This window comes from Aquarana catesbeiana, linkage group LG11 (assembly GCF_042186555.1).
Source record: "Aquarana catesbeiana isolate 2022-GZ linkage group LG11, ASM4218655v1, whole genome shotgun sequence".
NCBI lineage: Eukaryota > Metazoa > Chordata > Amphibia > Anura > Ranidae > Aquarana > Aquarana catesbeiana.
Window position 1 is genome coordinate 213,892,800 of NC_133334.1, and position 72,089 is coordinate 213,964,888.

General features: G+C 42.9%; 1 protein-coding gene across 4 annotated transcripts; it reads right to left on the bottom strand.

The window, feature by feature from the left end:
- Positions 1-11,574: 11,574 nt before the first annotated feature.
- Positions 11,575-49,846, bottom strand: KMT5B (lysine methyltransferase 5B). 4 transcript variants are annotated; one of them, XM_073605282.1, is made up of 12 exons: positions 49,705-49,846; positions 49,273-49,338; positions 45,412-45,522; positions 40,471-40,705; positions 40,146-40,299; positions 38,575-38,740; positions 36,400-36,509; positions 36,117-36,283; positions 33,839-33,858; positions 33,616-33,752; positions 17,062-17,258; positions 11,575-14,360 (listed from the first exon to the last, which is right to left on the bottom strand). In XM_073605282.1, the coding sequence occupies exons 4-12, from the start codon at positions 40,628-40,630 to the stop codon at positions 12,895-12,897; spliced, it is 2,577 nt and encodes an 858-aa protein (XP_073461383.1). In that variant the 5' UTR covers positions 40,631-40,705; positions 45,412-45,522; positions 49,273-49,338; positions 49,705-49,846; the 3' UTR covers positions 11,575-12,894. The 4 variants fall into 4 exon arrangements, with proteins under 4 accessions (XP_073461383.1, XP_073461382.1, XP_073461381.1 ...); XM_073605281.1 differs by lacking the exon at positions 45,412-45,522; XM_073605280.1 differs by lacking the exon at positions 45,412-45,522 and having other exon boundaries at positions 49,273-49,840.
- Between the last annotated feature and the right edge of the window lie 22,243 nt (positions 49,847-72,089).

Consider the following 72,089-nt stretch of genomic DNA (forward strand, 5'->3'; position numbering starts at 1 on the left):
ACACTACACTAACAGTAGAACACGCAGGCACACTTGTCACCCCCCTGTACCCCCTGTCACACTGACACCAAAAGCAGTTTTTTTTTTTTTTTCTGATTATTGCATTGGTGTCAGTTTGTGACAGTTATAAGTGTTAGGGCAGTTAGGGTTAGCCCCCTTTAGGTCTGGGGTACCCCCCTGACCCCCCCCCTAATAAAGTTTTAACCCCGTGATCACCCCCCGTCGCCAGTGTCACTAAGCGATCGTTTTTCTGATCGCTGTATTAGTGACACAGGTGACGCTAGTTAGGGAGGTAAGTATATAGTTTCGCCGTCAGTGTTTTATAGCGACAGGGACCCCCATATACTACCTACTAACGGTTTTAACCCCCTGATTGCCCCCTAGTTAACCCTTTCACCAGTGATCACCATATAATTGTTACGGGTGACGCTGGTTAGTTAGTTTGTTTATTATAGTTTTAGGGCACCCGCCCTTTATCACCTTATAAAGGTTTAACCCCCTGATCGCCCAGCGGTGATATAAGTTACGTTTTTAGGATCAGATAAGGTCTGCGAGTAAATAGAATGGGGTGATGGCGCTCCCTGTAGTTGGTTGTAGTGGGCGTAAGTGAGTGTAAGAGTAAAAGCTAATTACGTGGTAAAAGAGGGCCAATATACTGGCTCCACAGTGGGGGTCCCCCACCTAATTGCAGGTTTATATATATAAAAAACAAGTGTACTATTACTTATGCAATCTCTTCACCGTGAGTAGTTAATTATACTGGTGGTAATAATAATATCTGTAAACAACCCAAAATTATACACTCATCGTGTGTGGAATTGTACCATAAGTAGTATCTCTATGAGTACCGAAAAGTGACTCACATATGTATACGCCATCAGCATACGTGCAAAAATTAGTGATAAGTTAACAATAAACCTCAGTGGTTATAACTCAACCAGTGATAGCATCATAAATAGTGAAGCTAGCGGTATACCCATAAATCACCATATAGTTGACCAATTGGGTGAATAATATACAACTACCAGGTTATAAAGTCCATAAACATAATAGGTGTAAAGAGTTATTCGAAAAATTGATTAATTAATAGTCCATAATAAATAGTCTTCAACACAGTGAAAAGAATTTTCAGAAATGTGACTTGAGTGCTCTCAGTATCCTGGTGACTAAGTGCTCCCCCTCAAGGGCCCCCACTCACCGGATCCAGTCACCCCTAAGGGGCAGTACGCATATAGATATGGCCACTGCGATCTCCTTATCAGCGTAGTCACTGGGGTTCCCGGGGTGATCTTCAGCATTCATAAGGGAATGGAGCTCGGTCACTGCAAACAATGACCACATAAGTATCCAGCATGCATGAGTAGAGAGCTCCACCATTTGTTGCCCAAAAATGCCATTGTTTTATGGCATTTTTGGGCAACAAATGGTGGAGCTCTCTACTCATGCATGCTGGATACTTATGTGGTCATTGTTTGCAGTGACCGAGCTCCATTCCCTTATGAATGCTGAAGATCACCCCGGGAACCCCAGTGACTACGCTGATAAGGAGATCGCAGAGGCCATATCTATATGTGTACTGCCCCTTAGGGGTGACTGGATCCGGTGAGTGGGGACCCTTGAGGGGGAGCACTTAGTCACCAGGATACTGAGAGCACTCAAGTCACGTTTCTGAAAATTCTTTTCACTGTGTTGAAGACTATTTATTATGGACTATTAATTTGTTTTTTTATTATGGACTATTAATCAATTTTTCGAATAACTGTATTCACCGATTATGTTTATGGACTTTATAACCTGGTAGTTGTATATTATTCACCCAATTGGTCAACTATATGGTGATTTATGGGTATACCGCTATCTTCACTATTTATGATGCAGTGCTGGATGTTGAGTTATAACCACTGAGGTTTATTATTAATTTATCACTAATTTTTGCACGTATGCTGATGGGCGTATACATATGTGAGTCACTTTTCGGTACTCATAAAGATACTACTTATGGTACAATTCCACACACGATGAGTGTATAATTTTGGGTTGTTTACAGATATTATTATTACCACCAGTATAATTAACTACTCACTGTGAAGAGATTGCATAAGTAATAGTACACTTGGTTTTTTATATATATAAACCTGCAATTAGGTGGGGGACTCCCGCTGTGGAGCCAGTATATTGGCCCTCTTTTACCACGTAATTAGCTTTTACTCTTACACTCACTTACGCCCACTACAACCAACTACAGGGAGCGCCATCACCCCATTCTATTTACTTGTTTATCTCTGAAGCACCCCTAGGGGAGCTTCTTTAGGGGGGCAGCATACCTATATATTGTCCTAAGCGCAGTCATTACACCATATACAGATAAGGTCTGCGTCGCCCCAGGCAGCGTCAGGTTAGCTCCAGTACCGCTAAAACCCACGCACGTAGCATACACCTCCCTTAGTGCTATAGTATCTGAACGGATCGATATCTGATCCGATCAGATCTATACTCCCCAGCAGTTTAGGGTCCCCCCAAAAAAACGCACTGTTAGCGGGATCAGCCCAGATACCTGCTAGCACCTGCGTTTTGCCCCTCGGCCCAGCCCAGCCCACCCAAGTGCAGTATCGATCGATAACTGTCACTTACAAAACACTAAGCACACATAACTGCAGCATTCGCAGAGTCAGGCCTGATCCCTGCGATCGCTAACAGTTTTTTGGTAGCGTTTTGAATCAGTCGCTGACAGTCAGGAGCTTTTTTTCCTGTGAGTCTCACTAGTGTACCCCTAAATTTAGAGCCCAAAATGGCAAATCGAAGGTACACTAGTGAAGAGGCCTACACGTTTCTGAGCATGACAGATAGTGAAGAGGAAGTCACTCATCTGTCAGATTCAGGCTCAGAATACGATCCTGTAGAGGACAGCAGCTTCATGACAGATAGCTCTGACGACGGAGTTGTGGTCCCTGCTAAGGTCAGGCGTACCAGACCCCAATCTTCTTCTGTCCTTGAAGTGCAAGAACCGCAGGTCCCTCGTATGGAGCAGAGAAGTACTAGCGCCGCTATTCCTTCTGGTGAACTGGCAAGCACCAGCGGCCTAGTACACCCTGGTCGTACATCCAGCACTGCAGTATCACGTGGTGGCGTGGCGAGTCCCATAAGTGCAGTTCAAGCTGGTGAGGTGGCATGCACTAGTAGTGTCCCGCTGCCACCAAGAAGACGAACACAGGCCCGTCATGCCCATAGTGCCCTTCCTGCTGCATTCGCCAATCCGAATTGGGTACCCACCACTTCTGCAGCACCCGTACTGCCCCCATGCACTGGTCAACCCGGAATTCAGGTTGATTTTACGCCACTGGATTTTTATTCACTGTTTTTCACCGAAGATCTCTATAGATCTATTGTGGACCAAAGCAATTTATACGCTGGTCAACACATCGCCGCTAATCCCCAGTCCTCCCTTTCCAGAGATTGGAAACCAATTACGGTTTCCGAATTTAAGCTTTCTGGGCTTTTCCCTCAACATGGGCATAAATAAAAAGAGTGAGTTGCGGTCATATTGGTCCACTGACCCAATTTACCATATGCCCGTGTTCTCTGCTTCCATGGCCAGGGCACGATACGAGCAGATTTTGCGGTTCATGCACTTCAACGACAATGAACTCTGTCGTCCTCGTGGAGACCCTGAATACGATCGGCTCTACAAAATTCGGCCCCTCGTAAACCACTTCAACCAATGTTTTGCAGACTTATTTACTCCCCATCAAGTTGTCTGCGTTGAGTCCCTGATTAAATTTTCTGGCTGCTTGTCATTCAAACAGTACCTTCCCAGCAAGCGTGCCAGATACGGGGTCAAGATGTATAAGCTCTGTGACAGGGCCACAGGCTATACATGTAGTTTTATGGTTTACGAGGGCAAAGATAGTCACGTAGAGCCGACAAACTGCCCTGACTACATAGGAAGCACTGGCAAGATAGTGTGGGACTTGGTGTCACCCTTATTCGGAAAGGGGTACCATTTATATGTGGACAATTATTACACGAGCGTGCCACTTTTTAGTCACCTTTTTGATCATCAAATTGGAGCATGTGGCACCGTGCGACCTAATCGCCGGGGCTTTCCCCAGCGGCTTGTAGATTCCCGTCTTAGGCTGGGGGAGAGAGCCTGCTTGCAGTGTAATGATTTGCTCGCTATGAAGTGGAGCGACAATAAGAATGTTTTCGTTCTTACCTCCCTTCATGCAGACACGACAGTTCAAATTACTACGGCGACTGGTGTTGTGGAGAAACCCCTCTGTGTCCACGATTATAACCAAAATATGGGAGGGGTGGACCTCAACGACCAGTTGTTGGCGCTGTACCTAATTGCCCGTAAGGCCAGACGCTGGTACAAAAAAAGTGTCTGTATACTTATTTCAACTCTTTGCTGAACGCTCATGTGCTATACAGCGCTTCAGGACGGACTGGATCCTTCCTTAAATTCCAGGAAGAGATCGTCAGAGCCCTTCTGTATCCAGACGGTGCTCCACCTCACCTTCCCCAACCAAATGCAGTAAGCCGGCTGCATGAGAGGCATTTTCCTTATGTCCTCCAGAGTACCCCATCCCAACGAGCCCCCCAAAGAAAATGTTGTGTCTGCAGAAAGCGCGGATTTAGGCGTGACACCCGGTATTATTGTCCCTCCTGTCCTGGCAATCCTGGTCTTTGCATTGGTGAATGTTTTGAGCGCTACCATACACTAGTTGAGTTTTAGCGTAGGGTACAGCATTGCACAGACTAGGACACACTTTCACAGGGTCTCCCAAGATGCCATCGCATTTTGAGAGACATAAACCTGGAACCGTTACAGTTTAAAAAAAAAAAAATACACAAAAAAAACTAAAATAGTTGTCATTTTATTGTTCTCTCTCTCTATTGTTCTGCTCTTTTTTTACTGTATTCTATTCTGCAATGTTTTATCATGATTGCTTTTCAGGTATGTAATTTTTTTTATAGTTTACTGTGTTTTAACCATTTTTTTGTTTTCAGGTACGCCATTCAGCTGCAGCGCGGATTTATTTATCTTGACAGCAACAGCGTTTGCTCCCACGATACATAAAGCCATGACTCCAGCGCTGTCGGAGGTGATTTCACCACCACAGTTACATACTTCAGCATATATGCCGAAGCGTGGGGGCAGCAGTGGGTGGAGGAGCGATTTGCTCCTGCCTTTTGCGGGAGGATGCCCCCATGCTTCGGCATATATAAACGGTGCATGTATGCTCATCATTAGAAGTGGGTGGATGAAGGGAGGTATTCTAATGGTGAGCATACCCACCGATCAATATCTTTTTTTCATGCAGCCCACAGGCTGCATGAAAAAAAGTTTACAATATATGTCCAACAAGGACCAGCAACGTACTGGTATGCTGCTGGACTTTGAGTGGTTATACCAGAATGATGCCTGCAGGTTTAGGTATCATCTTGGTATCATTCTTTTCAGCCAGCGGTCGGCTTTCATGTAAAAGCAATACTAGCGGCTAATTAGCCTCTAGACTGCTTTTACAGTGGGAGGGAATGACCCCCCCCAACCGTCTTCCATGTTTTTCTCTGGCTCTCCCGTCCCAACAGGGAACCTGAGAATGCAGCCGGTAATTCAGCCAGCTGACCATAGAGCTGATCAGAGACGATAATGGCTCCAAAGATCTCTATGGCCTAAGAACCGGTAGCTACGAGCATTTCATGACTTAGATTTTGCCGGATGTAAACCGCGCCATTGGGAAATTGGGAAAGCATTTTATCACACCGATCTTGGTGTGGTCAGATGCTTTGAGGGCAGAGGAGAGATCTAGGGTCTAATAGACCCCAATTTTTTCAAAAAAAAGGAGTACCTGTCACTACCTATTGCTATCATAGAGGATATTTACATTCCCTGAGATAACAATAAAAATGATAAAGAAAGAAAGAAAGAAAGAAAGAAAGAAAGAAAGAAAGAAAGAAAGAAAGAAAGAAAGAAAGAAAGAAAGAAAGAAAGAAAGAAAGAAAGAAAGAAAGAAAGAAAGAAAGAAAGAAAGAAAGAAAGAAAGAAAGAAAGAAAGAAAGAAAGAAAGAAAGAAAGAAAGAAAGAAAGAAAGAAAGAAAGAAAGAAAGAAAGAAAGAAAAAAAGCACCCCTGTAACCCCCTGCTCTCGCGTAAAGGCGAACGCAAGCGTCGGTCTGGCGTCAAATGTAAACAGCAATTGCACCATGCATGTGAGGTATCACCGCGAAGGTCAGATTGAGGACAGTCATTTTAGCAGTAGACCTCCTCTGTAAATCTAAAGTGGTAACCTATAAAGGCTTTTAAAAATGTATTTAGTTTGTCGCCACTGCACGTTTGTGCGCAATTTTAAAGCATGTCATGTTTGGTATCCATGTACTTGGCCTAAGATCATCTTTTTTATTTCATCAAACATTTAGGCAATATAGTGTGTTTTAGTGCATTAAAATTTTAAAAAAGTGTGTTTTTTCCCAAAAAAATGCGTTTGAAAAAAATCGCTGCGCAAATACTGTGTGAAAAAAAAAAAAATGAAACACCCACCATTTTAATTTGTAGGGCATTTGCTTTAAAAAAAATATATAATGTTTGGGGGTTCAAAGTAATTTTCTTGCAAAAAAAAAAATAATTTTTTCATGTAAACAAAAAGTGTCAGAAAGGGCTTGTCTTCAAGTGGTTAGAAGAGTGGGTGATGTGTGACATAAGCTTCTAAATGTTGTCTACTTTCCAAAATGGGGTCATTTGGGGGGGGGGGTTTGTGCCATCTTGGCATTTTATGGCCTTCAAAACTGTGATAGGTAGTGAGGAGTAAAATCAAAAATTTACGCCCTTAGAAATCCTGAAGGCGGTGCTTGGTTTTCAGGGCCCCGTACGCGGCTAGGCTCCCAATAAGTCCCACCCATGTGGTATCCCCATACTCAGGAGAAGCAGCTAAATGTATTTTGGGGTGTTATTCCACATATGTCCATGGCCTGTGTGAGCAATATATCATTTAGTGACAACTTTTTGTAATTTTTTTTTTTGTCATTATTCAATCACTTTGGACAAAAAAAATAAATATTCAATGGGCTCAACATGCCTCTCAGCAATTTCCTTGGGGTGTCCACTTTCCAAAATGGGGTCATTTGGGGGGGTTTTGTACTGCCCTGCCATTTTAGCACCTCAAAAAAATTACATAGGCAGTCAAACTAAAAGCTGTGTAAAGTCCAGAAAATGTACCCTAGTTTGTAGACGCTATAACTTTTGCGTAAACCAATAAATATACGCTTATTGACATTTTTTTTTACCAAAGACATGTGGCCGAATACATTTTGGCCTAAATGTATGACTAAAATTGAGTTTATTGGATTTTTTTTTATAACAAAAAGTAGAAAATATCAAAATTTTCGGTCTTTTTCCGTTTATAGCGCAAAAAATAAAAACGGCAGAGGTGATCAAATACCATCAAAAGAAAGCTCTATTTGTGGGAAGAAAAGGACGCACGTTTCGTTTGGGTACAGCATTGCATGACCGCGCAATTAGCAGTTAAAGCGACGCAGTGCCAAATTGTAAAAAGTGCTCTGGTCAGGAAGGGGGTAAATCCTTCCGGGGCTGAAGTGGTTAAATAAAAGGACATTTATACCTGCTTTTGGACAAAAGAGCTTTACTGCTAGAAATCATTTGGATGTATTTCACCAAACCTTCCCCAATGAAAAGGGAAACTAGTCAGACACCCTTTTTTGCAAGAGGCTTCGGCTGACCAACCCTTTTAACCACAGGGTCCTAAGCATGTGTTTTAGTACAAGCGCAAGGTGAGACGCCTGGTGGATAGGGTGTTTTATGGCATCTATGACAAAACATAGCGCCATTGGTAGCAGGATTTTAACCCCAAAAATTCAGACTCCTTATTTGTTGGATACTTAAGCAATTATGCATCTTTATTGATGCTGGAAATTGCAGTGCCTACTGCTGGTACTTTCCAACCTTTGTGAATTTTTCCTCCATGATAGAGAACTGAGAAACTATTTGGAGGGAAAAATGCTTATCCAGCTGATCCCATTCAGCATAAATAAGCGCTGTAAAAAGTTTTTTTTTTTTAAAAACCAAAGAAGGGACCTGGACTTTCAGCTTACTATGTTAGGAGTAGTATAAAAAGTGGAATGAACCATCTCTGTAAGAGTTTGTACCATCAATCTGTCAGATTGTGAGGTTGCATTAGGTTCATCAACTGTTGTTTCCTCCGCAGAGGAAAAATTTGGCTAGTTTTTCCCTGTGATCACCTGAGGATAACAGGGCAGCGTAGTTAAACCTTCAAAGACTGGGGCCCTTTTTAATAGGGGTATAGCACCCCTCAGGAACAACTTTAGGTAATATGAAAAACCAAAAAGAGTCCTGGTTCCTAGGGTCTAGCTCTCAGAGAAGCTTACAGGCAAAACCTTGTTCTTCAATGCGAGGCCCAGGTACCATCCTATGGCCTCAGTGGCAAGGATGGATCCGGTTGTGGAGTTTTAAATCCAGCATGGATCCCTCCTGGAGCTCCTCAGAGCACATCTTCACTCGTGACCAACACCTTAGACACTGGCGAAAAAACTGAGGACTCCTGGAAGGAGGAGGGGTTATATAGGGGAGTCAACTTCCTGTATTGGTTATACCAGTGTCAACACCTGAAGGTAGGCCCATAACCCACCAAGTAATTACTTGAGGCTCTGTGTCCTATGATGTCCGATAAAGAAAAATGTTTTTTGTCCTAATATCTACCTTAAATTCACATTTCTAATTGCATATTGTACTTGTTTATAATTTAAATACTGAAATTTGCACTTAAAAACAGTAACTTTGGAAACTTCAGTAAATAGTTTTTCCAAACTGGTAGGTTGACAACACTGCCCACAATCCTGTCTTGATAAAAGTAAAAATGTCTGGAACAAATAGGTATATTTTTCTCCAAAGAAAAAATAAATAAATAAACATCCCTCTAGGACACTAGCATAAAACTGAAGAATCATGAGAATGGTTACAGCTGGTTGAACTGCTTTTTTTTTTTTGGTTTGCCAGTGTCAAATTCTTTCTAAAAGGGAGGCAGTACAACCCAATGTTCCTGAATCTACTGATCCTGTGTCCCTTGATGAACGATTACCAAATATACTTTATTACCAAAAGCATTGGGATGCCTGCCTTTACACGCACATGAACTTTAACGACATCCCAGTCTTCGTTCGTAGGGTCCAGTATTCAGTTGGCCTACCCTTGGCAGCTATAACCGTTTCCACTCTTCTGGGAAGGCTGTCCACAAGGTTTAAGAATGTGTCTATGGGAATGATTGACCATTCTTCCAGAAGCGCATTTGTGAGGTCAGGAACTGATGTTGGATAAGAAGGCCTGGCTCTCATGCATCCAAAAGCTGTTCCATCAGGTTGAGGTGCAGGCCAGTCAAGTTCCTCCACCCCAAACTTGCTCATCCATATCTTTATGGACCTTGCTTTGTACACTGTTCTAAATCATTTGGTGGAGGGGGTATTATGGTGTGGGGTTGTTTTTCAGGGGTTGGGCTTGGCCCCTTAGTTCTAGTGAAGGGAACTCTTAAGGTGTCAGCATACCAAGACTTTTTGAACAATTTCATGCTCCCAACTTTGTGGGAACAGTTTGGGGATGGCCCCTTCCTGTTTCAACATGACTGCACACCAGTGCACAAAACAAGGTCCATAAAGACACGGAGGAACGAATTTGGGGTGAATGAACTTGACTGGCCTGCACAGGGTCCTGACCTCAACCCAATAGAACACCTTTGGGATGAATTTGAGCAGAAACTGAGTCAGTGTCTAACCTCACAAATGCACTTCTGGAAGAGTGGTCAAACATTCCCATAGACACATTTGTAAACCTTGTGAACAGCCTTCCCAGAAGAGTTGAAGCTGTTATAGCTGAAAACGGTGGGCCAACTCAAAATCGAACCCTACGGCCCATGACTTAAAGTTCATGCTCGTGTAAAGGAAGGCACCTCAATTATATTTGTATTATGGTGTACATTTGTTAACCTGCCTAAAGAGCCAGGTGATATCTGAATGTGGAAAAAGTCTATCTGCATGTATAATGGCAGGATGGATTCAAATGAAGGGTAAAACAATGCTATTTGTTTAATAATGTATACATGGTAAAGATCAATGTAAAATATTACACTTTTGCTAAAAATTGTATATTTGCAATATATAGTAAAATTACATGATTACTACATAGGACTTTGACAGGAAGAACTTACATGACCGGAGTAAACTTTGCTTCCCATTGCCAAAAAATCTATTCTTATGACACTCTGGCTTCCATTCTGAGTCGCTGATCTAAAACTAGCATGAACATATCAAAGGTCCTACTCTGCATACTTTTTCTTGATTAGTAATACAGAACTTTGCATCAAAGGTCAACAAGACAACTAGTATCTTCTGAACAAAAAGCCCCAATGGCAGTCTGGTGGAGAGCATATCGCCGCTTTTTTTTACTGGCATCATTTACAAGTGACCCTGAAGGTCATTAAAGTGGTAGTAAACCACATTTAAAAAAAAAAAAAAAAAAAAAAAAAAAAAAAAAGGAAAGGCCCTGGGTAGTTTAAGTCATAAGAACATTATGACAGACACCTAAAAAAAAAAAAAAAAGCCCTCCAGTGGCGTGCCGTCACTGCTAAAGGTGCTTCCATCCTCCCCTGTGTTTTTTTCTGGGTTTGCAGGCCTTGGCGATGAAGTCACCCTTGTGCATGGGAGTCACTGTTTACGGCATGGCTCTGAAGGAATGGCACGGGTATGCCGTTCCTTCAGAGCGCATATGCTAGTGATGTCAGCGGCTGCATCTAAAAGTAAATATCTCCTAAATGGTGCACGTTTAGGAGATATTTAGAGTATCTATAGGTAAACATCATACATGGGAGTTAACACTCACTTTAATATATCTTGCAGTAATGCACCACAAAATTGTAAATCCAGCTTTTTGACTTCATGTTCAGTCCAAGGACAGCCAACAGTCAGCCCTTACTACAGATTTCTAGTTTGAATAAACCTTCCAACTCTTCTGTGATAGCAAGTGATGAAGTACTTTCTTTCACACAAAATATTTTAATTTGTACAATACAAGGTTAAAATAAAAATCCTTTCAAATTCCTTATACTGGCCCAACACATGGCATTGTTCTGGCATTGATATAACCATATATCAAGGATGGTAGTAGGTTGCATGGCTCGGTTTGATCATTACTTCAAAACGAATGTATGTATGGAACCATCCGCAGGACACCTTTGAAAAAGTTTGCTTCCACATATGCAAGACCTCATTATATATCACAATATATCCAAACAATTTTTTTCAAATGTACTTAAAATCAGAACTGGTTTATTACAGACACATGTGGTATGACCTTTTTTATTCACATCTGCAATGAAAGCTACCTATACATAAATCACCAACTCATTTGAATAAGATGATATAACAATATGAAATTTAGTGTGCTTGAGTCAAAAAAACAAACAAACAAAAAAAAAAAAAAAAAAAAACACCATATAAAATGTAAAAAGTTAAATATGAAAGAAAATGATTAAAAACAAAATCATTAATAAACTTGGGTTTACAATTTCCTATTTTATTGTCATGAATACTTAAGTTTTAACTATTACGGTAAATCATTTTTTTATGGCAGAAATGAAACTCCTCACCACACTTATATATACATTATATACAGTTAACTATTACACAAAGGAAAAAAGTAACATACCTTTAGCTCCCTGTCAGAATGTTCATAACATTCAGTCAGTTGTAGCTTTGCCAAACTGCAAGAGAGGACAATAATTTTCTGTGTATGTAGATGACAGCTGCACTTAAGTGGACACATTTGTCACCTTATTTTCACAGCCTCTTCCATGAAAAAATAAGCACCAATCAGTCTTCAAAAAGAACAATTTTATCTTAATTTTAAATATAACTTTTTTTTTTTTATATTTCTATAACAAGCAATAAATACACCCATGTCCAAACTTTTATTCTGCATATGGCTAGGCCCTGTACATAAATGTGCTACTGAGATAAGCAAATATAATTTTCTGCAATTTTGTTTTAATCAATTAGAAGTTCAGGGCTCATTTACACCAGATGCATGTGTTTCAATGAGTATTCGGATGCATGCTTCAAAGAGGATCCCATTTGAAAGTGAAAATGCAGATCAACGAACCAAGAATGTAGCATGCAGGCCTTTTTTGCCTAACGCACCATAATGCAATGTGTCAGTGTGAAAGGGACCTTCTGAAATTCATGGATTTAATCATGTTCATGCATTGTACTTGTTCTTAAAAATGTAACAAAATGCATCTAATGTAAACAAGCCCAAATTAAGAATTTGCTGCTAAAAAAAGGCCACAGACAGAATTCTTAGAATAGCGGTACACTAAAAATAGACTTCTGATTGTAAAAATTATAAAGGACAAGATAGTAAGCAAATAAATTTGAAAGGTGTAGTCATTGCTGGTGATAACATACAGAAAAAGTGTAATGTTACTACTGTGATTCTTGTTAAAATATTAATGACAAAGCTCCTAGGGGTTTAAACAAATATGACTGGGTAGCCACACTACTACGCTTTATTGTCTTGTGTGGAAAGTTTAATATGTACATTGTCCTCCCATATACAACACGACCCAATGACATTTTTTTTTTTTAACTCAAAAAATTGCACATAAGAAGACTGTTAAAAAGTACAGTAAAAATTAAAAATTTAAAGTTGGTATGCTGTACACTTTCTACAATTACATTTCAGAGTGAACTAACAAGTGCAGTCTCTAAAATTTACAGTTTTTGAAGTAAAGGAATAATTCAATGGAATAAGTTTATTTTATAAGTAAATGAGTAAAAATGACTGTTGAGGTCAACCTAAAAAAATATTAATATTTCACGCATTCAGACGCAAAGACTGATCTTCTCTCCGCCTAGAGGATATATCAATGTCTATTGAATCCTTTCCAACAATCAGTCTCAAACGTTTTGCTGGTGGTAGAGGAATAAAGTCATCCTCAAATTCATCGTCATATTCATCTTCTTCCTCTTCTGATGATGAAGAATCCTCCATACTTTCTTCCTCATAATGATCATAATTGTTAACTTCCATTCTGGTTCCCAGCAGAGACAATGCATCCTTACAATATACACCATTTTCATGAAGTTCCTCTGGAAAGGACATTCTTGTTTCCTCATCTCTCTTTAGCTGAATCTTTAGTTTTGTAGAACTACTACCTGATCCTGAGTTAAAACCATTGTTAAGTTTTGCTACATACAAACTGTTCTTGTCCTTTTCATGATCTTTACTCAGTTTAATGCTAATTTTGGATGAGCCCATGCCATCATCGTTCTCCTTTTCTGCTTTGCTGCTGTTGCTGTCATGGCGTCTACGCAGAGTTAGTTTTGGAATTCCAGTGCTATTTTCAAGAATTAACTGTGCGTCATATCTTGTGATTCGTCTGCTTTTTTTACTTTTCACAGTTCTGATTATTTTTTCTGTCCTTATTTCTGAACTGACTACAGGGCAACCATCCGAAGATGTCCTCAGATCGTTATAATCAGCATGCCCATCAGAAATAGCATTTACAGCGTCTGACTCACAATGTGAACTTACTAAGTTTGGCAAAGTATTATCCTTGCCAGACAATTCAAAATCACAATTTGACACAGCCATGTGAGCAGCTTGTTTCAAGTGTTTGCTCTGTCTAGACTTCCTTCTAGACTCATACAGACCATTTCTCTGATGTCTACTCTCCTGTCTGTCTGAGGTGTCATGATCAAGTTCATTGTTATTTAATGACTGTTCTTGAAAGTCAGTTCTGTGCACTGGTGCAACACTTTCACCACTACTTCTATGAACATCCAAAGAATTTGGTGAAAGCTTAGCATCAGGTGTTTCCACAGAGTTCCTTGTCCTCATAGAGCTACGAGTTATATATGAACAAGATGATTCACCAAGAGCACCTTTCGAAGAATTCAGTTTATATTCTCTTGCTGCATGTCTTGTTAAACAACCAGTGGTTTCTTTCATTTTTGCAGATCCCCCGCTCTCTTTTTCCCTTTTAACGGACATGTTTTTATACAAAACTACTTTAGGTTCTTTAAGCACTACGTTCCCTACTTCAAGTTTTTTTGAAGTATTCCTCTGCTCTGGTCGCTTGCAGTGATTTCTCATCTTAATTTTAGAATGGAAAGGCTTTACAGGCTTTCTTAGTCTCTTTGGTACCCTGGAATTGTTTATATGAGAGAGTTTTGATGAGGTAGAAGAGGATGAAACTGGAATTTGTGACACAGACTGTTTTGTCAACGTTCTACTTTTCCCATTCTTCCTCGCACCAACTGAAGATTTTCTGTTTCTGCCTGCAAAGCACGAGAGATAAAATAAATAAATTAGTAAAATTTGGATGAAACATTGAAACAAAAATGATTTGGGTAACCTTAAAGTGGAAATTAAGTCTTACTAGATCACTTCAGGCTGGACCCTTTTGCAGGTATAGCAATGTAAAACATTAAAAGATAAGTGCCTATACTGTTGAAAATCCAGTGATTCACTGTCTCACCCTGCTCTGCACATGCTCAGTTGCTCTCCATTTTTGGTATTGTGCCGAAAATCAGAGCCACGATCTGCTGACAGCCTAAAGATTTACTGCTGTTCAGAAGCTCTGGGCTTCAGCAAAGAATTAGGCTTTGGCAAGAAGGAACAGGAGCAATGCTGGAGGCATACACTAATTTTGGTAGCATAATTATTAATGTGGAATGTATGTTCTTTACTAAAGAACAGTTGTTATGAGTAAAGTTCCGCTTTAAAGGAAATCTCTCACGAGGGATAAGCAGGCTGCCATAGCTGTGTTCTACAGTGGAAGGAAAAACGTATTTGATCCCCTACTGATTTTGTACGTTTGCCCACTGACAAAGAAATGATAAGTCTATAATTTTAATGGTAGGTTTATTTTAACAGTGAGAGACAGAACAAAAATATCCAGAAAAACTCATTTCAAAAAAGTTATACATTGATTTGCATTTTAATGAGTGAAATAAGTATTTGACACCTTCGCAAAACATGACTTAGTACTTGGTGGCAAAACCCTTGTTTGCAATCACAGAGGTCAGATGTTTCTCATAGTTGGCCACCAGGTTTGCACACACCTCAGGAGGGATTTTGTCCCACTCCTCTTTGCAGATTATCTCCAAGTCATTAAGGTTTCGAGGCTGATGTTTGGTAACTTGAACCTTCAGCTCGCTCCACATATTTTCTATGGGATTAAGGTCTGGAGACTTGCTAGGGCACTCCAGGACCTTAATGTGCTTCTTCTTGAGCCACTCCTTTGTTGCCTTGGCCACGTGTTTGGGTCCTCGTCATGCTGGAACACCCATTTTCAATGCCCTGGCTGAGGGAAGGAGACTCTCACGCAAGATTTTACGGTACATGGCCCCATCCATCGTCCCTTTGATGCGGTGAAGTTGTCCTGTCCCCTTAGCAGAAAAACACCTCCAAAGCATGTTTCCACCTCCATGTTTGACAATGGGGATGGTGTTCTTGGGGTCATAGGCAGCATTTCTTCTCCTCCAAACATGGCGAGTTGATACCAAAGAGCTCGATTTTTGTCTCATCTGTCCAAAACACTTTCACCCAGTTCTCCTCCGAATCATTCAGATGTTCATTAGCAAACTTCAGACGGGCCTGTACATGTGCATTCTAGAGCAGGGGGACCTTGCGGGTGCTGCAGGATTTCAGTCCTTCACAGTGTATTGTGTTACCAATTGTTTTCTTGGCAACTATGGTCCCAGCTGCCTTGAAATCAAGGACAAGATTCTCCAGTGTAGTTCTGGGCTGATTCCTCACCATTCTCATGATCATGGAAACTCCACAAGGTGAGATCTTGCATGAAGCACCAGACCGAGGGAGATTGACAGTTATTTTGTGTTTCTTCCATTTGCGAATAAATCGCACCAACTATTGTCACACCCTCTCACCAAGCTACTTGGCGATGGTCTTGTAGCCCATTCCAGACTTGTTTAGGTCCGCAATCTTGTCCCTGACATCCTTGGACAACTCTTTGGTCTTGGCCATAGTGGAGAGATTGTAATCTAATTGATTGCTTCTGTGGACAGGTGTCTTTTATACAGGTAACAAGCTGAGATTAGGAACACTCCCTTTAAGAGAGTGCTCCTAATTTCAGCTCATTACCTTTATAGAGACATCTGGGAGCTAAAAATCTTGCTGACTGATCAAATACTTATTTCACTCATTAAAATGCAAATCAATTTAAAACTTTTTTGAAATGCGTTTTCCTGGATTTTTTTTGTTATTCTGTCTCTCACTTTTAAAGTAAACCTACCAATAAAATGATAGACTGATCATTTTTCAGTGGGCAAACGCACAAAATAAGCAGGGGTTCAAATACTTTTCAACTCACTGTACATGTCAATAACCTGATTGTTATGCTGCCTCACTAGTTTTAAAACTTTGAGTACCTGGTTCCAATCAAGTATACAGATAAGGTCATATGACTCTTTGCCGACTTTCCTGACACTCACACCTGGTCTGGGTGAGTTATTCAGTGTTGAAACTAGCGAGTCAGCATAAGAACCTGGAAACTAGCATTTTCAGTAAGCCAGAAGTGGCTGCTTTAAAATGTGTCTCATGACACAAGTTACTGTAAAAATGAAACTCCAGGTAGACAGCTTTAGGTCATATCTGTTGGGGGAAAAAAGAGTTACCTCTGCTTACGTTTATGCCATGTCCAGATCCCTTCTGTCTAGTGTAAAAATTCATACTTTTCATTCCAGATGCTACAGTCTCGCTATACTTCCAACCAGCTGCAGCACTTATATAGGGAAGCAGTGGTGTCATTTATCTGCCACTCTCCTTTTGGACTGTTCACAGAACGCCTTTGCTTTTTGTGCATGGCTCACAGAATATAAGGCATTCAATGAACATACAAGGGGAGAAAAAGGTGGATAAACGATACTACTGCTTTCCTGCATGAGAGCCAAAGCCAGTCAAATATGTACTCCCACTCCCCAAAAAAAATAAAAATAAATGCCAGCTAATTCTTACATGAGTTAGATTTTTCCTGAGAGGTATCTGCATCTGTGTTGGAGCTGACAGACTGACTGTCTGAGTTTTTGCTGCTGTCACCAAGCTTTTTGAGTCTGTTCAAACGTTTGTCTGTTTCCCGTAATCCATACTTGCTGTTGATCACAGGACTTGGTTCATTAAGACCGACACGTGATTTAAAAGCACCAGTTGCACGCCTAAAGAGTAACAAACAAAATATTAAAACATTATAACTCTTTAATTGTATATCAGAAAAAAAATTATTTTTTAACATAAACTAAACACCAACTCTAAAATGTAATACTAGTCACGTTATATTTAGCCGTTGTAGCAGAGGCTGTTTTCTTACAAACTACCTTTTCATAGTAACATTTGCGTATATCTGACAGCAAATGATAAAAGTCACCAATTATTCACTGCAAGTGCATCTTCCCTGCATTTCAAATTAAAATGGTTGATTCACCTACAGTGAAGGTTTATAAAATATTCCACGTTTTGTTTTTGTTCTTATTCAGTACCTTTTATGAAGCTTAAAGCGGAGCTCCACCTTAAAAAAAAATATTAAAAGCCAGCAGCTACAAATACTGCAGCTGCTGACTTTTAATAAATGAACACTTACCTGTCCCAGGGTCCAGCGATGTCGGCAGCCGAAGCCGATCGATCGCTCGTCTCTCGGCTGCCCCCGCTACTATCCTCAGTCAGGGAATCAGGAAGTGAAGCGTTGCGGCTTCACTGTCCGGTTCCCTACGAGTCGCGCTGCGCGTCTTTACTGGTCCCCGTTGTGTTCGAGGAAGTGTGCGTTTCCCAGAACAAAACCACGGGGGGCGGGGGGGCTATCTATGCCCGAAAGTGGGTGCAGATACCTGTATTAGACGAGAGAGATAAGTAAAGGGAGAGATAAGTAAACACTACAGATATAAGTGCCCAGGTCAGATTTCATGGATGGGGTTTACATCCACTTTAATATGTCTTTTCAAATGGACTCCAAAGCAAAAGTTTACCAAAAACAAAAATGTTACAAGAAACAGGATCTTTGTACTCACAGTAAAATGATTTTCTTGGAGTCCATTGAGAAACACAGCTTGATAGTTAAAACAAAAAAAAAAAAAAAACACACACACACAGGAGAAATGGAGGATGCTGGGCACACCCTTACCACCTCCCCCAACTGCACAACTGTAGTAGCAAGCATGCCACAATAGCATATGGGGGAAGAGAGCCATGTTCCTCAGTGGGACTCCAAGAAAAAGATTTTATGGTGAGTACACACATTTAATTCCTTACTTCCCATCTATTGAGGGACACAGTTAGATAGTAGGAAACCTAGGAATGTCCAAAAGCAGTCTAGCCGGATGGTCAGGCACACCCAAACACAGGTCACCAGCACAACAAGAAAGTATAGCTGCTTGCACAACTTTGTGCATAGGAGGTGGGAACAAGTCTAAGCGACTCAAATATGCATGAAAATATATTAACTGGGCTGTAAAAAAAATGGCAGCAGGTGCTCTGGACTGAGGACTCAATATTTGGCTGTAGCAGGAGCGGTACACTAAGGAGTGTTTACAGTCAACAGTGAAGCATGGTGGAGGTTCCTTGCAAGTTTGGGGCTCAATTTCTGCAAATGGAGCTGGAGATTTGGTCAGGATCAAAGGAGTCCTCAATACTGAGAAATGCAGGCAGATATTTATCCATCATGCCATACCATCAGGGAGGTGTGCGATTGGACCCAAATGTAATCTGCAACAGGACAATGACCCCAAACATACAGCCAATGCCATTAAGAACTATCTTTAGTGTAAAGAAGAACAAGGAGTCCTGAAAGTGATGATTTGGCTCTCATAGAACCCTGATCTCAAACACCATGTATTCTGTCTGGGATTACACAAAGAGACATAAGGATTTGAGGCAGCCTACATCCAAAAGATGATATGTGGTTAGTTCTCCAAGATGTTTGGAATGACCTACCTGACACGTTCCTTCAAAAACTGCAAGTGTAGCTAGAATTGATGAACTTTGCTGTTCTAAGGGCCAAAGGCTGGTCACACCAAATATTGATTTGATTTGGATTTCTCCTATGTTCATGTACTTTCCATTTTGTTAATTGATAAAACACTTCTAAAAGCATTCTTAATTTTACAGCATTTTTACACACCTTCCCTAAAACTTTTGCACAGTACTGCATATAAAAAGTCCTTAGTCTCAAAACTATGCTTTATGAAAGATCAAGTGTGGCTTCCTACAGGACAAAGCTGGTAAATCAGAAACCTTTTTGGCTGAAGTATGAAAACTATACACACACACACACACACACACACACACACACACACACACTGGTTGGTGGAATAATGACCATAAAAATTGTACAGTGCATTGGGAAAGGAAGGGATAATGTAGGGGGAATGGGGTAGGAAAGGGGGAGGGCAAAGAAGGCCGAGGAAAAAAGAGGGGAGGGGAGGAAAACGGGAAGGGGGAAGGAAGGAGAAAGGGAGGGGGTGCGGCAAAGATGGGGGAGAAGGTGGGGAAAAAGGATGAAGAAAAAAAAAAAACAGGGGGGGGGGGGGGGGCGAATGGCAGAAAGTGCAGATATGCAATTGTTAAAAAAAATTATAACCTACCCAATCAGCTAGCTTCAAGTGTAAGGCTAAAAAGGAAAAAAGAAGAGAGAGGGGGGAGAAAAAAAAAAGGGGGGGGGGGCCTTTTATGAGGGCCTCATTGACAAAGATACCCTGGAGTTCTTGTTTCCCAAATTCCCACGTGTTCCTACCTTCTACACCCTTCCTAAAACCCACAAGAATATCCACGTACCCCCCGTTAGACCAATCGTTTTCGGAATAGGATCGTTTACAGACAATGCCAGTAAATTTGTAGACGCTTTCCTAATGCCTCACGTACGCAGTCTTCCATCTTACATACGTTATACTACTGACCTTTTTAAACATCTTGAAGGAATCCAGATCCCTCCGGACGCCCTGCTCCTGGCTATAGATATCGAGGCCTTGTATTCGAGTATCTTCCATGAGCAGGGTGTCCGGATGGCTGACTCTTTCCTCAGAGAACAAGAACAGACCTCTTGGCCTCTGAATCAATTCATTCTGCAAATACTTAATTTCATTCTGACCAAAAACTATTTTACTTTCAATGATCAACTCTACTTACAGACTCAAGGAGTCGCTATGGGGACATCATGTGCCTCAGCATATGCCAATTTGTACTTGGGTGGATGGGAGAGACATATCTGATGATCGTTACACAATTTTTTCTTGAACATGTCCTGTTATGGTACAGGTACATAGATGACCTGTTCATAGTATGGACTAGCACTAGAGATAGATTATTGGAGTTCATTCATGTGTTAAATGACAATGGCTGTAACCTAAAGTTCACTTTTATTTTTGACGATACGCAGATCACTTTCTTGGATCTAACTATCGTCAAACAACAGGATGGCGCCATAAGCACAGACTTGTTCCAGAAACCAACGGCCGGGAATACGCTTTTACAAGCATCTAGTGCTCACCCTCAACCATCAGTACGTAGCATTCCATATGTGCAATATTTGCACCTACGTAAAAACTGTACTTTGGAGGCAGATTTCAAAATCCAAGCCAGTGCGTTGTGTGATAGGCTCCTACTTCGAGGCTATTCAAGCACAAATCTAAGGAAAGCTTTCAATCGAGCACTAGCACGCACTAGGAACTCCTTGCTCTATACTCTACCTAAGTCTCCTTCAACTGAGAGAGTTAAATTTATTACCAAGTACTCTGCCCACCACCTACAACTCAGAAAGGTATTATCCAACCATTGGAATTTGTGAACGGAACACAATGTCCTGAACAGACATGTGAAGTCTACTCCCACACTAGTGTTTCGAAGAGCATCCTCTTTAAGAGACCGTTTGACTAATAGTCACTATCAAACATCTGAACGATCGGTCACAGGACCAAGTGGAACCTTTCAAAGTGGGGATTGTCCCGCTGCCCCTGGATATTCAAGGGGACCAAGTTCTAGCTACCTATTGGTGAAACATTTTTACCATGTATTTTTTGCAATTGCAGCACTATGTGGGTGATTTACCTAATGCTGTATAAGTGCAATGCTTTTTATGTAGGCAAAACAATACGAGAACTCCGACAGAGAATCGGAGACCACCTATATTATTCCGGCAATTGTTAACTTACAACCGTAGGCCGACATATTGGACTGCTCCAACGCTTTAATGTTATGGCGTTAAATTGCTCTCAAACAGAGCCCACGAGGGGGGGGACTGGAATAGGATTATTTTATAATGAGAAACAATGTGGATCGAATGTCTCAATGCTACTATTCCCCCAGGCCTTAATGAGATTATATCTGACCAACCATTTTTGTAGGGTCCTCCCATATAGCTGGGCAACTTTAAAACCCTTCCCTCCTGTTTTTTACCCCTACCTTCGCCGCCCCCCCCCCGCCCCTTTCTTACCCCCCCCCGCCACCCCATTATCCCTTCCTTTCCTGGTGCACTATACAATTTTTTTGGTTATCATTCCACCAACGTGTGCGTGAGAGATATATATATATATCTATATATATAGATATATATATATATATCTATATATATATAGATATATAGATATATATATCTATATATCTATATATATTAATTATACACACATACACACACACACCCCATCTAGATTTATTATCCGCACAAACTTCGTGTTCGATGCAGGGGGAAACCTTTGAGTAGCTGGGTCTTTTACCTGGTGTTGGACCTGTTGGGTAAGCAACTTCACAGTGATGCTGCTAAGTTTTATGTACTAATATGCTTTTGTATGTTTTGCTTTGCTTTGTACCTTATTACATTATTTGTAGATAGATTATGCCTCCTGACGAAGCGGTCTGTGTACCGTGAAACTAGTAGAGGACTGGTTAATCCATGAAAAAACCCCATCATCAGATACTTCTTGGGGAAACGTTTGAGTATTTATATACTGCTTTTGAAATTTTATTGAGATCTATGTATGTTTTTTTTTTTTTTTTATATGTAATAAATGATTTACATTTTTACCAAAATTTATTAATGTGTATCAGTACCGAGATAGTCCACCAAAAAACTTTTGTTGAGTTAGAGTGTATGTTTGGACAACCTTGGCATCTGTCCTCAGGCTCCTACTCTCCTCCCCCTCTTTTCCTTTTGGCTGAAGTGATAGCTCAAGAAAAAGGACAGACAGAGCAAACACCTGACGAGATCCCCTATCTCTCGTCATTTCAAAGCCAGTGAATGTGAAGCAGGAAAAAAAAAAAAAAAAAGGAGATTGATTCTCCAGGTAACAGATATGGCCAGATCTAATAGAGGCCACAACATACGAAAGGAGGAGGTGTACTACATTCTCCAAGACTAATCTAGAGATATGAGAATGACTTGAATGCCCTTGGCCTAAATCCTTCGAAGCACATAAGGTAATAACTTCAGTGATGGAAAAGGCATAGATCAGGGTATACCGATTCCACTGCATCACCAGCACATTGCAGCTGTTGTCTACCGAGAAAAAATTGTCAGCTTTCTACTCTGGCAAATGCACCATGTAGATTGCTGGAACATGAAACTTGGCTCAAGACAACATAGACTTTCCCTTAGTAGACCTCCTGGTACCCCCCTCTGACGACTGATGTAGGCCACAGCAGTGGTACTGTATAATTTATTTGGACCAGACAACCACTCAGAAGGGGGTTCTAGTAAAATAAAAGAAGAAGAGGAGCTGATCATAACTCGGGATGTTGAATGGAAGCATCCAGACACAGAATAGATTTGTCCCACTCCGATGAGAAGACTGAAGTTACTAAACCTGACTGCAGCTTTATCAACTTCTTCCAGGAAGGAAGATCTTGGCTTGATGGGTATACAAGAGAAAGCCCAAGAACTCCAAGTGACAAAGGAATCAGAGATGACTTCTCAACATTCAGAATTATATCTGTAACTTGTGGGTCTGGAAACTAAAACTTGCTTAGAGGAACATTATGATGTAAGATAGGAAAATGCTTAAATTTGTATGCCTAGGATACCCCACATCAAATATTTAGCAATTTGAACCAGCAAGAAGCCGAAAAGACAGCCTCCTACAAAAGGTAGGTGTAAAGAAGGCCTTCTTACACACTTGCTTCACCAACCAGTACTTAAGCCGGAAAGCCCAGAAGACCTGGACAGTAGACGAGGTCACAGATATAACCTAGCAACCATCCAGTGCAAGGTCACACAGAGCATTTATTGGGACAATCACTTGATCAACATAATCAATACGTTGAGTGTTAATGCCAGCGGTCTCCAAATCTATGCTTAAGAATTTGGACCAGTCAGCCAAATCTGAGAAGAGTGTAGAAGCAAGCATGGATTAAATAGCAGAACCCACCAAGGTGTAAATGGATACAGAACCTGCTTCCAGTTTTTTGTCAGTAGAGTCTTCAAAGAATGGATCTTTTCTTATAGGTATAATCAAAGCTTTGTGAAGGCAAGATACAGACAGTTGACAGAAAAAAAGGGGACTGCCAGCTAAATGCCTACACTCCCTGCAAATTGGGTCCTGCCAGCTAGATGCCGCAAGTCCAGTAGTATTTATTGCAAGATTCAGGTTCTTTGTTAATCAGTTTAAAAAAGCTACTTGCAGATGTGCCTCTCCTAAATGCATGCTAAGAAACTTAAACGAAGCCCACAGCCTTCAAGCCACTACCAACAGTGAGCTTTCAGGGGGCAGGAAAACTTCTGGTTCCAATACAGTGAGGAAAAAAATTGGATTTTTAAAACAGTTTACCTGTAATATCCTTTTTTTGAAGTACATCAGGGGACACAGAACCATAGTAGTTACCAAGTGGGTTATAGGCCACCTTTAGGTGATAGACACTGGCACGCCCTAAGACAAAGTGCAAAGTGTATAACCCCTCCCACTACTGGGAGTACCTCAGTTTTGTAGCAAAGCAATACACATGTATACCAAGAAGGGAGGGACCTCTGTGTCCCCGATGTACTTCAAAGAAAAGGATTTTACAGGTAAGCCGTTTTAAAAAACCTATTTTCTTTTCATACATCAGGGGACACAGAGCCATAGTAGTTACTACGTGGGATGTCCCATAGCAATGCCAACTGAAGGGAGGGAGACACCAAAAGTAGGGCACCAAGAGACTAGAGCACTTATACTGCAGCCTACAGTACACTGCGCCCAAAGGCGATATCCTCATGGCGTTTTACATCTACTTGATAGAATCTGGTAAATGTATGGATTGAAGCTCAAGTTGCGGCCTTGCAGATCTGAGCCATGGAGGCTTGGTGATGCACTGCCCAAGAAGCACTAACAGCCCTGGTGGAGTGCGCTTTAATATGAAAAGGAGGAATTTTCCTCTTTAAACCATAAGCTTGAACAATCACTTGACAAATCCATTTAGAAATGGTAGATTTCGACGACGCCTGTCCTCTTTTAGGACCGCCTGGCAACACAAACAAAACATCTGTTTTACGAGTCGCTTTTAAATAGACCTTGACCGCTCTCACAACATCAAGAGAATGTAGTGACTTTTTTTCCACAGAACGAGGTTCTGGAAAAAATGAAGGCAGAACAATATCCTGGTTTAAATAAAATCCTGACACTACCTTCAGTAGAAAAATAGGATGAGGCTGCAATACAACCTTATCTTTATGAATAATCAAATATGGCTCTTTACAGGAAAGAGCAGCCAACTCTGATACTCTCCTTGCAGAAGATATGGCAACCAAGAAAACTATTCCCTCATCAAGAGGATCAAGGGAATATCTTGAATTGGTTTAAAAGGCTGTTTTTGTAAAGGTGACAGGACTAAAATTTAAGTCCCAAGGGTTCAGGAGTGACTTAAATGAGGGATTAATCCGCGTTACCCCCTGGATAAGGTTACAAACCAGAGAGTGTGAAGCAAGTGGTCGTTGAAAAAAACGCTAAGGCCGACACCTGGCCCTTGATAGTGCACAAGGCCAGCTTCATTACTGATCCCATCTGTAGGAACTCAAGGATCCTACCTATGACATATTTCCTGGGGTGCCAACTCCTGGATTCACACCAGGAGACATATGCCTTCCAGACTCTATAATATTATGATTCTGGAGGCCGGCTTCCTAGCATTAATCAAGGTAGAAAGTACTGAAGCGGACAGCCCACGGTCCTTTAGAATGTAGCCAAACCGTTAAATTTAGTGTTTGTAAGGTAGGATGGAACACCAGACCTTGCGAGAGAAGGTCTGGCCACAGGGGCAGGGTCCAAGGGTCCCCTATGGCCATCCTTATGATCTCGGCAAACCAAGATCTCCTGGGCCACCAGAATCATCTGCTTTCCCTCTTGCTTGATCCTGCGTAGGAGACGCGGAATCAGCAGAACAGGAGGGAATGCATAGATCAGTGAAAACTGATCCCTTGGAAAGACCAAGGCATCTGTTCCGTATGCCATCGGATCCCTTATCCTTGACACAAAGTTGTCGATCTTGTTGTTGAACCTGGACGCAAACAGATTCACGTCCGGAACTCCCCATTTTTGGCATATTGACAGAAAGAGGTCGGGGTGAAGGGACCACTCTCCGGGAACAATTGCTGGCAACTCAAGTAGTCCGCCTGCCAATTCCCCATCCCTGGAATGAAAACTGCTGATAGGCAAGGGATGTTGTTTTCTGCCCAAGACAGAATATGATTCACCTCTCTGTGCCACATGACTTCTCGTGCCCCCTTGGTGATTGATATAAGCCACAGCTGTGGCATTGTCTGATTGGATCCTGACAGGACAATTCCGTAGTCTGAGCGTCCAGGCCTTTAGGACCAGGCGTACTGCCTGAATCTTTAGAATATTGATGGGCAAGGTCAAACTCTGATTTGGACCACTTCCCTTGGACAGACACTTCTTCCAGAACTGCTCCCCAGCCCAAAAGGCTGGCATCTGTCGTTACTACTTTCCAGGTAAACGGTAGAAAGGATTTTTCTTTTTGAAGATTTTTGGATATTAACCACCAGCTGAGGCTCTGACGCACCTTGGCGGATAAATGCATCGGGAAGGCCAGAGTTTGGACCTTCTTGTTCCAAGTTGACAGGATTCTGTTTTGCAGCAGTCTTGAATGAATCTGCGCATAAGGAACGGCTTCGAAAGAAGCCACCATTTTTCCTTGCAATTCATCTTTTTATGCAAAGATGAATAGAAGGATTCTTCTTTGTTTTGACCAACCAAATCAGTTCCTTTAAGGAACCAATTCTTTCCTGGAGCAAAAATACCCTTTTCTGGACTGTATCTATGATCAGCCCTAAGTATTGCAATCTCCTTAATGGTTTTAAGGAGGATTTTTCTAGGTTGAGGATCCAACGTAAAGTATTCCAGGTAGCTGACTGCGGTGACCAGACTTTGGTTTAAACGGGCTACCGATTGATCTATCAAGAGTTGATCATCTAAGTAGGCTAGTATCGTTATACTTTGAGCCCCTAACCTGGTTAAAGGAGGAGCCAGGATCTTTATAAACTCAAGGTGCAGTAGCTAGCCCTAAAAAGGTAGAGCTACAAACTGGAAATGAAGATTTTCTACCTCGAAGCGTAGAAATTTCTGGTGAGCGGGGAAGAGTTTAGATCTTTGAGGTCAAGAATGTCCATTTGAATTTAACCAAACCCCAACTCTTGTAACTCCAGCTTGTACTTTGGAGTTATTGAGGAAATCCCCTATTCGTCTTCCTGTCAGATCCTTGAGAACTGCAGAAGAATTCCCCCTATTGAGTGAGCGGAGCGCCTCCTCATAGAGGAGGCTTTAGTATCTTGTAGGTTTCCTTCCCAAAGACCTCTTTTGTCCCTGGGGTTAATTCTGAGGATTACCTTTTGAACCTGACGGCGGAAGCCATCATATAAGGAAAATATATTTACTCCTTTAATTAAATGGCAAAAGGGGATACTTTTCCCCACTAGAATTTCTTTGGATGAATTATCCAAACATTCTCAAATAGCTGTTTCACCGCAAAAGGAATATTAGCCAGGAGCTTCTGCATGGTGAAAGGAAGTTTATCCTCCGCTGATGTGAGTTCCTGCACTCATGCGGAACCGTGTATAGCACCTGGTATTCCCAGGCGGTCTCCCATACAGGTACTAACCAGCCCTGACCCTACTTAGCCTCCGAGATCAAACTAAATCGGGAGCTTTCAGGGTGATGTGGCCGTAGGCATCTCAGCAGTCGTGTGTTTGGCTAGTTTATAAGCAAGCATCTGCATGAGGACCTTGTGGAGGTTCTACAATAGAAACTCACAAAGCAATTATCGCAAACATAAAGCTGCCAGATCCTGTGCCTGCTGAGCAGGATACCTGAACATCTGTTAAACTGGCCTCACAATGATTAAGCAATTACTGTCAGCGCAGGCTGCTCAATCTGCCAGAAAAAAACGTAAATGTGTTAAGCAGGAAATGCCTGTGCCACCAAAACCTCTTTCATGCTCTCTTTGCTCTCATGTCTCTGCGACAATTTTGCAACCAGCACAAATGGAGTTTCCTTTTTTTTTTTTGGCATTGGAGGACGCCAAAGCTGCGCTAAGCCTCGCCCCCACCTCGCATCGCGCCCACCCTCCTCTCTTTCAAAAAGAGTTTTCCCGCGCAAGCATGGACCTACAATCCGAAGGGATCGGCTTATGAGTGAGGGAGGGATGGTGTGGAGGAGACCTGAAAGCCACCCCTTGTAGGGGCGGTGAAAGAAAACAGCATTGCCGATCGTTTTCAATTCTCCCTTATACTCATCCTCATGAAGAGGGGAAGAGTTCAGCCCAGGTGGGGGTGTCTGGAGGAAGCAAAAACTCCCCAAACTTGCCGGAGGTATGCCTGCTGGCTGGAGAAAAAGAGTCTGCTGCTTCCGTGACACAGCGTGATCTCTGAGCAAAGCATGAGAAGGTACATGCTCCATACAGCCCCCAGTGGTGACACGTAGGCATAACAACATTTACTTTAAAAAAGGAGACAATTCATAAGAAAATTTAAAAAATTTCTTAGAAAAACTCCACTTACCTTTCCTGCCGCAGGGTTTTCTGTGGTAAACCAACAGAACCAATCTTCACCCTTCACGGTGGGTACCGTTAAACCTTCAGGAACCGGGGATCCTCGAGGAAACCCAAAATCCTGGACCTGCAATAGCACCACCGGCAGTAAACTTTATGGCCTTAATACCAAAAAGTACTGGATCCCGGACTCCAGCTCTCAAAAGAGAAGCATTCACAGGCAAAAACCTCTTTTCTTTGAGCACGAGGCCCGGGTACCATTCAATTCGGCCAGAAAGACACCTTGAATGGATCCGTCTGCATAGCTAGCCCCAGCAAGGATTGCTCCAGAGGAGCTCAGCACATCTTTACTTTGTGACCAACACCTAGACACTGGCGAAAAAACTGAGGTACTCCACGTAGTGGGAGGAGTAATATAGGGAGTGCACTTTTTGTCTTAGGGCATGCCAGTGTCCATCACCTGAAGGTGGCCTATAACCCACATAGTAACTACTATGGCTCTGTGTCCCCTGATGTATGAAAAGAAAAAAGTATTTGATACCGTGCTGATTTTGTACATTTGCCCACTGACAAAGAAATGATCAGTCTATAAATTTTAAAAGGTAGGTTTATTTTAACAGTGAGAAACAGAACAAAAATATCCAGAAAAACGCATTTCAAAAAAGTTATAAATTGATTTGCATTTTAATGAGTGAAATAAGTATTTCTGGCTCCCAGGTGTCTTCTATACAGTTAATGAGCCGAGATTAGGAGCACTCTCTTAAAAGGGAGTGTTCCTAATCTCAGCTTGTTACTTGTATAAAAAAAACCTGTCCACAGAAGCAAATCAGATTACAATCTCTCCACCAAGTCCAAAGAGCTGTGCAAGAATGTCAAGGACAAGATTGTAGACCTACACAAGGCTGGAGTGGGCTACAAGACGATCGCCAAGCTTGGTGAGAGGGTGACAACAGCTGGTGCGATTCGCAAATGGAAGAAACACAAAATGACTGTCAATCTCCCTCGGTCTGGGGCTCCATGCAGGATCTCACCTCGCAGAGTTTCAATGATCATAAGAACAGTGAGGAATCGCAAGCCAGAACTACACAGGAGAATCTTGTCAGTGATCTCAAGGCAGCTGGGACCATAGTCACCAAGAAAACAATTGGTGAAATCCTGCAGCGCCTGCAAGGTCCCCCTGCTCAAAAAAAGCACATGTACAGCCCTGTCTGAAGCTTGCTAATGAACATCTAAATGATTCAGAGGAGAACTGGGTGAAAGTGTTGTGGTCAGATGAGACCAAAATCGAGCTCTTGGGCATCAACTGAAGACGCCATGTTTGAAGGAGGAGAAATGCTGCCTATGACCCCAAGAAAACCATCCCCACCGTCAAACATGAAGGTGGAAACATTATGCTTTGTGGGTGTTTTTTTTGCTAAGGGGACAAGACAACTTCACCACATCAAAAGGGAAAATGGACGGGGCCATGTACCGTCAAATCTTGGGTAGGACCCTCTTGCCCTTAGCCAAGGTATTGAAAATGGGTATTCCAGCATGACAATGACCCAAAACACACGGCCAAGGTAACAAAGGAGTGGCTCAAGAAGTAGCACATTAAGGTCCTGGAGTGGCCTAGCCAGACCTTAATCCGACCTTAATCCGATAGAAAATATGTGAAGGAAGCTGAAGGTTCGAATTACCAAACGTCAGCCTTGAAACCTTAATGACTTGGAGAGGATCTGCAAAAATCCCTCCTGAGATGTGTGCAAACCTGGTGGCCAACTACAAGAAAACGTCTGACCTCTATGATTGCCAACAAGGGTTTTGCCACCATTCATGTTTTCACTCATTAAAATGCAAATCAATTTATAACAACTTTTTTGAAATTAGTTTTTCAGGATTTTTTTTGTGGTTATTTTGTCTGTTAAAATAAACCTACCATTAAAATTATAGACTGATCATTTGTCAGTGCGCAAACGTACAAAATCAACAGGGGATTAAATACTTTTTTCCCCTCACTGTAAATGCACAAGGAACCTTCAATATACTAGCATAACTTGTACTAACTGGCAAACAGATGGGATGATACTGCTGGACCACTGGAGAAAGAACACTAGTATACTTAGAGTATGGCCAAGCTTCTGTTCTGGGTGACAGGAGTGCACTTATAGTAGCTCACAAAAATGAGTACACCCCTTATATTTTTGTAAATATTTTATTATATCTTTTCAGGCGACAACACTGAAGAAATGGCACTTTGCTACAATGTAAAGTAGTGGCCATTAATGTCTAAACCGTTGGCAACAAAAGTGAGTATACCCTTAAGTGAAAATGTCCAAATTGGGCCCAAACTGTCAATATTTTGTGTGGCCACCATGATTTATTTTCCAGCACAGCCTTAACCCTCTTGGGTATGGAGTTCACCAGAGCTTCGAAGGTTGCCACTGGAGTCCTTTTCCATTCCATGAGGACATCAGAGCTGGTGGATGTTAGAGACCTTGCGCTCCTGAACCTTCCGTTTGAGGATGCCCCACAGATGCTCAATAGGGTTTAGGTCTGGAGACATGCTTGGCCAGTCCATCACCTTTACCTTCAGCTTCTTTAGCAAGGCAGTGGTCGTCTTGGAGGTCTATTTAGGGTCAGTCTGTTGGAATACTGCCCTGCGGCCCAATCTCAGAAGTTACATAGTTAGCAAGGTTGAATAAAGACACCAGTCCATCCAGTGAGTGGATGTCTACAAGTATCTCTACTCCCATATAGCGCCGTCAATTTACTCAGCGAACCACACATACATTCCACACTCACATCAGTCCCTACAATCCAAGGTCCCCAACTCACATTCATATACTAGGGCCAATTTTGGACAGAAGCCAATTAACCTTCCAGCAGGTCTTTGGAGTGTGGGAGGAAACCAGAGTACCCGGAGGAAACCCACGCAGGCACAGGGAGAACATGCAAACTCCAGGCAGGTAGTGTTGTGGTTGGGATTCGAACCAGCGACCCTTTTTACTGCTAGGTGAGAGTGCTACCCACTACACCACTGTGCTACCCAATATTTTCTGGAACCCTCCCTTCCCCCCAACCGCTAAGTCAACCGATACCAATCCTCTGAGGGAGGGGGGAATCATGCTCTGCTTCAGTATGTCACAGTACATGTTGGCATTCATGTTTCCTTCAATAAACTGTAGCTCCCCAGTGCTGGCAGCACTCAAGCAGCCCCAGACTGACACTCCCACCACCATGCTTGACTGTAGGCAAGATACACTTGTCTTTGTACTCCTCACCTGGTTGCCGCCACACACGCTTGACACCATCTGAACCAAATAAGTTTATCTTGGTCTCATCAGACCACAGGACATGGTTCCAGTAATCCAGTAATGCAGTGTGCGGCGTATGGTCTGAGCACTGACAGGCTGACCCCCCACCCCTTCAACCTCTGCAGCAATGCTGGCAGCACTCATAAGTCTATTTCCCAAAGACAACCTATGGATAGGACGCTGAGCATGTGCACTCAACTTCTTTGGTCGACCATGGCAAGGCCTGTTCTGAGTGGAACCTGTCATGTTAAACCGCTGTGTGGTCTTGGCCATCATGCTGCAGCTCAGTTTTAGGGTCTTAGCAATCTTCATCTAGCCTAGGCCATCTTTATGTAAAGCAACAATTTTTTTTTCAGACCCTAAGAGAGTTCTTTGCCATGAGGTGCCATGTTGAACTTCCAGTGACCAGTATGAGCGAGAGTGATAAACACACCTGCTCCCCATTCACACCTGAGACCTTGTAACACTAAGGAGTCAGATGACACCGGGAGGAAAAATGGCTAATTGGGCCCAATGTGGACATTTTCACTAAGGGGTGTACTTCACCTTTGTTGCCAGCAGTTTAGACATTAATGGCTGTGTGTTGAGTTATTTTGAAGAGACAGCAAATTTACACTGTTATACAAGTTGTACACCCACTACTTTACATTGTAGCAAAGTGTCATTTCTTCAGTGTTGTCACATGAAAAGATATAATAAAATATTTACAAAAATCTGAGGGGTGTACTCACTTTTCGTGAGATACTGTAGTTCTGCATTCCCATGACCCAGATTTGGCCAACAGCAGGCTTTAGCTGACATCACAGAGCTTGGCCCAGCCCTGGAAGAATCTTGACTTTCAGGTCAGGATCCACCAAGATACCTGACCGGCAGCTGGCTCGGCCTCTCAACACAGTATTGAGAGTCTGAGCCAGCAGCTCCCAGTCCCTCCACAGCCCGGCACTCCAGTGAGAGTTGGAGGGGCAGACAGCAGTGACTGACCAATCAGCAGTTATCTGATTGCTCAGTTCTCAGTGCTAAGAGTGGGCAGGGGACAGCAGCAGCATCAGATCACATCTCCTTTAATGAACTGAGGAAACCTACACTTGTTGGTTAACTGGAGAGACTTCTAATATTAGACTTAAATCTGCCAGTAACTGTAGAAAAAATATATATTTCAGTTCAAAACAAAAAAAAATATAGGAAAAAGTAAGAGATCCACTTCCCAAAGCACACCAAGTGCAACTGAGCATGTGCAAGGTGGGAGGAGATATAGCTACAAATGCGCAAGCTCTCAGTTTTCTATAGGACTAGTATCCATTTATCCAATAGTCAGCAGTATACTGCTAGGTTTCTTGCCATCAAGCTGTTCGATGGAGAAATCTTAATTTCTTTGGGCCTGGTTCCCACTTATCTGCAGTGGGCTTGTGGCAAACACACTTTCTTCTCTAAAACCCCAATAAAGAGATAATGGGAGGCAACAGACATAATCAAAGCTCCTCTAGAGAAACCATACCCATTGCTTTTGTTTCTATTTGTTTATTCCAAGCCAACATCTTTAGAACAGCGCTGTGATGGCGCTTCCATCTTCACGCAATCTTCCTTCTGGGTTTGCGGACTCCGACTGTATGAATGGCCAGGGGCCTCAATGATGCCACTCTGTGCATGAGCGCGGGAGCCCCAGCCTTGACACAGAGCTCTGAAGGTATTGCACAGGTATACTGTCCCTTCTGAGCACATGCGCAGGTGACATCACCGGCTGAATGCTATGTGAATAACTCCTAATTAGTGAAAGTTTAGGAGATATTCACTGTACAAACAGGCAAGCCTTATTATAGGCTTACCTGTAGGTACAAGTTAAAAAGTGGACTTAACTTCCACTTTAACATCCTCAATAACAGATGGGAGCAGCACCAGATGAGACAGCTTTTACTGTGGTTATCAGATTTTTTTGCCAGCATTGGTTGATAAACACACACGATTTTAAAATTGCAAGATACTCCACTATTGGCATTTAATATTTTGAACTAAACCTAAAAATGTAAAAACTGCTAAAGCAAACTCTTTGCTTCTTCTTGCTACTAGCGGTTTATTTTCTGTGCACTGCGCTCTGCAGTGTATGCTCCAGCTGGATCTGGGTGTCAGGGACAATGAAATACCTGTGCACATGCGCAGCAGTTGCATCATCAACGGCTAAAGACAAGACCAGAAATAGCATAAATCTATTTTAATAAAAAATGAAGAAAAAAAAACACACACACACACACACACACACACACATTACCTTTCACAGGTGTAACATTCACAGAACTCATTGTTTTCTCCAAAAAAGCCATCCCCATAATAACAAGAGATCTCTTCGCCTGGCTCAATATCACGCAGTGCTTTGACACATGCAGTGTCACGCCCGGTCGATACAAACTGGAAGTTCAAAGCCAATATTTTATTACCAGATAGGAACAAGAACAAAATTCTGATAAAATGTATGCATATTGTACATCGCTTACCTTGCAATTAGGTCTGCAATCTGTAGGTGGACAGGGAAACATTAAGAGTTAGTATCCAAAAAGACAAAACTTTTCTTAACACTCTATATAAATTGTTCGACAATAAAATAAATTCATGCTAAGCTACTGAATGTTTAAGCTACTACATGACTACATTGCACCTTAACCTTACACAGTGGTCAGACAGGATAGTACACATGCGGTGGCCATGCAGCTTTGCTCTGCAGCCACAATTATACCCCACGATGCATTCAGTGGCTAGTACTTCCAAACATAACTCATTAAAGTGAGTGAGGCTGCACCAAAACTGTATTTAATGTGCGTGGTTGCGGTGTGGTGCTGTAATCTTTCAAGGATTACAAAAGCCAGCGAGGGTTGACATATCACCTCCCAGCCACCTGTCAATTGCCTTCTAAAAAGCAATCCACAGCAGACAGCATGAAATGGGTGATGAACCAAAAGTTTAAAGAAGCCCTAAAAGAGTTGCTGTCCCATATCACTCACTTTATATTTTAATTACACGTCATATGTTCCCTCAGTAACAGAACAATTAAAGCTTATGTAGCCAAAAAGGGAAAGGAGGCAAGTGTAGCTAGAGAAATAAGGCACAATAGATGTGCATTGCCCTAACATGTGCACCTTGCTGCAAAGGCCAGTTAGAGGTTGGGGTGGCTGGCCATTTTTTTGTACAGTTGGATGAATTAGATGCAGGGATGCATTTGCTGCCGTTGTGCCCTTGCTGGCCATCACTTGTATCCCTATGCCTTTAAAGAGGGGTGGGCTCCTTCAAGGCATACCAGCCCTTATCTATCCATTCCTGTTATGTGCTCCTACTATGGAGGCTCTGGAAGTTTAGAGTTAGGACCGCAGTACAGTAAAACATTGGTTTGAGAGTAACTTGGTTTGAGAGCGTTTTGCAAGACAAGCAACATTTTTTAACCAATTCTGACTTGATAAACAAGTGATGTCTTGATATAAGAGTGGCGTCATGTCACAACTGAGTATAAAAGAGAAGAGAGGCACCTCTAAGTGTTGCAATATGGTTACATTTAATGAAGGTACAACATTTGGCAACTTACACGGTTGATGATTAAAACTGGTACATCTAAGTATGTAGGTATCCAGGGTAAAGCTGTCCTCATAGACCATGCTCCGCCATCAACGTCATCCCTTTTACGCTGCGCTCCATGAGCACTTCAAGCCTCACTTTTAGATCTCTCTACTGCAGGGATCTCTCTACTGCAGGTGCACGATAGCAGACTGACTGCAGTGAGATCCGTGTGGAGGGTGGTCTATGTGGACAGCTTTACCCCAGAAGCCTGCATACCTAGATGTGCCCATTTTACCCATTCAACCATGTGAGTTGCTAAATGTTGTACCTTCATTAAATGTAACCATATTGGTACACTTAGAGGCGCCTCTCTTCTCTTTTATAGTCTGTAGCGCCTGCTGGATTTTGCTTCTAATCCCCTTGTGGAGGCTGCCATTTGTAGATGGACATTTTATGATTACACAAAATAATCACATTGCTATAATCTTTTTATATGGAATATAAACTGAAGGACTTATGAATAAATGGTTGTGGAACAAATCACCTGAGTTTCCATTATTTCTTATGGGGAAATTCACTTTGATATACGAGTGCCTTAGATTACAAGCATGTTTCCGGAACAAATTATGCTCACAAGCCAAGGTTTTACAGAGCTCCCTTGGCGTGGGCACTGCAGCTTACGCATATATTTGCAATCGTATGCAAACAAAACCCTCTGTTTTTAATGTAAACTGTTAGACAGGGTCAATTTGGTTGTTTTGCAGGCTGGCAAGTGTGCTGTAAATCTTTTGTTTGCTTACAATAGACAAAAGATTCTGTTAAAGCTTACAATCTAAAATTATAGAAAAGAGTGACAAACTGTGCCTTCTCAGATCTAATAATTCAGTCACAGAAGGGAATATTTTATATCACACTGTATTCTTGTGTGACATTTTTTAAAATGCTAACTTTCACTTCAAGAAAAGTTGAATATGTGAAAAGTCTTGCAGGCAAATAAGTGAAGAGCACAATGGATACTGTGCTTAGGGCAGAACCTGAAAATGAGTTTAAAGGAGCTAATCCAACGAGGAACTGACAAGTAGTGGAGCGACTGAAGGCAAAGAGCTAAAAATGGACCGAAGAAGTGGTTTTGGCTGGTAAGAGGTTGTCACAATAACCAAACCTGGATATGATAAAGGCAAGTCCTGACATTTTAGCTGCTGTAACCCGAAAAGATTTTGAACGTACCATGGTTGATGAAGGCAGCTGGCCCAAGCCATAGCTGAGCGCAGTTCTTTCTTGTTGAGTACATGACACTAAAGTCATTTTCTCCATGACGTAGAAGCATATTCTCTTCAGCTTCAGAAAGCTCAGCTATACATCCCACAAGAAGTTCTATTTTGTCATTACGTTTCCTGTGCAGGATCAAATATACAAGTTTTCACCACCAAGCATTCTGCAGGTTTCTCACCAACTAGTATAATTACTACACAAAACTACATATAACTAAAAAAAATGTATACACACATACCATTCTTTAGTTGCAACTATTTTGGCTCCATTTCGTTCAGAAGAATATCGATGGCAAGGCAATATTTCAAACCCACTGTGTGTTGCAAACATCCTCAAATAGATAAACACCTAGAACGATAAAACAATTTGACACAATCATAATGTGGACCTAAAGGATAGATCTCATTGTAAAGTAAAGTGGTTGTTAGGCCAGCACTTTTAAAGGCCAATTCCACATTTCTTACCATTGTGCCACATGGTGCCACAGAGTGCCAAGTAGGGCTGCAACTAATGATTATTTTCATAATCAATTAGCTGGCCGATTATTGTTTCGATTAATAACCTTAAAAAAAAGTGTGGTGTATAATTTAGTTAATATGTAAAGTTTAAAAAAAAAAAAAAAAAAAGGCAATTTATTCTTAAATATCTCTATGCAGTGGTAAATATAAATAACCAACTATATGGTTAGGGAGCAAAATATCTAATCCACTCTGAGAATAACAGACAGAAGAGTTATACTGTATATACTATTAGAAGAGATATAGTGTATATACTATTAAAAGGAGATTCTGGTAAATATCATCAGACATCCAATTTAAAAAAAAAAAAAAAAAAAAAAAAAAAAAGTCATTTTAAGAACGTTCGATTTTCTAATAGTTAGTGGGGGTCAAATTGACGTTCATTTCCTAAAACAGTGACAGGAAAATTTGGAAATAGAAGAACTTCTTGGTCAAAGGAATTTCAGACAGTGTATGTGGTTTTCGTTCAGAAATTACATTCATTTTAAAAACAAGCGAAGATTTCAACATTCTTTCATTCAGCGAATGTACAAATATTTTTCGTCTAAATATTCTCATCTGAAAATTGATCCGTGTGGCCAGCATAAGGCTCGGTACACACCTATGCAGTTTGCGTTTGATCTGTTTCTGCAGTGCGTTTTGAGTTTGCGCATGCGATTTTGCTGCGATTTGCATTTTTTTTTGTCCAATTTGTTGTTGGGCAGATTAAAAAACACAAATTGCTGCAAAAATGCATTACATGCTTTTCTGCAGCTTCTCCATTAAAGTATATTGAACCAAAAAAGCACCGTCCCTGACCCTTTCCAAATACGCAGCGGCTGAAAAAAGCATAGATGTGAACGTGTCCCATAGGAAACTATGTTAAATGAACTGTTGTGCATTTCTGCAAAAAGCACCAAAAAACACATATGTGAACCAGGTCTAAGATGTTAAGTAACATAATGGGGTAAAAAAAAAAAAATCACTTCTGTAAGGGTTTCATTTTTTTTTACTGTAGAACTGTGAAAGTAATACTTACAGTAGCGATTATTTGCTCTTTTTGTACTATAAAGGGCTTATTTTCGTTTTTTTAACCCCATTATGTTACTGGCCGATTAATCAATTGACGATTAATCGATTAGTTGTTTCAGCCCTAGTGCCAAGACACCATCCCCTCGCATAGCAAGATTGCAAGTTCTTCTCCCCGGCAGATCCTGTCACTTTTTCAATTGGTTACAGCTGTGTGGTTCAGCCCTCAAAGCCGCGTCATTCATGTACAGAGATCAGGGATTGATTAACTGTGGCAGAAGGATGCCTAGTTCTCAATGGAACACAACTGAGGTGATCAACACACTTGTAGTCCATTCACACTTCCTGCAGTCCCTCAGAATGAGTCTGCAGGAGCCTGTGCATTGCGAACCACTGATCAAGGCTGCAATGGTCTGCAGACTCCCATGAAAAAAACAAACAAACAAACAAAAACACACATTATACATTTCTAGTTACTACAAGTACAATTGATGATGACAGAAGTTGTCACAAGCCTAACTAGAAGATAAAATCCCTTTAACACATTTTGAGTCCATTCTGGGACCTTCCCCCCAGCTGCACAAATGTGAAACAATTCCACTGGGACCCTTTATTCATACAGAAGGCCAAATCCAGTCCCACTAACCCTTTTCAGTTCAAAGAAGCAAGGCTTCTACTAAAATTCACAACAGTAATATTGACTAAGTCCAGCAACTGCACAAAGAATAGTAAAATATTTCCCATTTTGGTTATTATTCACTGCTTATCACAACAGGGAATGACAGGTACGTAGAGAGGGAAATTCTCTCCACAAACCAGGAAGCATTTTACAGGCGAGTTGCCATCCATGATATAAAGAACCTTTGTAGACATAAAGGTAGACGTACATGTTCCTTGAAATGTTTCTCCTGTGCTTTATTCTTATTAAGAAAATAGTGTCGTGACCAGTCACCAGATATTAGATTTTTGAAGGTTTTCTCTAAATGCTCAGTTTTCTTGAAATGTTCAATCACTTCCTTTAGCTCTTCCTGCCTCCCTTTTATTGGACGAAACCTGGGGAGAAAAATAATATGTGCGCTGTAGGATTCCACAGATATATCACTGGAAAAAGTGCTATCGTTTTTCTTGGCAGGACTAGATCTCCTTAGCTTTGGTATTGGTAAAATGGACATGAAAACACACACATGTGGTATTCTTTATGACAAAAAAACAATCTAAAAAGGAAAAGAAGTGTGGTGTGGTCATCTGGTTCATGTCACGAGTCGTATAGAAGTAGATCAATAAATGCATTCAATTTCACATGTATACTACATCCAAAGGTTCCAACAACATAATGATCTCTTACTAACCTTACAACCAGTCTGAAGAGACTCCAAATGGGTCCCAGGTTTATTTTTTGACAAATTTGGTTTAATTTACACTAGTTTGCTACACTAACACACCCACATTAGCATGCCTAGTGTTAAGTGGAACTAAATTCAAGCTTACAAAACACTGCTGGCAAGCAGGATTTTTTTGCAAAGGAGACTTGGTATGCTTCTTCTCCAGAAAAAAATAAATAAATAACTTACCTGCTAGCAATGTTTTTGTGAATGTATACTGGGCTGTGCATCTACTGGGTGCTGGGATGAATTGACTCCCGTTAGCATGATATATTACATCTGGGACAGCCAACCAAGGCGACCAATTAGGTTGAACTTGGAAGAAGGCTGGGAGAAGGTATTAGTGTGAACGCCAATGGACACTGATTGTGGCCATTGCACCGTTGAAGTGGTTTTGCTTTGGAAGGCAAGTCTGCAAATATGTAATGTAAGCATTACACATCCCACACAAAAAAAAACCCTGGGCGGATGGCTGAGTATAATTATGCTTTAAGACATTCCATTTTCAATAGGCTGCCAGCATGCACCACAATGCAGGTGGCTCATTTCTCCACATTGTAGTGCAATAAAACACACCATTTTACCACAATGCACCAATATGAATTGAACAGGTCTTTAGAACACCAAAGAATCAATGTTCAATGTAATCAGAATTCAAACAATGGTGGGTCAGGAAAGGTATTTAACCTGTATGCCATATAGTTTGGGCATTTAAAAGATTTCTGACAAGGCATAATGCCCAGAATTATTGGCAGATGGAAGTGGGCAAAGAGTAACGGTATCAGAGATCTTTGAAATGGAGGTCAAATTATGTATTCTGGGGTGACGCTAGGTTGATTAGAAGTTACTATAAGATACCACCCTGATATGATGACTAAGCATCAGGATTTGGGAGAACAGTAGGTGCAGAGGTGATAAAGAAATTGTCACTTTCACAGCCACATTATTGCTGGCGGCACTAGGCCGCTCTGCCACCAGTCATGGCCACAGTATAAGATGAAAAGTAGACAAAGCCAGCAATCACCTTCCCAATTGTGAGTTTTTTTCCCTGAAGCAAGACTTCAAGAATTTGTTACCTTGTATTCATTTTGTGAGTCTGAAACCCTAAGTAGGGGTCCAGCACCAGACTTGTTGCAAGGTCATCATTTTCGCATAGCTCTTTCGCAGTCATCCCCGATGATGGTACATAGCGGCTCTGAGTTTCAAAAACATGTGTAGATCCACCACTACCTACAAAATACACAAGAATTTCTCTAACACAGGAAACACAAAAGGAAAAAAGCCTCTCGAAAAAAGTTATATTTAAAAAAAATAATGTAATGTAAAGACTATAAACAGACTAGAAGACTAGACCTAAAAAAAATTACAGCGACATTTATATAGAAAAAAAGGCATACTTACACCTGCTTGATCTTCTATCAGAAGCATTTTTAGTGCCTCTTAAATTTCCTCTTCCTGATCTATGCAGCTTGGCCCGACTCCGATGGTGTTCATGGGACAGCCTGCTGCCATGTCTCCTGCCATTCACTACCATGTTCTTGGATTCGCCCAACCACTTCATGCCAACATTCAGCCTGGCCTAGTTGCATTTAGTCTTACTCTGAATAGGACCTGAGAATGGGTCAAATGATTGTACCTGCAAACAAACAATAAACAGGGTCAATTTTATATCTATATATGCAAAAGAAGAAAAAAAAAAATTCCAACTGGATTTTTTATAACTGTAAAATCCTTTTCTTGGACGTTTGAGGGACACAGGATTCAGAGACAATTGGGCTATACTGCTGCCCACAGGAACATTTAGACACTGACAAACAATAAGTGATCAGCCTGGTGTAACCCTTTACATACCCAACATGCCTTATTTTTGTAACAAAGTAGTGCAAAGAGTAGGGCTATAAACAGGGGTGTGGCACATATCTCTCAAACTTCCAATAAAGGGAATTTACAATGTATGAAAAAAAACAAACAAATTTTCTTTCTCGTTCATTGAGACACAGGATTCAGAGACAACTGGGATGTCCAAAGCAGTCATACAGAGGGCTGGGCAAAACAACATATGTATGCTACCAGCGTCAAACGTAAAACAAAGTGGGGACTGCCTGTAGTTTAAAAAGCTGCCTGGAGGACATTACACCCACATTTGACTTTAAAAGAAGCCTGAACATCTACCTGGTAAAAAAAAAAAAAAAAAAATTAAAGCGATTGTAAAGTCTTCTTTTTTTTCCGATAAAAATAACACACGTGTTATATATACACCTCATTTGTGCAGCTGGATTTGCACAGAGCAGCCTGGATACTCCTCTTGTCAGGTCCGTCTTCAGCTCTCCTGGCCCCTCCCTCTCTGAGTGCCCCCACAGCAAGCAGCTTACTACGGGGGCACCGGAGCCGAGGCACAGCTCCGTGTATCCTTGTCAGAGACAGAGCTGTGGTTCTGCCCCTTCCCCCCTCTCTCCCCATTGGCCAACTGACTTTGACACCAGCTGGAGTCAATGGCGCAGCTGCTGTGTCTCAGCCAATAAAGGGGAGGGGAGTCCGGGATGGCTGAGGCAGTCGTGGACATCGCTGGATAGAGATGGGGCTCAGGTAAGCATTGGGGGGGGGGGCCCCTTTGGGCCACCTCCCGTACCCAGGCATGTAAGATGCTGTGCAAATGTCCACAACAGAAGTTCCCTGGATTTTGAAACTGGGGGCACAACCTAACGCTGAAGGTTACTACTTGTGTGGAGGTTTTAGGAGAATAAGGGATTGCAGTGACACTGGCCTCCTGGCTTGTATTTGACCTTAGAGGCTCAAGCCTGGAAGAAACAAATGGAACGCTTCACTAGAAGAAGGGTCATTCTTATCACCTTGAGGCCTAGGCTTCTTCTGCTAGGATAGATGAGCACCCTTACTCCCGATAATATTATTGATGAGGGTGTCCAAGGCAACTCAGAAGAGACGTTGACTCTTGAAGGGCATGTGCAGCAAATGCTTTTTAGTTGCCTGCTCTGCAGCCCAGAATTTCAACTTTAACTGGTAACTGCATGGGCATGCAACGCTCTACCCAAACGAAATTTATATAGTTTTACTTCTCACAGTTAGAGCTTTCTTTTGGTGCCATTTGATCACCACTGGGTTTTTCTATTATGTAAACGAAAAAAGACCGAATATTTAAAAAAAAATTTTATATATTATAGGAGAGAATATACTGTTACTGATTAAAATTTTCGTGTTCGATTAATCTTTTTTTTTTTTTAAATCGATTAATTATAACGCACATACAGATCCAACTACTTTTAGCTGATTTAGCACCGTTGTTATGGCAACGGTCGAAGCCGGATGTAGTGGGGCATGGCTAGGATGTCATAAACTCAGCTGCGCCGTGCCCATAATCGCAGCCTCGCCATGCCCACAATGTAGTCTCGCCGTGCCCACAATGCAGTCTCGCCGTGCCCACAATCGCAGCCTCACTGTAGTCAGTGCCTGGATTACACGGTCTGCGGGCATCTCCCGCGGTGTGTCTCGGAGCTGAGTGTGAAAACTTTGGCTGCGCTGTGAGAAAAGTCCCGCCCTCGTCCTAGATCAGCTCGTGTGATAGGCGCAGTGTTTTCACGCTCAGCTCGGAGACACACAGCGGGAGATGCCCGCAGACTGTGTATGACATATAGTGGAGGAGGAGGAGGGTAGCGGAGCGCTGCGCTGCAGCCACAGCTTGGCCCAAAGCGGCCCCAGGGCAGGCAGCCTACCGATCAAAAAAAATGAACGATTAATCGAGGAATTAATCGTTAATTTCCACAGCCCTAAATATATATAGTAAGTTAAAGTTAAAAAGATTCTAATTTCTTCATAAATGGCCAAAAATTATTCTGTTACATCTAGGGGTTAAATGTGTGCCTAACAATGTGTAAGGTATGCTGCTTTTTACTAAAGATCTGTTTCTTATTCCTGCTTTACAGTAATAGGAAACAGAGATCATTGCCTCTATACAGAGCCCTGTGTTGATTGTGAACACAGGGCTCTGGGCTGTGATTGGACACAATCAGCAGGTCCTGGCCATGAGTCATCTGCTGACAGATTCCTGCTATGTGCAATAACAGCTGGTGTTTGCGGGGGAGCCCTAAACCCAGAAACAGGCAGCAACGTACCAGTACATCGCTTTGCCTGTATGCGGTACATTGCATTGGGGTCCTTAACCCCTAGGCACTGACCGCACGTAAATATGCGGCCACTCAGCTGCCGGGCCTTGGCACAGAGGGGCTGTGTATTTGCAGGCAATAGCGCCAATAGACCTGTGCCAAGAGCGCTCCCGACACAGTTGCCGGCGGATTACGAAAAGCTCCCGATCGTAAGAGACATTTTCCGATCATTATAACTACTGTGACAGCCAGTCGCAGTGGTCACATCACATGGTCTCAAGCCCCACCCCAGCCTCCCGGAATGCCAACTCCCTTAAAGGGCCGATGGGAGCCGGCTCCAAGGGGTTAGAGTAATCGTAAACGATCGCCTTGCAAAACAACCCATTCAGTTTAAAATAGAAATTGAAGGCAAACATTTTTTGTATAGATATAAAAAAAATATTTATAATGTTTTTTTTTTTATAGGTGATCACACTCCCTGCATAAGAGCTGGGGGAGGATAAGCAGCAGTGCACTAAGCTTCCCAGTGAATGGCTGTGCAGTGGGGGCATTAGGACAAGCCTGATCATTGGAGGAGAGCACACAGAGATTCCAGCACAGCTAGAGAACTGACCACGGTGTGCTCTCCTGCTTAGTGCAATCAGTTCTGAATAGGAAAGCAAGGGGACTGGAAGGAACACCAGGTATTTCACATAAAAGCAGCAATACAAAGAGAACAAGATACTTTCCCATACAAGTACGTGGAACAGTAGGCACATATCAGGAATATGAAGCGTTTAAAGTGGTGGTTATTAACCCACTTTCACTACTTCAAATAATCCTCCTCGTTTCCTAATGACAGGTGCTCCTGTGTCTGTTTTATTTAAAAAAAAAAAAAAAAAAAAAAAGCCTCCTTTACCGTATTTCAAAGCAGCTCCCTGCGATCATGTGACTGGCCCTCTCCTCTGCCCGGCTGACAGATGCAGCGGGCGGGGCCAAGATTCCCCCCGCTGACGTCAGCCGGGACGAGAGGTGGAGAGGAGAGAGAAAGGCGGCCAGTCGCGTAATTATGGGGAGCAGCTCTGACATACGGTAAAGGTATACGGCATTTTTTTTTTAATATAACACAGACCGGAGCTCCTGTTATTAAGACACAACGAGGATTATATAGGACAAGAAAAGTTATTTGAGCAGGAGGGGAGAGGGCAGGCAGAGGAGGGTGGAGAGGAGGACAGAGCAGGGCTGCGGATGATGGAGGCACGTAAACTGACCATGGTGTCAGGGCTCAGCAGCCACGATAAACCGTGGTCAGTTTACAGGGGGAGGTTATAGCAAGGCAGGATCAGCCAGGTAATTCAGGTGATAGAAGGGGCCAAATTACACAGCACAAGCACTGTGCTGTATAACACACTTTAAGGAAACGGAATGTTTTTTTTGGGGGGGTTAACAAACGCTTTAAGTGCTTTAAACTGGTAGTAAACCCGGTGACTTTTTTCTTTTCTACATCTGTAAGGGAAAAGGCATAATGAGCTAGTATGTACCGCATACTAGCTCACTATGAAATACTTACCTTAGAACGAGGCACCGGTATCTCACCCGGCCCACGCCGAGGGAGCTGCCATTTTCCCTCGGCACGTCTTCCGGGTATTGCGGCTCCGGCGCTGTGAGTGGCCGGAGCCGCGATGTCGTCACTCCTGCGCATGCACGTGGAAGACTTCTTTCCGGCAAGGTCCGGTGTCTGACGGACTTTCAGCCGAGAATCCCCGGAGCGCATGCCCGCTGAAGTCAGCAGCTCATTGCGAGGGGAATATCTCCTAAACCGTACAGGTTTAGGAGATATTCTTTTTACCTACAGGTAAGCCTTATTATAGGCTTACCTGTAGGTAAAAGTTAAAAAAAAAACAAAAAACAAAAATAAAAACCTTTACTACCGCTTTAACATTTGATATGTTTTCTATTGTGAAAGAAATATGGGTTTAGCATGTAAACCCTCCTGTAGATGGCGGTATAATACACTTATCTATAAAACCTGATAGAATCCTAAAACAAAATTCAAACATAGAAACAAGGATATAAAGTTTTGAACATGTTCATACTCTCTCTCCACCCCCCACATAACAATCACTACCGGACCCAGCTATAGCCATGTCAGGTGGCATGGTTACATACTAGTAGATTTAGAAGAACTTGACTAACAAATTGAAGCTGAACTTCTGGTATTACTTTATAAGCTGTTAAAACAAACCTTTTTTTTCCCTTTTGGAATATTTATTTTTTATTTGCGGTCTGTGTCCTATTGGGGAAATGTCCTTTCACTTCCTGACCCAGAAATTAAACGGGAATGGAGAATAGGTCTCTAAATTAAAAAAAAAAAAAAAAATAATATGAGAGGAACTTCCTTTCTGTCACCCCCTGGCAACCCCATTAGAATTTATTCCTCCAATTCTTGTTCTGGTGACAACTATAAAATAAAATGTTGGGTTTCCCATCACTTTCTGATACCGGGATGAAGAGTGTTAATCTAGCCAGCTTGGACACAAACATCAATAAACACCTGAATTCTACTTTTCTACTTTCCTCCTATTCTATCTAAAACTTAAAAAAAAAAAAAAAAAAAAAAAAAAAAAAAAAAAAAAGCTATACATACACTTTTAATTTTAGCAAAGAACTGGCAATCTCGAAAAGGAAATGTGAATGTATTTTACTGCTGCCACCTTGTGGCTTTCTGCAGTATACACATACAGCAAGTTAATCGTAAACCCTTCCCTGCCAACCTTACAACTTGTGCTAACCCCTACCATATTAAATAGAACAGAATAACTCATTCAAGGCCAACATCAGTGTCAGATGCCAGAAACATACAGATTAAGATAGCCCGCTTTATTCACTAGAAAAATAATACCATAGAAAGCTGTTAAACACGTATATTGAGGACATGCATTATACGAAGAAACATGGGAAGAAACCGGTGCTTGTTTACTAGACCACATTTAACGTTACGCCTTAAAATTAAACCACACAAAAGAATTTGTACGTCACAATTTAAAGCCCTTGCCTTTAGGAAGCAAAACACATAATCAGGGCATGACACAGAAAGAACATCCCTCCCCCTCACTCCGTCAGCAGCCAATGAAAGGCAGCAACATATACATGATTTAAATGTCCTGAAACCACACACCCAGATGTTCAGCCTTGCTCGATGTAGGAGTCAAAGAAAAAAAAAAAATAAAAAAAACAGTTCCTCATACCACCAAGTGATGACATTGTTGCTGGACTACAATGTAGATTTAGTTATGGGTTCAGAATATAAAATAAACCTTTTATAATATATAATATTTTGCTGTCAGTATCTGCCAACTATGAGCTGGAAGACAGAAACTCCCACAAAGCTCTTGTAGGACTGGTTTATAGGGAATGCTTTCATTAATAGAGTTAATGCAAGGCATGTTATTATTATTACAGGGCTGGAATAATGAAGGCATTGTGTGAATTGTTCACACACGCCATTTTAGTGACTAGTCATTCCAAACTACACAGCATTGACTAAGTCAGAGTATAAATTACATCAACCAAAACGTAATGTCTGTGAAGAATCCATCTCGTTGGCCTGGATTGTTTGTGTAGTTGTAGTATGAGTGCTCAGAAAGGGTTAATTGTGCCCAAAACCACCTCTTCCAAATACAGTTCACTTCAGTGTGAGCGCAAATCGTGCCAGAGCAAAGGACCCTCCATAGATCACTGTGGTCTGCTTAGCAGAGGTGATAGAGCAAGTGTGCCTGGGAATACACACCTATAGCCCAGTGTGAGTGCAGACTAGCTAGGGAGAGGGGACATTTAAACTCGGACACGGTTCACTTTAACAATGCACAGTGTAAGTGAACCCTAAAGCTGGTCATGGCTTCTTTTTTTATGATCAGTCAGTGGGCTGAATGAGAAAAGATGAACAGATTCTCTTAGCCACACAAGCAAGACTGATAAAGGAATCCTCCCCACTGGGACATTGAATTCTGACAGCAGGACTCTCCATTATCAGAATACACTAATCAGCGGCTGATCGAGAAAAAAAAAATTTCAACAAGCCCATTTAATACGTGCCGATCTAATAAGGAGCATCACAGGAGCAAGCGCTCTCCTAGTGCTCTCTCTCCCATCAGTGGCCGAGCTCAGGGACAGAGAGATTGCACTGCACATGTGCAGGAGTTCACAGGCTCCTGTGAAGGGGGGCACCCAATGGAAGCAAAAATTTGTAAAGTTGACAGTGAGTATACACCGTAGTATCAATTTTAATTGCTTTAGAAGTGTAACTAAACCCTTCTATCCTTTTTAGCCAAAGAAGCTGCCATCTGAGCTTCTATGTGATCTGCAACTGCCATGGTGTTGCACATGAGATGGGTTATGACACCACCCATTTGATGGTTTGACAGTTTGGTCAATAGCACGAGCAAATGTAACAGTTTAGCAATCCCGGCACACCAGGAATTTAACGTTTTTTGAAACCGCTAAATCGATGGCTTTAGTTTTGCTTTAAGGTGGCCATTGATGGATTGAAATTTGGCTGCTTCAGCATGGACCGGCTGAATTGCAATCCATGTGTGGGCACTGCAGTTGAACAAAAGTCAATCTATCGATCAACTTCTGTTCAATCGCCCTGTCGGATAAAAGCCACTCGATCAGTACCTACAGTGCTGATCTATGTATTTTGACAGTGGAGGAATTAGGAGTTTCACTTGTGGAGGGAAAACCCTGGACTCTGATCCAGGATCAAATCCAGATGTCTCAAGCAATAAGTTAAGCCGGCCATACATGAATCGAAATTTGACCAGTTCAACAGGGACCGCCTGAATTTTGATCCATGTATGGGCAGTAAGGATGAGCTCAGGCGTGTTCACAAACAGCACGAGCAGAGCCTGCCAGGAAGTCTGCACCGTGGAGCGCTAATCACAAGCAGTTGTCCCGATGCGCGGCTGTAGAGATCGGGAAACGTCTCACTGCTTGTGATTAGCGCTCCGCAGAGCCGACTTCCTGGCGGGCTCTGCAAGTGCTGTTTGTGAACACGCCTGAACTCATCATTAATGGGCAGGCTGGTTATACAGAAATCAATCTACCAATCACCTTCTGCACAGCCTGTCTGCTGGAAGATTTCCGCATGGATCATTAGAGATGGGCTCGGGCGTGTTCAGGATCCTAGCCCTAACCCACCTGACCGATCCCACAAGGAAGCAGACACTGCACACCGCTAATCACAGGCAATGAGACATTTGCGGTGTGCAGTGTCGGCTTTCTGGCAGGATCGCCCAGGTGGGTTGGGACTAGAATCCTGAACACGCCCGAGCCCATCTCTAACGATCAGTAAGGATGGGCTCAGCCGTGTTCGCACAGCCCACGTGCAGAGCCCGCCAGGAAGTCGGCACGGTGCTGCGCTAATTACAGGCAGTGAGACATTGTCCTGATGTGTGGCTGCAGAGATCGGGAAATGTCTCACTGCCTGTGATTAGCGCAGCGCCATGCCGACTTCCTGGCGGGCTCTGCGCGTGGGCTGTGCGAACACGCCCGAGCCCATCCTTAACGATCAGCGATGTCAGCACGCCATCAGTGCTGATCAGTGTATTCTGATGGCAGGGAAGTTCAGACAGAAAAAACAAAGCCATGTACAGCCAGCGTTACGCGAATCTGTCGCAAGTTGTGCTATTTGTTGCACGGACCAGAGACAGAGTATGGATTACAAAGCCTGGGTACAGATCTACATTTTCTGGGGACATCCTGCACATATAATGGCCGGGTTGGCCGGCAGGACCATGGGGCTACAATGAGAGTCCAGGAAGACAGGAAGTCAGGGGCATTTAAATGTTGGCTGGCCGTCTGTTTACAAACAGATCAGATAACATGGCTTCCTCACCTATGGCTGACTATCAGGCCTGACCCCACAGCACAGCCAATATGGCCTCTGGAGGGGGGATCAGAGGGAATACAAAAGGTGATCACACATACACACAGATATACATGGAGAGTAGAATGGAATCCTTGCCTTCCTGCCTCATACAAAACACTGAGAAGTCAATAAGAACACCAAATCATCATCATCACATTGTAAGAATAAAAAGAGTACCTGGGACTGAGCTGGTGTGACCGATCACCTCTCCCCTCACATGGATCCGGCGATCGGACGACAGCCCTAAATGGCACAAAACGGATTTCTAATGTAAATAGAAGTGTTGTCGATGTCGTTATGGAAACACGTGCAGGAGGGTGGTCCAGGCTGCCGAGACAAACTTCACTACACCGGCTGAGACACAAGGGGTTAAATGGCACCAGTGACGACTTGGGGGGGACGTGGGATATTTATATAAATATATATCTTTGGAAGGAAACATTAACATTCAAGATGGCGGCGGGGGCCGAGGCCGCAGCACAGCTACCGTAACAAGTAGTCCCTGGCACTTGTGTCCTTCCGCCGCCCATTCTCTGCTTCGGAGGAAGAAGGGGGAAGCTACGGCGGGGAAACGGAAAGCGGCGTCGGAACGGCGCTTGGAAGCATTACCGTTGGCCAGTGCGTGTCCCCACGGTGTGTTTTCGTTGACAGGCGTTCGATGTTGGCTACTTCCGCCTGGCTTGGGAGTGCGGCTGATTCGCCGTGTCTGAGACGGAGAGCGCGGAGGGATATGTTACGTAGTACCGGCCGGGAGAACGCGAGAGGCTCCCACCCACAGTGATACACGGCAGTGATGAGCGCTATTCATCCACTAATCCACACAGCACCGTGTACACGACTCACCTCACTGTATACACCGCTCACCTGTACACAGCACTGTGCTCAGGGGGGTCTGAATACTCAGAGCTCCTTCACTTTTCATGGTTTCCCCCCTCCAGCCTGGGTGTGGGATAAACAGCCATTGTCCATCACATGCCCCCCCCACCCAGAACTAAATAGTAAATGGAAACCAAATCGCTTAGGCCCCATTCACAACTTGCTAATTTGAAATCACCACAATTCTGCCAGTGATTCCAAATTGCGATAAAACACACATTTGGGTGCGGTTCATTCTTAACCACTTTGATACAGGGCATTTTCACCCCCTTCCTGCCCAGGCCAATTTTCAGCTTTCAGTGCTCTTAACATTTTGAATATGAAATTTTTTATCATTTCCCCCCCACAAATAGAGCTTTCTTTTGGTGGCATTTGATCACCTCTGCGGTTTTTATTTTTTGCGCTATAAACAAAAAAAAACGTAAATTTTGAAAAAAAAAATATATATCTTTTTACTTTTTGCTATAATAAATATCCCAATATAACCACTTAAAGACCAGGCCTCTTTTTGCTAGAAAATTACTTAGAACCCCCAAACATTATACTTTCGCCCTGCTATAGTATGGAGACGGGTGGGGGCCATCTTCCCCTCTTTCGTCTCCATACCCGGCTATGGACAGGTCCCGATCGCCGCTGCCGGTAAGCGGTGGAGGGTGCGGGAGGGGGTGGCACCTCTCCCGCCACCGATAACGGGGATCTCATGGCGAATCCGCTGCAGAGACCACCATTATCATAAACAGAACCGCCTGCTCTAAAGATGGATACCTCGGTTGTGGCAGCAGCTGCTGCCGTTACAGAGATATCCATCTTCAAACTGCCGACGTATATGTACAGGAGCCGGTCGGCAAGTGGAAAAAACAAAAAAAAACAAAACAAATTTCTTCCTCAGTTTAGGCCGATATGTATTCTTCTACGAATGTTTGGTAAAAAAATTGCAATAAGCATATGTAGCACCCTCTACCAATAGGTAGGTGCTCGTAAGGTTTATTTTTACTAGGTTATCCAGCACAGGCAAATTTAGGCAGGCCTATGCTGCATGCTAGGCCTGTCTGTTTTGATCTGGGGGCGTTACCACCTGCACTTCAGTTCTGAGGCGCCTCCCCTGTTTCTGAGGAGAATGTTCTAGAAAAGGGTCTGGGCCTGGAACTGGAGTGGCAGGCAGCTTGTGTGTGAGCCCTGACCAATCCCCAATTGAGATTGGCAGGGGGCGGACCTCATATATAAGCTGAGGTGATTCTCCACAGGGGTCAGAGTAGGCTGCGTGAAGTCAGGAATGGCATTTTAGTCAGTCGTAGGAGGCCATCCCCATCTGGGGGGGTGTGCGCCAATCGCAGGAGAGGCCCGGGGAGAGCTGTGAGGGAACATTGCCTCTACACAGTCATTGGCAATGCCTCTGCCACCACACGGTCGGATGGCAGGGAACTCCTGGAGCAGAGGGACAGGTGAAACTGGCGGTACGCCAGTCAAAGTTCCTCATCGAGGACTCAGAGTTGTTGGAAGGTCGGTGAGTGTTACCACAGTGGGGCTGGAAGTGCCAAGGAGTCTGTGAAGGGAACTCTGCTAGTACACGGTCACTAGTGGAGTCTTCATCAATACACACAGTGGATGATGGGGAGTCCTGGATCAGAAAAGATACTGTGGGGATCTGTGTCAAGTCGATGCTGCCCGCGGGCACATGATTCGCAAGTTGGGCTGGCTGGGAACAGAAGTCCATATTTCCTAGAAGATATGCTTTTAACCCACTGGGCCTCTGGGGAGAGGTTCTGCAGGCCTCAGGCCTAGTGGCAGTGAGCAACCAGCGCTTCAGTAGGGAGGCTTATCCAGAGTGGGCCCCTACTATTCAATAGAAGAGGATGTGTCATATTTCAATACAGTAATTAAGTTTGTGCAGGAGGAAACAAGTGTATGGGCAGGAGGTGAAAGATCTAAGAACATTGCTTTTACACGGTCATTAGTGATGTCTCTGCCACCACACGGTCGGATGGTAAGGGAACTCTTAGATGGAATAGTCTGCGGAGGTTGAGCCGCAGGAGGAGAAACAGTCTGTATGGAGATGCAGGAGGAGATTCCTTTCTAACTCAATTTGCATATTCAATCTTCTGGCTCTAATTTTATTCAGAATGTACTAAATCCTTAAATATGATGGCAATAACTTGTTCTATGGGCATCCCATATTCCTAATCCCTATCCAAGTTGTACCCCCAATAAAAACAAAGCTCGCAAAAGACTGTTCATTGTCTCTGGAAGTGATGTAGGAAGTCTGGCAGTGGGGTGATTTGGCGGATTGTTTGTCATTAGCACTGATTACTGTATAAATGTCACTGGCAGGGAAGGGGTTAACACTAGGGGGCGATCAAGGGGTTAAATGTGTTCCTTAGGGAGCGCGGATGAGATGGCACTGATATGCAATACTGATGGGCACTGATAGGTGGCACTGATATGCAGCACAGATGGGCACTCATAGGTGGCACAGATGGGCACTGAAAGTCTGCACTGATGGGTACTTATGGGTGGCACTGATAGGCGGCACTGATGGATGGACACTGATGCGTGGCACTGATTGACATCACTGATTAGGAGGCACTAGCAGGTATTGCTGGTGGGCACTGATTGGCATCATGTGTGGGCACACATTGCCACTCATGGCCACCAGGGATCCTATCCCTGGTGGTCATCAGTGGTGGCCATCCCTTGTGGTCCTGGGTGGGCATCTGAGGGGAGGGGAGCTGCGCCGATAAACAATCAACACAAACCCCCCCCTGTCAGCAGAGCAGCCAATCGCCTCTCCTCCACTTGCGTCTGTCAGACGCGAGTGAGGAAAAGCCGAAAAATGGCTCCTCCTGTTTACATCGTGACCAGCCATGATTGGACACGGCTGATCACGTGGTAAAGAGTCTCCTTCAGAGACTCTTTACCTAGATTGGAGTTGCGGTGTGTCAGACTGACACGCTGCAACAGCGATCGCCGTGATGCACGCCCCCGTGGGCGTGCACAGCGGCTTGTTATCCTGACCACGTCATATGACGTCCGGTCAGGATATTGCAACCACTTTGCCAACGTCATGGTGCTATATGGCGGGCGGCAAGTGGTTAATGGCACCCTAAACAAGGAGTGATTATGCTGCAATTGTCACACAACAGAATTGCGGCAAACCGCACCTTTAAAAATCATGCAAAGCTTGTCGCCCTAAAACAAGCAGGAGCTTCTTTTGGGTGACAGACACACATTGAGCGACCCACTGAAGGGCTGCCCTACGCGCGACATGCAGAATTTTGGGTAAATTACGCTTAAAACATTACTAGGGAGGATGCAAGCAATGGAAGACCTAAACGGGGCCTAAAATCGCATAGAACGGATCTACAAATTTTCTAAACAAAGGACCAGTTTACCGTCCATTTACAGTAGAAATTGTTTTGGCATCATTAGAGTAAACAATGTATCATTAGTATTAGGGAGAGGAATAGTGCCCCATCATTGGTGTTTGTGGGAGGAATAATGCCCCATCATTGGTGTCAATGGGAGGAATAATGCCCCATCATTGGTGTCAGTGGGAGGAATAGTGCCCCATCCTTGGTGTCCGTGGAATAGTGCCCCATCATTGGTTTCAGTGGGAGGAATAGTGCCCCATCATTGGTGTCAGTGGGAGGAATAATTCCCCATCCTTGGTGTCCGTGAAAGGAATAATATAGTAGATATTCGCCAGCACACCAAGGATCATCAATTTCTTCCAAACGGTTTTTATTCAAGAAAGATCATGTCACAAAATGGTGTAGTGCAACTTTTCGGAGCCACACAGGACCCCTTCATCAGGCATGTGATGACGTGATCTTTCTTGAATAAAAACCATTTGGACAAAATTGATGATACTTGTTGTGCTGCCGAATATCTACTTATTGTACAGGTTCCAGTATCCAGCTGGCGGTCGCTACAGCACCCAGTACCTAAAGAGCTCATTCCAGGTACGTGTGCGATGGAAATATGGGAAGTGAAAAAGGAATAGTGCCCCATCATTGGTGTCAGTGGGAGGAATAGTGTCCCATCATTGGTGTCAATGGGAGGAATCGTGCCCCATTATTGGTGTCAGTGGGAGGAATAGTCTCCCATACTTAGTGTCGGTGTAAGGTAAAGCAGACCATCCTTGGTGTCAGTGGGAGGAATAGTTCCCCATGCTCAGTGTCTGTGGAAGGAAGAGCACCCCATCCTTGGTGTCATTGAGTGGAATAGCGACTCATCACTGGTGTCAGTGGAAGGAAAAGCAACCCATCCTTGATGTCAGCGGGAGGTATAGTGCCCCATCACCGGTGTCAATGGAAAAAATAGTGCCCCATCGGTGTCAGTGAGAGGAATAGTACCCCATCACTGATATCAGTGGGGGGTATAGTGCCGCATCATTGGTGTCAATCGGAAAAAGAGTGCCCAATTGTTGATGTTGGATATCAGGAATTATGCCCCGTTGGTGTCAGTGTGGGGAATCATGTCTTGTATCAGTGGGAGGAAAAGTGCCCCAAGGGCAGTATAAAGGGCCACATCACAGCAAAGGGCCACATCCAGTACCCAGGTCAGTCTGGAGACCACTATCATATAAGCTTTGCCATAATAAAGTCACTCTGTTGCTACCAAAAATATATTTTCAAAATTTTCCTGCAAAAGAGGAAGCTCAATATTTGTGTTGAATCTGAACTTTGTTCTCTGCAAGAGCAATGGCCACCAAAGAATCTTCAATATCCAACTCACTTCCGGGTGTGTGCGAGATCTGGTCACCTGCTGTGCTCTGTGGTTTTATCTGCAAGGAATGTAACTGTTTTTTGAAACCATTAAATCAATGGGTTTAGTTCTGCTTTAATGATGGGACACCCTCAGTTCTTCAAGCGAGGGGACGTCTGTCAGCTTTCTTGGAAGCCTGGATTCAAGGCATTCTGAATCTTTGGGCCAGAGATTTCATCTCCAGGGGGTACAGGCTGGAGTTTTACTCTCCTTACGTGTCCCCGCCTTAGATTCATGCCTTCAAATCCACCTTCTTCTCCGCAGAGGCTTGGAGGATCTGCAAGTCTTTTTTACAGCAATTGCTCACCTTGCAAGTATTTGTTCCTGTACCTGCAGAGGAGAGATTTCAGGGTTTTTACTCCAATCTGTTCATGGTCGAGCAGCCAAAAATTAGGTGGAAGAGATTCTGACCTGGGCAGAGTGTCATGTTCCAGCCCTGACCGTAGTACACATTCCTGGTGTAGCAAATTGTCAAGCCGAATTCCTCAGCTGTCAGTGTCTGGATAAGAGGAAAATGGTCCCTTCACCCAGAGATTTTCATTTCCTTTGTCACAGGTGAGAGTCGCCGGATGTGGACCTGTTAGCCTCCCGTTTCAACAACAAACTGAACAGGTTCATCGCCAGGGCCAGAGATCCTGGAACTTTTGCAGTAGACGCCCTGGTGACTGCATTGGATTGGTTTTGCCTGATCTATGCTTTTATTTCACTGCTCTCCTTCCATGGCTGCCATGAAGGATCAAGTCAGAGGGCTTTCCAGTGATTCTTGTGGAACCAAACTGGCCCAGGAGGGTTTGGTACTTGTACATACTCTGGCTTCTGGCAGACTTCCATCGGCCTCTCCCGGATCGCATAGACCTTCTGTTTTGTGTCCTGATATGCCATCCTGCTTCTCAGTTACTGGCTTTGTTAACCTGGCTGTTGAAACCCAGGTCTTGAGTGGCAGAGGCTTATAGGATTTGGGTATCTTGACACTTCTCAAGGGTAGGTAGTTGACTTCTAGCAAAATATACCATCGCAACTGAAAGGCTTACTTTCCAAGCAGAGAAGGTTTCATCCTAGACCAGGGGTCTCCAAACATTTCAAACCAAGAAACAGTGCATCAGTGCAGTACATCAGTGAAAATAAACATGGCCTCAGCCTTGGTGATCAGTAGGAGGAGCAGTGCCCTATCATTGGTATTAGTGGGAGGAATAATACCCATCCTTGGTATCAGAGGAGAAAGCAATGCCTCATTGTTTATGTCAGTGGGAGGAATAGTGCCCCATCATTAATATTAGTGGGAAGAATAGTGCCCCATCGGTGTCTGGAGGAATAGTGCAATAGCAGCCCATCTGGGCTACATATATACAGTGCCTTGAAAAAGTATTCATACCCCTTGAAATTTTTCAAAAATTTAAATGTAATTTATTGGGATTTTTTGTGATAGACCAACACAAAGTGGCACATAATTGTGAAGTGGAAGGAAAATGATAAATGGCTTTGAAAATGTTTTAAAAATAAATATCTGAAAAGTGTGGCGTGTATCTGTATTCAGCCCCCTTTACTTTGATACCCCTAACTAAAATCTAGTGGAACAAATTGCCTTCAGAAGTCACCTAATTAGTAAGTAGAGTCCTCCTGTGTCTAATTTCATCTTAGTATAAATATAGGTGAACTGTAAAGTCCTCAGAGGTTTTTTAGAGAATCTTATTGAACATAAAGAATCATGAAGGGCAAGGAACACACCAGACAGGTCAGGGATAAAGTTGTGGAGAAGTTTAAAGCAGGGTTAGGTTATAACAAAATATCCCAATATTTGAAAATCTCACGGAGGACTGTTCAATCCATCATCTGAAATGCAAAGTAGAGTATGGCACAACTGCAAACCTACCAAGACATGGTCGTCCACCTAAACTGACAGGCTGGGGCAAGGGGAGCATTAATCAGAGAAGTAGCCAAGAGACCCATGGTAACTCTGGAGGAGCTGCAGAGTGCAGAGATCCACAGATCAGGTGGGAGAATCTGTCCACAGGACAACTATTAGTCATGCACTCCACAAATCTGGCCTTTATGGAAGAGTGGCAAGAAGAAAGCCATTGTTGAAAGAAAGTCATAAGAAGTCCTGTTTGCAGTTTCCCAGAAGCCATGTGAGGGACACAGCAAACATGTGGAAGAAGGTGCTCTAGTAAGATGAAACCAAAATTGAACTTTTTGGCCTAAAAGCAAAACGCTATGTGTGGCAGAAAACTAACATTGCATATCACCCTGAACACACTATTCCCACCGTGAAACATGGTGGTGGCAGCATCATGTTGTGGGGATGTTTTTCTTCAGCAGGGACAGGGAAGCTGGTCAGAGTTGATGGGAAGATGGATGGAGCCACATACAGGGCAATCTTATGCCACGTACACATGACCGCTTTTACCGTCGGAATAAACTCTGAAGGTTTCTCCAACGGAACTCCGACGGAATTCCATTCAAGCGATCTTGCCTACACACCGTCAACCCAAAGTCCGACCGTCCAGAACGCGGTTACGTACAGCACGTACGACGAAACAACATTTATTGGTGAGTAGTTGAAAGTCTATCTAATACACAACCATCTATCTATAGTCTACACCAAGGAAGAAAATATTAGGTTAAAATAAGAGAATTACGGGGGAGATGGGCGGAGCCTAGCGGAGCAGACATGCATTGTTAGAGCTCCGCACCGCTGAGAAGAGAAGGACAAAGCGGAGCCTGCGGGCTCAAAAGGTATCCATTTGAACTTTTTTGCCCCAGGGAACAAACTGTGAAAGTTTGGGCAGGAAATATGGTACTGGGAGGAAACCGTGGCAGAAATAAAAATAACCTCACAAAGAGCTCACAGGCACTCACTGCAACTAAAGCAGCTCCAGTCACCTCACAAGATACAGCATCAGGGCGCTCTCACAGACAGAAAATGTCACAGCAAGACGCTCCATTTGAGTCAGATACAGAACAAATCCTCTCACAAACTTCTCCACAAGCCTCCTCAGCATCCCCAGAAATATTATTACAATTTGAAAAGATGCTTCATAAGGCTTTAAAACAAACCTCAGACCAAATAACAAAAAGCCTAACCAAAGAAATAAGAGAGCTGGGAAACCGCACCGCAGCCCTAGAAATAAAAATGGATGAAATTGAAATTACAACCCAAGTAAATATAACAGAATTGGAACAATTAAAAGAAGAGAATTTAATACTTCAAACTAAGCTCGAAGATTACGAAAATAGAGCCAGACGTTCAAACTTGCGCATAAGGGGAATACCTGAAACTGTGACAGACCTGCAATCTACTATTACTGCTCTATTACAAGAACTAAAGCCAGATATCCCTATTGAACGTTTAGAACTGGACAGAGTACACAGAGCCCTCACAGCCAAAAAGAAAGATGGACCCCCACGTGATATAATCACAAAATTTCATTATTACAGAACGAAAGAACAAATACTAATTGCTGCAAGAGAAAAAAAGGAACTTAATTTTCAAGGACACAATTATCAAATTTTTGCTGACCTATCCCAACTTACTATTACTAAAAGACGATCCATGAAACCCCAACTAATGGAACTGCAACGCCACAACATTATGTATCAATGGGGCTTCCCCTTTTCAGTCAGATTTAGCTACCAAGGTACAATTTACAGAAGCAGATCAGCAGATGAACTACAACAAACCCTTTTAAAATTAAATCTGACAGAACCCACAAGCAGCAACTCTCCCACACGCAGAAGAATGGCATCATCTTCACCTTCAAGCAGCACCCAGAAAATTTCAGAACAAAATGGGAATCATCATTCTCACAAAAGAGGCCGTTATGCCACATCATCCATGGACCAAGAAGATTCAATGGACTGACATCCTAATTCCTGATATCTCTTCATTTATTATACTAAGAGATGGTTCTCTATAAAAAACCTGTATTTATAACTGAATGTAACTGCATTCTGATAGTCACACACTGTGTGGGATCATGTTACATTCCAGTTATATTTCTTATTACTTCTGATTCATATAGCCTTAGAATATATAAGTGAAATAAGGAAATTCTTGTTCAGTTATATATTATCAGGTAATAACAATAGATTTATTACTTTTTAGGACAAATATGTTCAATAATCCAGAAGTAATGGAAGCTTTTTCTTTCTTTTCTTAAAACAAATATATTATTACCTAACTAGTTCCTAGAATTATGTTTTTGTTTATTCTAATCTGAAGCAATACAACCTCAATTTTATGAGTTAACATATCTAAACAGTTACATATGAATAAAATATGTAATTGTTTACTCTAAAAGGGTTAAAATCCCAAAATAATTCAAACTATCTTCATCAATACCAAAGTTATTAACAGTACCTTTCTAACTGAATTATTTAGCCTAGGGCAAGACTAACCATATACAACCACCCTGGAATAAATAATTTCAACAAAAACTATGTTCTGCACTCCAATTAATGAAACATCATTTTGATGTCTTTTGACATAGCACTTCTCTCCTGTAAGCGGAAGATCCGTGTACCCCCATTAGCCCTCCTCATTCTCGCAACCATATTATGTGGGAGTGTGACGAAGGCACTTATTCCCCTGAGAGAGATATTTATTCTCTTTCACGGGTAAATTGTGATTACTTGCAAAAAATAATTTATACAATGTATCATCTAATCTCATATGTTTTTTGTTTACTCTTTACTCCAGAATTCACTGGTTTCTTTTCTATCTATTCATCTCTTCAGTCCACACAGGTTGATCTGCGCAGTCAGCTCTGCATAACAAAAAGTAAGTCAAAACTATTTGATCTGTTGCCATGGCACCACTGAATATACTTTCCCTGAATGTTCAGGGAATAAATGTCCCTCAAAAAAGGACCAAAGCCTTCCGTACTTTCCATAACAAGAAGGCTCACATAGTATGCCTCCAAGAAACACACTTCACCAAAGATTCTACTCCAAAATATATTTCTCCTTTTTATCAACAAATTTACACGGCTTCTGCCTGTACCAAGCAAAGGGGAACTCTAATTGCATTTCACCGATCCACACCATTCACCTTATCTTCAGAAATTAAAGACCCAGAAGGTAGATACCTGATACTCATGGGTTATATAATGGATACAGCAATCACGGTGATTTCCTACTACGCTCCTAACAAACAACCTACACCATTCCTCTCACATATATTACAAGTGATTAATACACACAAAATAGGAACAGTGATAATGTGTGGGGATTCGAACCAGGTCCTCCTCCCATTTCTAGATAAATCACCTTTTACACCATCCAAAATAACCTCTAGATTACCTTTTTCTCAACTTCTTTCCAAATACAATCTGGTAGGTTCGTGGAGAGAAAGTAAGCCAATGAAAAAGAAATTCACTTATTTCTCGCACCCTCATCAAACCTTCACCAGAATAGATCATATTTTTCTAACAATAGGAATGATACCAGAAATTATTGCATCAGATATAATTCCGATTCCGTGGTCTGACCATAATGCAGTATACACTACTATAGCCTCAGCCATACCAAAAGCGCATGACCCAACGTGGTACTTACCGGACATAATGCTCAAACACCCACTACATCAGATGGCCATTGAACAAGCTTTAAAGGAATACATATCAATTAATAATACAACAGACATCTCCCCAATAACACTGTGGGAAGCTCATAAGCCTGTCTTGCGTGGTACAATACAAAGACAAATGGCACTATTTAAACGGGAACGCAAAAATCTAGCAAAAAAACTAGAACTCAATTTTAATGCAGCCTACATATCATTTCAAGATAATCCATCTCAGAGTACAAAATCTCATCTGGAAAAATCTAGATTGGAATACGATCTATTTCTCACTGAGTCAGTTGATAAATCCCTCAAACGCTCCAAACACAATTTCTACATGAATACAAACAAACCAGGTACATATTTGGCTCGGGCATTAAATTCAACTAACAAATCTTTCAAACCAATACGTTTGAAACTATCAAAAAATGTTTACACTTGTAATCCAGTTAAAATAGTCCATAAATTTCACTCACATCTCGCAACTTTATACAAGACAAACAATGAATTTAATCCTACAGAGGCTGAATCCTTCTTCTCAAAAATAACCTTACCTGAGTTATCTCAGAATCAAAAAAGTAGTTTGGATGAGCCTATAACTATAGATGAAGTTGCTAACACCATAAAAGACCTAAAACTTAACAAAAGACCAGGCCCAGACGGCTACTCGGCTTTATACTATAAAACATTCTCAGAAATACTCTCTCCCATTCTCACTGAAACTTTTAACAAACTTCTAGATGGACATTCTTTTCGGCAAGAAACACTAATGGCAATTGTTTGTATGATCCCAAAACCCCTTTCTGATGATACTTCCTGTGTGAATTATCGGCCTATCTCTCTGTTAAACCTCGATATTAAATTATTAGCAAAAATAATAGCAAATCGCCTCAATAGCATTATAAGAAAATTAATACATAGAGATCAAGTAGGCTTCATGCCAAATAGACAGGCAGGCGATAATATACGCAGGGCAGTGTTATTGGCACATGTTGCTAAAAAACGGAAAATCCCTTTATGTTTTCTATCTCTCGATATTAAGAGGGCATTTGACACAGTATCCTGGCAATATATGCAATATTCATTACAAAAATGGGGTTTTGGACCCCACTTTTTAACATGGATCAAAGCATTATATAATAAACCCAAAGCCTATATAAAATATGCTGGATACAAATCTGAAGCCTTTAATATCGAAAGAGGTACCCGACAGGGTTGCCCATTATCTCCCTTATTATTTGCCCTTATACTCGAACCCATGGCCCAATACATCAGAACAAACCAAACTATAACTGGCATTGAAGTAGGAGGTATTACACACAAATTATGTATATTTGCAGACGATATATTACTTTTTCTATCATCACCACAGGTCTCTGGTCCTAACTTAATACCAGCTCTTGATGGATTTGCAGCCCTATCCGGCCTTATGATTAATCCTAAGAAATGCCTAGTGCTTAATATTTCACTCACAAACATGGAATTGATCCCGGCTAGGGCTGCACTCCCATTCACATGGGCAGAAAAATCAATCCCATATCTTGGAATTCATTTAACAGCATCTCATTCTGACTTATTCTCAACCAATTATCCTCCTGTATTAAGACAGATCACAAATCTAATAAAACAATGGTCGCAACTTCCTTTATCCTGGATAGGGAAGATTAATGCAATCAAAATGACTATTCTACCCAAATTGCTTTATCTATTCAGAGTCCTCCCTATTCCAATTCCTTCCTATTTTTTGAGAATAGTACAAAAAAGAGCAACTTCATTTATATGGGGCTCTTCTAAACCACGTATACCTATACACACACTAAATCTTCCCAAAAATAAAGGAGGCCTGGGATACCCTAATTTTACTAACTACTACAGAGCAGCACATTTGGCCAGTCTGTCCAAATACCATGCAAAACAGGAAATCCCATTATGGGTATTTATAGAGGCTTCAGAAAATGACCCTCTATTAATATCAAATTTATTATGGCTTGATCCTAAAGACCGCTTTAAAATTCATAATCCCATAACTAAACACTTCTTATCTCTCTGGGATAAACTAAAAACCAAATATCAGTTACAATCTCCACACAATCCTCTCCTTTCTTTTATCAGAAATCCGGCCTTTTATCCGGCATGGATCTACCCAAATTCTTTTAAAGCTTGGACAACATCAGGCATTCAGACACTAAATGACTTCATAGCATCTAAATCATTCCTTTCATTCCTATCGCTAAAAATATGACCTACCAAACTCTGAGATATTTAGATATCTCCAAATCAAAAATTTCTATACACCATTCCTAAAGGGGGATACACCATTATCCCAATTATCCATTTTTGAATCAATCTGTACAAAAGATCCATTTGCTAAAGGTACAATTTCATCACTTTATAATCAATTATATGGAGTAGCAAATCTTAATAGACCCTCTTACGTTCAGAGGTGGGAGGAGGACCTGGGACGAACTTTAGAAGACACGGACTGGTCTAACATATGGCTCACATCTAAGTCATCTTCACCCAACATCTTAGCACTGGAGACAAACTATAAAGTCCTAACTCGCTGGTACCTTGTACCCGCTAGAGTGGCAAAATATTCACCTAATACCTCAGCTCTTTGTTTTCGAGGATGCCCAGAAATAGGCACATATTTACACATATGGTGGACATGCCCAGTAATCCAAACCTTCTGGAAGGAAGTCTTCGTGATTGCATCTAAAATATTTAAAAAAATAATACAACCAGATCCATATTTAATTTTACTTAATCTAAAACCGGAATGGTTAACACTCTCTCAATTCAAACTTATGATCCAACTAATAACGGCTGCAAAACAAACAGTGGCCAAGGCATGGAAATCTCCTACATTGGTACTAGCAGAAACAATTCACAGAATGAATAATACAATGTCCCATGCTAAGATGGTAGCCATCGATCAAAATCAAATTCCAAAATTTGAAAAACTTTGGCATTCTTGGATAAAACAACAGTTCCTGTCAAACTTCAATGACTCTATCCTGTTGCCATGGTAACAGATTAAATGACTTACAGAGACACCCATTCTAAGGCTTCAAAGAGAACTAAAAAGAATAATAAACTGACGAGCGGGACAACCTTGTGGACCATACCTTTACCTTTCAACCCTTTTTCTTCTTCCTCTTTCCTTTTCTCCACCTAAAGCTCATTATCAGAATTTATTTGACCTATATACACTCTACTTGTAAACAATATGTATAGTAGGAATAAATCATTTAAATACCTACAAAAGTAACTAAGGAAATGATATATATCTTTAATTTAGGTTTACGTGAACCCAATTTTTAATATTTGAAATTTCATGATATTTACCTATATAAACCCTACTGTAAAACAATGAGCTTACTTTATAGATCCTTGTAAACTTACTTTATGTATCTTTATAACATTGTATACTCAATAAACTTCTTTTGACAAGGAAAATAAGAGAATTACATGAAGGGATACAGAGTATATTCCTTAAAGCGTTAATCTACAAACATATTTAGTTACAAGTGAAATGCAGACCTTTCCCATAATTACCCTTTGCACCAAGGTTCCATTCTGATGGTTGCTTTCCCATAAAAGTGTGTGTTTCCCTCCCATCTAGTCTGTTTATATCATTACATGCTGATGCCTCATTGGTTAGCGTGGCTCTGATTGGTGAGCTTCCCTATTCCTGGTTAAGTACTGGCTACATCTCCAATCCCTACACTTAGCATAAGTCAGCCCCCTTTAATGCAAAACCTTGTGACTATTCTGAGCAGGAGATTAACTTGAATTTTCCCGGAAAGTTAAGTATTGATTACGGGTTTGCCTTCCTTCATTGCATATCCCAGCATGGGATCCTTTGAAGTGAGTATGTGTAAAACAATGAGGTTTGGATCCCATTGTTTGTATACACAAGCCTAGGCACCAACTTGTCTGGTCTACCAGAGATTTCTGTGAAGATAATATGTTCCACCCTATATAGATACAAGCTGAATTAAATATATTCATAATTACAATATTTTACAGCTATTAATGGAGATTTCACATAAACTCATAAGGCAACAAGTCCGTTGGCAACAGCACTTGAAAGACCCACATCAAAGAAAAAGGCGGACTTCTCCTTGCTCCTCATCTGGGATCTCCAGCCCTACTACACCTCCAGTCCTTTCGAAAACCTGCACTGAGAGGAATGAAGGTATAGCAATAGGTGTCCCAAGTACTTGCAGCCAATCTGCTAGCAGTACACCACCATCTGATTTTAGCAGGCAAATTTCCCTACCCCAGTAGCTAAACCGTAAAAAGAAATTAGGTCCCAGCCATCCACATGCTCAGCGTCTGAATGCTAGCTTGGCCAGATTGCTAGCACTGCAACTACTGCCTTTTCAGCTGGTAGACTCTGCCCCCTTTCGTGAATTTGTGGAATGTGCTGTACCTCAGATGCAGGTTCCAAAACGCCACTTCTTTTCATGGAAGGCCATTCCAGCTCTCTACTGGCATGTGGAAGGCAATGTTTTTGTCTTGTTGGACAGGGCGGTCAGCAGTAAGGTGTATATTACCGCTGACTCATGGTCTAGCAGGCATGGGCAGGTATGTTACCTTTCCTTCATGGCGCACTGGGTAACTCTGCTGGCAGCTGGGAAGAATGCAGGACAGGGTTCAGCATTGTTGGAGCTTCTCCTCCACCCCCTCCTCTTTTTCTTCCTCTATGGCCTCTTCTGAAGATTTTTTCTCTGAACCAGCAGTGCTCCGTAAGCGTTCAAGGGGCTACGCAAGCACTCAGGCAAAAAGATGCCATGCAGTGCATGAGTTGGTGTGCTTAGGGGACAGGAGCCACACTGGGGCAGAGATTCTGTCAGCTCTGCAGGGGCAGGCTCAGAGGTGGTTGACGCCATGCCAGCTTCAGCCAGGAATGGTTGTATGTGACAATGGCACCAACCTTTTCTCCGCCCTCCAACAGGGACTCCTGACCCATGTTCCATGTTTGGCACACATCTTGAATTTGGTGGTGCAGCGGTTCTTGAGCAGGTACCCAGGCTTACAAGATCTCCTGGGGCAGGCCAGAAAAGTCTGTGTCATTTCCACCGGTCATACAATGCCAGTGCTCGGCTGGCTGACATTCAAAGGGAATGCAACCTGCCCACCAACCGCCTCATTTGTGACATGTCCACCAGGTGGAACTCAACGTTGGCAATGCTGCAGCAGCTGCACATGCAGCAGAGGGCCATCAATGAGTACCTGTGTGTGTATGGCACCAGGACAGGGTCAGGGGAGCTTGGCTTCTTTTCGCCACACCAGTGGCTACTGATCAAGGATGCATGCACTGTCCTGTCACCATTTGAGGAGGCCACAAAGATGGTGAGCAGCGACAATGCATGCATCAGTGATACTGTCCCTCTTGTCTTCCTGTTGGAGCACAAGCTTCATGGAATAATGGACAGGGCACTTGAGGCAGAACAGCAGGAGGAAGAGGAGGACTTCCTTACCTCTCAAGGCCCCCTTTATCCAGATATTATTCCTGCAGGCCCGCCAAACACACAGGAAGAAGAGGAGGAGGAGGATTGTGTCAGCATGGACGTAGAGGATAACACTCAGCAGCAGTGTTCAAGGAATGGTTTTCAGTCTCCTGAAACCCAAGGAGTTGTACGTGGCTGGGAGGAGGTTGTTACGGATCATGTGATCCTTAGTGACCCAGGGGACTCAGAATTGAATGCCTCTGCAAACTTTCGCAGGCTTTGCAGAATCAGGGAGGCCATGCAGCGTAAGGACCCTAGGATTCGTGGTATCAGAGAGGGATCATTACTGGCTGGCAACCCTTCTTGATCCACGTTACAAGGGTAAGGTTGCAGAACTCATCCTGCCTTTGCAGGGAGCAGAGGATGAAACCTCTTCAGGAGGCCTTGAAGAAAGGTTTGTGCAATGCATTTCCAGACCCTGTGAGGTTACAATTTCCTGGTGCTGGGCAACGTGTTGCTGAGGCTTCGTTCAGTCAGAGGAAGAGCAGTGAAGAAGGTGGCCGGCTGACTGATGCATTTAGACAATTTTTCAGTCCTCAGCGCCAAGGTCTGATCGGTTCAAGCAACCATCAGCAGCGTCTGCATTACATGGTGCAGGAATATCTAGGGGCAAGAGCAGACTTGGAGACCTTTCCAACAGAGCATCCACTGGGTTACTGGGTCTTGAGGATAGACCACTGGCCAGAACTAGCTCAATATGCAATTGAGCTACTGGCCTGTCCTGCATCCAGCGTTCTTTCTGAACGCACATTCAGTGCTGCTGAAGGGTTTGTAATGGATCATAGAGTGTGCCTGTTCACAGACTCCATTGATAGGCTCACATTCATAAAAATGAATCAGTCTTGGTTCAGCAGCAGCCATCAATTACCTGATGCCGTAACTGATTGATTTTTCTATGGATGTGGGATCCCTTGAAGACTGCCTATGTTGAGTGACTATCCTATTCCTCCTCAATCTTGATGATGCTAGCTTCCAACAATATTTTTGGTTTAGGGCACCACCACTACTACCTAAGGCCCAATTTTTCTGTCCCTGTTTAACAGGGGCATGTAATTACAATTTTTGATCTAACATTTCACAGCAGGGCCCGTTCCTGCGCCCAACAAGAGTATCTGTGAGGGGTTACAGTATTGGCATCACCACCACCAAAGGCCCAATTTTTCTGCCCCTGTCTCAGCAGCAGAAAAAAAGGACAAGCGTGCTCCCACGGCCACCTGCAGAAGATGCACCATGTCCATGACCAGCACTGTTGACTGTAGACACAGAGCCTGTTTGCCCTATTTTTTAGTGGCCTGTGAGCGTCTGCCTCTCCTTGGTGGCCTTCCGGACCTGATGGGGATTTTGTTTTGCAACACCACACTACACTGTATTGTCTAGGGCTACACGGTACTGTGTACACCAACAGAAGTGTAATAACAACTATGGGTGCACTGTATTTATTGTGCACTGTGTACACCACCAGAAAAGTAGTAGCAACTGCACTATTGGTGCACAGTACTGTGTACACCAACAGAAGTGTAATAACAACTATGGGTGCACTGTATGTATTGTGTACACCACCAGAAAAGTAGTAACAACTGCACTATGGGTGAACGGTACTGTGTACACCAACAGAAGTGTAATAACAACTATGGGTGCACTGTATGTATTGTGTACACCACCAGAAAAGTAGTAGCAACTGCACTAGGGGTGAATGGTATTGTGTACACCACCAGAAGTCTAATAGCAACTATGGGTGCACTGTATGTATTGTGTACTGTGTACACCACCAGAAAAGTAGTAGCAACTGCACTATGGGTGCATGGTACTGTGTACACCAACAGAAGTGTAATAACAACACTGGGTGTACTGTATTGTGTACACCACCAGAAAAATAGTAGCAACTGCACTATGGGTGCACCACAGTACTGTGTACTGTGTACACCGCCTGAAGTATATTAGAAAAAGTACACCAGGAATGGCCTGCAGTCAGATATAGCTAAACTAGATGCAGTGGATATATATATATATATATATACACGAGTCTGTCTGTATATATTTATATTAAATACACTGTAGCTAACTGAATAACCTGCCTGCCTTCCTGCTCAATCTAAATGACACTCTCTCTCCGTCCATGCCACCAACACACTACACGGGGCCGACGTGCAGGCAGGCAGCCTTATATAGTGTGTGGCGTGGAGCCATGATTGGCCAAAGGCACCCTGCCTTTGGCCAATTATGGCTCTCTTAGCTGAGGGCGCTGGGATTGGCCAAAGCATGCAGGTCATGGTGCATGCTTTGGCCAATCATCATACAGCAATGCAGTGCGCTCCCGCAGTGCATTATGGGGCACGAATGCCCCATAATGTTCAGTTCTCAACGAACGGGCGAACAGCCAATGTTCGAGTCGAACTCGTGTTCAACCCGAACATAAAGCTCATCCATAGTGAAGACAATCCTAAGGGAAACCTATGGATTTCTTCCATTTTTAAGTACATGTTGTCATGCCTATTTTTCACCTCTAGAGGGTGTGAAAGTCTAAACACTTACCTTGTCTCAAATTGTGATGATTCTCAGTACAGCAACAGCTCTGGACATGGTCAGCTGTCTCTATCCGCTCTGTAAGCCATCAGTGGAATTAGGGAGGGGGATCGCCCATCTGCCAAGCAATCCCCCTAACGGATCCTCTTCCTCCTGGAAACCACCCCCCCCGCCGGCTGTCTCTTAAATAGATACGATCGGATGGCGGGGGAAAGGGGGCGGGGTCAAAGTGCAAGCCGACGTGCATGTGGATTTGGCGTGCACATTTGTAACGGCGCAGGCACAGAGTGGCTGAAAGTTTTCAAAAGCCTCACTCTTTTTGGCTGAGCTGTCGGTGGTACACAGGAGTGTCAGGGGCGTGTAAGGTGGTGGACCAGGCACTTTCTAAGGGGACACATTTACTTAAAGCATCAGGCTGGGCAGATAATTGCAGCATATAGATATATATTGTTGGACTAGCACTCAGCAGGTGATGCATTTGGGTTAGTACCTCTGTGTTTGTGCTTAGGACTATTTATTTATTTATTTATTTTATTTCAGGTACTTATATAGCGATGTCAGTTTACGCAGCGCTTTACATATACATTATACATTCACATCAGTCCCTACACCCTCAAGGAGCTTACAATCTAAGGTCCCTAACTCACATTCATACATACTAGGGCCAATTTAGACAGGATCCAATTAACCTACCAGCATGTCTTTGGAGTGTGGGAGAAAACCGGAGTACCCGGAGGAAACCCACGCAGACACAGGGAGAACATGCAAACTCCAGGCAGGTAGTGTCGTGGTCGGGATTCGAACCAGCGACCCTTCTTACTGCTAGGCGAGAGTGCTACCAACTACACCACTGTGCCGCCCAATGCGTTCCTGCAGAGGGGGCTCGGTTGCAGCAAAAGGGGGCGCAAAGGCATTACCTTCAGGGTCTGAGGATCCTGGGCATGCATCCGCAGTTCCTTCCTCTCCGGAAAGACCCGATGTAGCTGGCCAGGATGAGCCATTGGCGCTATCAGATATTGCTGCCTCTCCTAACATCTCAGCCCCTGCATACGTCACTGAGGATGTTCTTGCTTCGGCTTTGGTTGGCTTAGAAGAGAGGTTAGCCTCGTTAATCGCTCAATCTTCCCGGAAGGGGGGAAAAAAGCTTGTCAGGTCCCCTTCTCCCTCCCTGGACTCCCAGCCGGAGGGTCAGTGGGAAGATGAGGTTGAATCACCATCGGAGGACCAAGAAGAGGGGCAATCTGATGACTCCTCTTCAGAGGAAACAGTCTCAGAATGCTGACTGGGAGCACCCAGATAAGCATTTTCTTCCTCCTAAAAAGTTTTCTTTGCTTTATCCTATGAAGGAAAAATTCACCAAGAAGTGAAGGGTGCCAGCAGTTGACGCGGCTATTTCTTGCGTGAATAAGAACCTACTTTGTCCAGTGGACAATGTCCAGGTATTTAGGGACCCAGTGGATAAAAAGCTGGAATCTTTGCTTAAAACCTCCTTTGATATGGCCGGTGTGGTGGCTCAGCCTGCAGTGGCAGCAAATGGCATTTGTCAGTTCTTAAAGGACCAAATGAAGCAGGTCATAAGGTATGTGCCTGCTCAACAGGCCCGGGACATGGCTGATCTACTCAGGGCCTTATGTTTTGCGGTTGACGCAATTAAAGACTCTATTCATCAGGCATCGTGCCTTGCTCTCTTGCTGGTACAGATGCGAAGAAGTCTGTGGCTAAAGCACTGGTCAGCCGCATCACCATGCAAAAGGCTGTTGATTGGTTTTCCCTTTCATGGGGAAATTTTGTTCAGGGAGGATTTGGACAAATACATCCAAAAAATTTCAAGTGGTAAAAGTACCCTTTTAGCAGTGAAAAAGAAGACTAAACGTCCTTCTTTTAAACGTTCATCCTCTCCAGGTCCGGGGACAACTGCCTCCAGGCAGTCGCTACGGCCTCCGTCGTCAGGTTCTCAAGGTAAACCTCAAGGGCAAACCTAGGGGGCAAAAAACCCTGGGGACAAAAGCCTACAAAGCAGAGTCCTAAGGCCTCTCTTTGAAGGAGTGCCTCCGCTCGATTGGGTGGGCGGAAGGCTTCTGCAGTTCTGAGACTTGACAGGAAGAGATCCAGGACAAGTGGGTCATCTCCATAGTATCTCTAGGCTACAAACTGGAGTTTCTGGAGTTTCCACCATCCTGTTCTCTAAGGTCAAGCGTGCCCGAAGATCTAACAAAAAGAATATCTTTGTTTCTGGCACTGGACCGCTTGGTGTCTCAGGGGCTAATCATAGAAATTCCCACAGGGGATCAGGGTATGGGATTTTATTGAAATCTCTTCACGGTGCCAAAACTGAATGGGGATGTCAGACCCATACTGGATCTCAAGGACCTAAACCAGTTCTTAAACATCCATTCCTTCCGGATGGAGTCAATCCGGTCAGTAATCTCCACCCTACGGGGGGAAGAATTTCTGGCGTCAGTGGACATCAGGGATGCATATCTACATGTACCCATTTTCCCGCTCACCAAAAGTTCCTACTATTCGCGGTAGAGAGTCACCATTTTCAATTTGTGGCCCTACCCTTCGGGTTGGCTACTGCACCTTGGGTATTCACAAAGGTGCTAGCCCCGCTCCTGGCAAAGCTAAGAACCTGGGGTATAACGGTGATGGCATATCTAGACGATCTGCTGTTAGTCGGTAGCTCACCTAAATAAGAGAGTGTCCACCACGGTCAAGTATCTGCAACACTTAGGGTGGATCCTCAACTTCGAGAAATCAGCCTTACAGCCAGTAAAAAGTCTGGAGTACCTGGGCCTGGTCATAGACACAGCCCATAGAAAGGTGTTTTTGCCCCAATCAAAGGTCACTGCTATAAAGGAGCTGGTCCAGCTGATCAAGGCGAGAAAGAATCCTTCTATCTGCCTTTGCATGAGATTATTGGGGAAGATGGTGGCTTCATTCGAAGCAGCCCCCTATGCCCATTTTCATTCAAGACTGTTACAAAACAGGATCTTGTCGGCTTGGAACAAGAAAATCCAAGCCTTGGACTTACCGATCTATCTGACCCCAGAAGTTCGTCAGAACCTCAGTTGGTGGTTGGTAGCCAAGAATTTGCAGAAGGGAAAACCCTTCATGCCAGTTACTTGGAAGATTGTGACGACAGATGCCAGTCTGTCAGGCTGGGGAGCAGACCTAGAGGAGGCTACGGTCCAAGGGAAATGGTCCAAGGTTGAGAAGACCTTGCCGATCAACATCCTAGAGATTCGGGCAGCACGTCTGGCTCTGTGGGCCTGGACATCCAGGTTACAGAATTTTCAGGATTCAATCTGATAATGCTACAGCAGTAGCCTACATCAGTCACCAAGGAGGCACCAGAAGTCATGCAGCCCAGAGGGAAGTGAACCATATTCTGGTTTGGGCAAAGAAGCATGTACCTTGCCTATCTGCAGTTTTCATTCCGGGCATAGAGAATTGGCAGGCAGAATTTTTAAGCCGCCAGCAGCTGTTTCCAGGGGAATAGTCTCTACACCCTGACATCTTTCAGGCGATTTGCCAAAAATGGGGCACCCCGGATGTGGACCTATTAGCATCCAGGTTCAACAAGAAGTCAATCAACTTTGTGTCAAGGACAAGGGACCCACTCGCATGCGGAACAGTGGCCCCGTGGGATCAGTTTCCACTGATTTATGCGTTCCCTCCAGTACAGTTGATACCGCAACTTCTTCACAGAATCAAGCAGGGGGGAAGCCAGTAATTCTGGTAGGCCCGGC

Coding starts and splice junctions, on each gene's coding strand:
- KMT5B (XM_073605281.1), bottom strand. CDS start 40,630: ATGAAGTGGTTGGGCGAATCCAAGAACATGGTAGTGAATGGCAGGAGA. Junction 38,741..40,145: donor ACTCACAAAATGAATACAAG/GTAACAAATTCT, acceptor TTTTCTCCCCAG/GTTTCGTCCAATAAAAGGGA. Junction 17,259..33,615: donor GAATGTTACACCTGTGAAAG/GTAATGTGTGTG, acceptor GTTACTCTTTAG/GCGTGCAACTGGTGCTTTTA.